We start from the raw sequence: 59,919 nt of genomic DNA on the forward strand, positions 1-59,919 counted from the left end.
GGTTGAGGGTGGTGTCTCTTCTCTGCATCCTCCTTTCAGCTGCAGACTTAGGTGAGAGAAGTGCAGGAAGTGGTATGTGGTCCCAGTGTAAGACTGGGGATTCACAAGAACTGGGGCTTCAGCCATGTAGGTCTCCCATCAGCCATACAGAAAAGTCCCTTGGTCCAGATTCCAGAATCCCTGAAAGAGTGGCTGATGCCTGTGCTGCCATTGGCTTCCCCACCACAGCTGTACACTCTGACCCCTGCTGGCTTAAACACAGTAATGAGCTTTATGGCTTTTGTGCTTTGGAAGTACATCTTGGGGTACTTGCCTCCAACGTGTGTTTGCACAGGGGGGCTTACAGGCGCATAGAAACATGATAACCACAACTACCCTCTAGCTGGACTGCATGACCCTTGGCTTTAGTCTGCTCTATGTGCATAGATGGTGGGTCCATGAACCTAGATGTACAGAGAAACTAGCTTCATCAGCATTTTGTCTGACCTCATCGATAATTTTACTTTGATCTATGTAATATTTAACAAGAGGGCAAGGTGCTTAATGCTGTTCAGCAGTATAAATAATGGAGCAAGGAGCAGTGCAGATCAAATAGACACAGCTGGGTCCTTCTGAATATACTGTGAGTACTGTGTTCATTTTTCCTTAAAGACAATGAGTTCATGTTATAAAGAGTTTAGTTTATAGGATAATTGCATTCTCCTGTGGGTGATTCTGCAATGGCCATAGAGCACAATCTGCTCTGTAGCTTGGCCTGTCTTATGCAGTCACTCAGAGGAACAGTAGAAATTGATACCCTTGTGAGGTTGTGCTTTGACTAAAAGTCAAACGCTATTTAATGGCAAATGTTGAAGAATAGTTCAATGCAGTCCCAAAAGTGTGGCTGTACTCTGAATAGTGACTGTAAAAAGACATTGTAGGGCTGCATGTTTAGCCGGGCACTGGCTCCAGATCAAATGTGCTCAGTATACAAGGAATATTTTTTTCCTTGTAAACTGCTAGCCCTGTAAAATCATACAGGCTGGAGAGTCAGGCTGAAACTGGTCCCTCCTAGGGCTCTCTGTCATGCAAGCCACCCCAGACTGGGGAGGGAGGTTTGGGAAGGAACTTGCTGCACAGATAAAGCACGTTCTGAACTCCAAGAAGGGGCACAGCTGTGAGTTACTCTCCTTGTACAGCTTGGAGTTCATCTTGGATAACTGATCAGGGTACTGAGGTTCAGGGGTGGGAAGGGGTAACTGCTTCAACCTCTGAACTGTGAGAGTGGCCAGGGAGTGACTCTGCCCCCTGTGGGGAGGATTCCTCCACCATTATTTCCACAGAGCTCCCCAGCACTAGTTACCAGTTTGTGCGCTTGCATGGTAGATGTGGCCGGCCCTATAGACTAAGTCAGGTGGAGAGGCCTTTGCAACTACTGCCTGTGAATTTTAGAACTGGGGCCTTTTTTCCCCCTTGAAAGAAACCTAGGAAGTTGTGGGCCTGTTTTCAAAAACATTTCAAAGAATCTGTGTGAGACTGCTGCGTATGATCACAGTTACTGTGCTTTGGTTTGCAGATCAGGTGCTTGAGAAAAACATTGAGAATTCATGTCAGTTTTGCCTCCCTGTTTCAGTCAGAAAAAAAAGGGAATGAGAAAAAATAATCAAAACATTTTGTTTCAATGTTTTCTAAGCAAAACATTTAGATTTTTCAGTTTACAACAGCTTTGTTTCAAAATTTACTTTAATTTTTTTATTCAAATATTTAAAATGCTCAAAATCAAACCAGAACATCTTGACCAGGAGCCATTTTTACAATTTTGACTTGCTGAAAATTAAAAAAAAAAAAAACTTTGGGTTTGAATTGCCAGTGAAGCAAAAAAAAAAAATCTGTTGTTTATGCAGATCCAGTTGCTGGGGTCACAGATCTCCAATGTTCCTATGTTACACTGGTATGAGATAGAGAAGCAGCTGGGCTACTCTAATCCATATCTGGGCCAAGGAGCTGTAACTGTTTGCTTAATATGTCACAAGTGGGGCTCAGGAGTAGGGGAAAATTGAGCCCAGTAGGTTTTTGATTGTTACAGAATCATTAGAAAAGGTTTTGATATAGCTGTGCTGTTATAGAAAGACAAGCATAATTTGATATGCACCTTTTTACAAACCTATTAATACTAATAAACATGATGGTTCTTAAAGACAGGGGTGGGTGAACTGTTTCAGAGGAAATAAACTCTTCCAAACATGGTCCCTCTCTGTCCACTCTATTCAGATTCAGATAAAAAATCCTGTCTACCCCACACTTGTTCCCTTTCTCTGACTCCGAAGATGGACATAGCTAACTCACATCTGATTGTCTAATAAGTCCAATCCCCTTTCCTTTCCATAAGTCTTCAGTTTCTCGAAGGCTTACTGTCTTGAAGGGAGATGGGGAGAAATATCTGAGAATTGCAAGGAAACCAAGGGGAAGGAGTATCTCCAAATGCATCAGTAATAGCAGGGTAGGACAACAGGAAACACTAATATCTGGAAAATAATCACTAGGTCTAGTTTTACATGGAAAAAGAAGAACAATTTTCATTACAGTGTCCATAGATATAATGACTTTCATTCTTTCTTCATAGAGTTGTTCCAAAGGAAAATGAAGCCAACCCGCTATCTGTGTTTGTTACTTGCTGGACTTCTTGCTGTTGTCCATTGTGATCATGACCCTGACCACCACGATGACCATGATGATACAAAGCCCCAGGAACATCATCCCAGTGTTGAAGGAAATCCTAAAAGCAAAACACCGGCTTGTTCCAAAATAGCTCCCAGCAATGCTGACTTTGCATTTGCATTCTACAAGCAGGTTACATCAGATGCAGTTGAGAAGAATATTTTCTTCTCTCCTTTCAGCATCTCCACTGCTTTATCCATGGTGGCTCTAGGTGCTAAATCAACCACTCTGACTCAGATTCTGGAAGGACTCGCCTTTAACCTGACAGAGATTGAGGAGAAGGAGATACATGAAGGTTTTCGTGATCTCATTCACTGGCTAAACCGTCCTGACAGTGAGGTCCAGCTGAATCTGGGAAATGCCCTTTTTGTTGATGAGAAGCTGATATTGCTGCAAAAGTATTTGGAAGACATCAAAAGCTTGTATGAAGCAGAAGCTTTTCATAGTAATTTCCAGAATTCTCCAGAGGCTGAGAAACAGATCAATGATTATATAGAGAAGAAAACCCATGGGAAATTTGCCAACTTGGTCCAGGGTCTTGATCCATTCACTCTAATGTTTCTTGTCAACTATGTTTACTTTAAAGGTGAGACATGTAATACCAATGGCTACTTATTGCCAATATAAACTTTCAGTGTCTGAGTTGTAATCTAAAACAAAACACAAAAATCCCCAATCATTTTTAAATTTATTTAACAGGTAGTTAGGCCTATGAGATCAACTACATTGAAAATAATAATGTCTGGAAAACTTTTCCAGGAAGATTATATGAAAAAATGTCAAGACTTGGTGTCTGAAATTAGGCCCCTTACATCATAATTAGGCACCTAAATGTAAGTGGTGACATTATTAGACCTATCAGAATCTCTTTGAAGTCAGCAAAGAATCCTGTGGCACCTTATAGACTAACAGACGTTTTGGAGCATGAGCTTTTGTGGGTGAATACCCACTTCTTCGGATGCAAGTAGTGGAAATTTCCAGGGGCAGGTATATATATGCAAGCAAGAAGCAAGCTAGAGATAACGAGATTAGTTCCATCAGGGAGGATGAGGCCCTGTTCTAGCAGTAGAGGTGTGAAAACCAAGGGAGGAGAAACTGGTTCTGTAGTTGGCATAGTCTTTGTTTAATCCTGAGCTGATGGTGTCAGATTTGCAGATGAACTGAAGCTCAGCAGTTTCTCTTTGAAGTCTGGTCCTGAAGTTTTTTTGCTGTAGGATGGCCACCTTAAGATCTGCTATTGTGTGGCCAGGGAGGTTGAAGTGTTCTCCTACAGGTTTTTGTATATTGCCATTCCTAATATCTGATTTGTGTCCATTTATCCTTTTCCTTAGAGACTGTCCAGTTTGGCCGATGTACATAGCAGAGGGGCATTGCTGGCATATGATGGCATATATTACATTGGTGGACATGCAGTTGAATGAACCAGTGATGATGTGGCTGATCTGGTTAGGTCCTGTGATGGTGTCAACCGCATCTGCTCTAACCCCTCAGACAGAGACCAACACCTACAAAATCTCCACCAAGCATTCTCAAAACTACGGTACCCACACGAGGAAATAAGGAAACAGATCAACAGAGCCAGACGTGTACCCAGAAGCCGCCTACTGCAAGACAAACCCAAGAAAGAAACCAACAGGACTCCACTGGCCATCACATACAGTCCCCAGCTAAAACCCCTCCAACGCATCATCAGGGATCTACAACCCATCCTGGACAATGATCCCACACTTTCACAGGCCTTGGGTGGCAGACCAGTCCTCGCCCACAGACAACCTGCCAACCTGAAGCATAGTCTCACCAGTAACTGCACACCGCACCATAGTAACTCTAGCTCAGGAACCAATCCATGCAACAAACCTCGTTGCCAACTCTGCCCACATATCTACACCAGCGACACCATCACAGGACCTAACCAGATCAGCCACACCATCACTGGTTCATTCACCTGCACGTCCTCCAATGTAATATACGCCATCATATGCCAGCAATGCCCCTCTGCTATGTACATCGGCCAAACTGGACAGTCTCTAAGGAAAAGGATAAATGGACACAAATCAGATATTAGGAATGGCAATATACAAAAACCTGTAGGAGAACACTTCAACCTCCCTGGCCACACAATAGCAGATCTTAAGGTGGCCATCCTACAGCAAAAAAGCTTCAGGACCAGACTTCAAAGAGAAACTGCTGAGCTTCAGTTCATCTGCAAATTTGACACCATCAGTTCAGGATTAAACAAAGACTGTGAATAGCTTGCCAACTACAGAACCAGTTTCTCCTCCCTTGGTTTTCACACCTCTACTGCTAGAACAGGGCCTCATCCTCCCTGATTGAACTAACCTTGTTATCTCTAGCTTGCTTCTTGCTTGCATAGATATATATGTACCTGCCCCTGGAAATTTCCACTACTTGCATCCGACGAAGTGGGTATTCACCCACGAAAGCTCACGCTGCAAAACGTCTGTTAGTCTATAAGGTGCCACAGGATTCTTTGCTGCTTTTACAGATCCAGACTAACACGGCTACCCCTCTGATACTCTTTGAAGTCAGTGGGGACTACAGTGTTCAGGATATCGAAGACCAGGTCAGTTGTGACTGGCTTTATGTATTCATGTTTGAAAAATTTGTTCTGCCCTTCATTTCATGATTCAATATGAAATATGCAGCAAAATTAATGGCTAAGTCTCTGTGAATTGTTATCACATGCATATAGTCTCATTCTGGTAGGAGATGGTGGCTGTACATCTATTGGATTACGGTCACTTCCTGTGCTGTTATATAAGGAAAGAAAACAGCCCCTGTCCATTCTTTGCAAAGAGTAGGGACATTTTCTTTAAAATCTTGCAGTATCTGGAATTTGTATTTGATAAACAACTTTACACAGCGATTTGTCAGATACGTTGAGCAAATGGTATACAGAGCACATGAAAAGGTGATTTTAAGGCCTGGAAATCAACCTGTTGAAAAGGAATGGTATTCAGCTGAACAGTAACTACCTCCTAAATCTTGTTAAAGTTGTGTAAAAAAACTGGTATTTTAGTTAATCCTATCAAGGGTGGGGTGATTCTGTTCTCAATGTAGCAATGATTGAGTCATGATAATGATTTAAAAGTAAATTAGAAAACAATGCAACCATTATCATCTATGCAAGACTAGACTTGACTGGGTATCTTAGGTACTGCCCTGACCATAGAATATTAGTGTTGGAAGGGACCTCAGCAGGTCACCTAGTCCAACCCCCTGCTCAAACCAGGACTAATCCCCAGACAGATTTTTGCCCCAGATCCCTAAATGGCCCCCTCAAGAAGTGAACTCACAACCCTGGGTTTATCAAGCTAATGCACACACTGTTGAGCTATCCCTCCCCCGATAACATATAGCAGAGAGAAAGAATGGTGCTATGGCTAAAACATGCGTTCTGATTCCACCTCTGTCACAGACTCGCTGTGCAACCTTGGGCATGTCACATAAGCTCACTGTACCTTGGTTTCTCCATCTGTACTGTGGCGATAGTAATGCCTCCTTCGCAGGGGTATTCTGAAGCTTAGCTCCTTAATATTTTTATAGCTCTTTCAGAGCCTTTGAGCTATATAAATGCAAAAAAATTTCTATTTAATTTGTGAGATTTAGTGCAAAACTACTTGTTCTAGAAACCACTAGAGAGAAATCATGTTAACAGCTGCTCTATTTATGGAGACACTTGTGCGACCAAAAGAAAAATATTTTCTCTTTTTCTCTTCAAGAACCTAAATAAGGATGCATTGCAGCACCTAAATTCCCCTTGTGAATCTAGCTCTAAAAGTTTAAAACTCATGGAAAAAAACTTAATTAATTAATTCCCTGTAAATTGTCAGAAAGCAGCCTCATGTGGAACTGCCTCAAAAATACAGCTTAAAAGAAAAAAAATGGGATAACTTAATTTGAGTTCATGGTTTTCATCAGGACTTTTAACAGCTCATACGAAGTCTCAATACATTAGAGATTCCCAGGGCCGACCGGGGGAGAGTGGGGGAAGCCGGTACAAATTACCGGGGCCTGGCGTTCCGGAAGAGGGCCCAGGGTCCGGCTTCCCCAGCTTTGTCGGCCCTGTTTAGCTGGTCCGCCCTTGCTGGGGGGCCCGACATTTTTTTTTCACCGGGGACCCAAACCCACTCTCGGTGGCCTTGGAGATACCCATTATACTATTGAAAGAGTCTTACTAACATGATGGGAAACAAAAAATCCCCTTAGGAAAATTGGCTTTGAGCTCCCTTGAATCTATAAATATAGGTTTATTATACTTGATTTAGTGTGGTTTATACTCATAAATCCTCTTTCACACTATAGTCAATTGCATTCTTTCACAGCCTACTGGGAAAATCCTTTCAGTGATTCGCTCACCCATGAAGCAGACTTTTTTGTGGATGGGAAAACATCAGTTAAAGTAAATATGATGACCCGAGATGGAAATTATAACACTCACTATGATAAGGAGTTGTCTTGTCAGCTGGTGGAAATACCTTACCGTGGAAATGCTACAGCATTATTTATCCTGCCTGATGAAGGAAAAATGAAGCAAGTGGAGGATGCTCTGTTGAAAGAAACTGTAGCTAAATGGGTAAAATCACTTAAACACAGGTAACTCTTACTTTCTGCTTTGATGTTTTACTGTAAATATAGAATAGAATCCAAATTGTAGACAAAATTAAACTAGGTGCCACAGTTCCTTGGGTACCACTATATTGACTCATTGGAGGTTTCAGTGATCCAATGGCCATAAAGAACTAAACAAAAATAAAGCTGTGATGCTTTTTACTTTTGACAAGTAGGAACTGCAGTAGGAATCAGGATGGTCTTATGGTTAAGGGACAGGACTGAGAGTCAGGAGATCTAGGGGCTATTCCCATTTCTGCCAGAGATTTTCTACTTATTCTTGAGCCCTTACCTTTACACTGCCACAATTACGCCATCCTTAAAAAGGTGGATGATGACATTTACCTGCCATTGTAAGACTTAACTCACTGATGTTTGTAAAACACTTTGACACCTTGGATGGGACTCATGCTTTTGTATCAAATGACAAGATAAAAACCAGGGTAGGCCTAATTCTGATCTCACACCAATTTTACACTGGTGTCACTCCACTGACTTCAGTGAGTTATTCCTGATTCTCACTGATGTAAGTGAGAGCTGAATCAGGCCCAGGGAATGTTGATATAACATCTGCCTAGAGTTCAGCAGACTATTCCACACAAAAACTTGATCTGGAAAAATGTAAGTTAATGCAGCAGGAAAAAATAATCCAAGATACAGACGTTCAAAGTGAGGGAGGTAGCTGGAAATCAGTATTGCTGAAAACAATGTAGGTGAGAGCAGAAAGAAATGAGGAATGAATTTGCAATGTGAGGTGACAGCAACAGTAAATCGATGTAATATTGGGCTGCATATGCAGAGATTCCAGGTGCTACAGAGCATTGCTGAGATTGCACGTACGCGAAACATAATTCAGTCCTCGGCACCTTAATACCAGAAATATGTCAATGAGTCTTGGGAAATCAGAGAAGTCAGAAAAAATAAACAGGGATTGGAGAGATGAATTTTAAGAAGAAATGTATAAATGTGCACAATGTAGCCAACTGATGACTAAGGCTGATAGAACTTCTGGATGATTCCATTGTAAATACCCATGGGAATTTATTGGACCAGATACAAATTCTACTTGTTCACCATTTATCATGATGCTGATGGTGACATTTTACTTGCACACCCCAAATTTCATTGCTCTAGGCAAGCAGAGAAATAGCATTTAGTAAACCTGGCATGCAATTATTTGGAGGGTGTAAACATCAAGCAGAGACAGGAATTGCTTAGTGATACAGGATCTGGTCCTGCATTATTAAAATCAATGGGATTCCTGCCATTGATTCAGTGCCTGCAGCAGCAAGTAGGCCATAATTAGGAGTGGTAAGCAAAGGAAAATAGTTAGGAGTGAAATCAAGCAAAAGGAAAATGTAATCCAAATATCATAAAACATTACTTAATGTGGACAGGTCTCCCTAAGGACATGACAGAATTAAAAAAAAAATTAGAACTGGACAGGATAAAGAACTCAAATGCATATTGTTAGGCAGAAACCTGCATTGTCAGAAGCAGGGCAGGGGGAATAGACAAGATGGCCAAAATGGGTGTTTTCCATCTCCAACTTCTTTGATTCATTGCCATGAACGGTAATAGTCTGTTGAATAAAGATATTGACGCAGCCTTATGGAACCAAAAGGATGTTTTGGAAAGGATGGAGAAGTTTCTCATGTGTTCCTCACTGTCCAGAAGAATGAACAAAGGGATTATGAGAAGGCTCATCTCTTCAAGAGATACATGATCCTCATGTACTATTCCAAAGATGGAAAACCAGAGACTAGTATCAGTCTGTGTAACAGGTCTAGAGGCTGAGCAGATAGGAAGGGGACAGGTGTTTAGAACATTCCTCCTTTCCCCCATTGGGTTGTAGAATAGCTGCAGAGCTGCTTTCAGATGCAAGCTCAGTAAACTCTTGGGTGCCCCTGCCCCAAGGGTGAGAAGTAGGAGAATCCATGCTGTGGCAAATCCCTCCATCCCAGATGCTGCACCTCAGGAGGAACACAATCCTCTGTGTACTGCTATAAAGGGAATTTGCACTGAACGGGGTTACTTACTATATAGAGGCATCACATCCCTACATGGCCCTCCCAATTCAGCCTCACACTTCACAGAAAAACGGTGCCAGTTGTGTTGACAAGGGTTTCTCTACAGCCAGAGAGCTGGGGACTGGATTTGCTCCCAAAAGAATGCAAAAAATCCAAGTGGACTTCTTGGTATTCCCAAGAACTATTTCAGGCATCACTATCTAGCAGGTACTCCACAGTGTTATCTGAATGCCATATTTTATCATCATCTTGTATTGCCTTCAACAGAAGAATAGAACTGCACATTCCAAAATTTTCTATTTTGGGCTCCTATGATGTCAACGAGATATTGAAGAGATTGGGTGTGATCGATGTATTCGAGGACCATGCCGATCTATCTGGAATCACTGAGAATCCCAATCTGAAGGTTTCAAAAGTAAGTTTGTAAACAGAGGTGGCACTAAATGGATTTGTCTGCACCTAATCACCCTCACCCTGGGCAGAGTCTAAGCTATGTTCAGTACAGCTTGGCATACGGTCATCATCATGCTATCTTTAAACACCCATAACTATGGGGCTGGTCGATAGGTCATAAATATGGATACAATTTTGTCACAGTAAAATTATGCATACTTCACAGCACAGTCATAGAAAAAAAAAGATAATTTTGCCCTATGGTCACAGCAACAGTGTGGACCCTGCTGATGCACAATAACAGTTTGTTAGTTCACTTTCATCTAATCCTCTTTGAAATGAGACTAGGTCAAAGCAAACTAACAAACCGTTAACCCAAAGCAGTTGATCAAAGTGAATTAACTAACTGTTTGTGTGGACTTTGCTGCTGGACATTGACAATTGGCTAAATTTACTTTGATCAGCAACTGTAACATTAACAGTTCATTAGGTCACTTTTAGCTATCCCCATTTCAAAGAGGACTAGATCAAACTGAACTAATAAACTCCAATGCTTGGCAGCAGAGTCCATATAAATGTTAAAATTCAAGGGACCATGAAAGGTTATCACTGTCCTGGAAAAGTTGAAATAAATGGCAAAACTCAGAGGTTCCTTGACAGTGGTGACATAATCACGTCCTTAGTCATAAACTAGAGTAGCCTGATGGTTGTTTAAATTAAGACTGTCTATTGAGAGGCCCCCAAGGGCCCTTCCAATGTCAAGGGATCACTGGGCATAGAGGAACCTTAGCCATGACTCCTATCCCCTAGACTTGCACCTTATGACACAGGCTGGGAAGACCATCCTGAGATTCCTCTGTGCAAGTGGAATCATCCATCATCTGGTTATGACTGTTCAGAGTTGCATAGGATTTGGCTCATTGTTTTAAAATGTGTATATTTTATAACTCTAAATGACTTAATCCTGCTCCCATAGAGGTCACTGGCAAGACTCCCAGTGCCATCAATGTAGGCAGGAGTGCACTGGAGAAAAGCTGTCTTTCCTAGAAAGAAGCAATAACTTGCTCATCACAGATAATGTTCGCTCGTTACATCTAACACCATGGTAAATTTTTAATATTTCCAGACACTACAAAGACACGTAAGTGCACACAGAAAAAGAGTTAAACCATTGCTGACAACTAAAATAGAATAACCCATAATAATCTTCCATTTAAACTAACATTGGCAAAGAATATACTTTAGGTCACATTAGACACAATACAGAGAGTTCCAAATACAGAACTTTTTACAAAGAAATCAGTCAATATTTGGACTTAGAAATGTGAATTGATACCTGGAGCTCAGCTAGCTGGTTCCTTTCCCTCTGATGTCATCATTCCTCTTGAAGCTGATCCAGTTTTCTGTTGTAAACTAATTCTTCACTAGACATTTATTTCAGATTCTGAGACTATTCTTCTGTGGTGAGGAGTAGTGAATAGGAGAGTCCCTTTGTGGTGATTTGATTCTTCCAGCTCAGTCTTTTAATATTAATGCGCCTAACCCTGCAATACTTACTTACACAGACAAAGCTCCTAATGAACTCATTGGGAATGCTGTTTGTATTTCTTCCATTGTGCTCCATCGGTCCTGCTCTTATTGGGCCCATGTCTTACCAGCTGATTTTCCAAAGAGCTCTGGTTTAAAAGTGAGCATGTTCACTTTCAGCCACTGCCCACTGTTCTGTATTTAGACTGTAACGTTTACTTCATTTCCTTGCAGGCTGTTCACAAGGCTGTGCTGCATGTTCATGAGAACGGCACTGAAGCAGCAGCAGTCACTGTCGTAGAAATGGTTCCTACATCTCTTCCTCCAGTCATTCAATTAAACAAGCCCTTTCTGATAATGATTTTGGATCGAAGCACCGACAGCTTGCTCTTCCTAGGGAAAGTTGTAAACCCTAATGAAAAATAATCCATTACTTCTGTACATGTCATACCCCTTGTACTCAGTGCTGGTAAATTCTGATGTGCTCATGTACACCAGCTGGTACTCGTAACTTTATAAAAATTGTGATTAAAATATATTCCCAAACAAATAAAGCAGCAGTGCGATAACTCCTTGCCTACAAACAGCCTGGTATTTCGTCATCCACTAGGAAGTGATCTGTGCAAAAAGTTACACTGTTGCCAACCCCAAAGTCTTCATTGGTTTAGAATTAAGTATTTTTTTAAAGTGCTAAGCCCACCTGCAACCTGGAAAAACAAGGTAAACGTCCAATTGAGGGAATCATATTTTACTACTTTACACAAATTAATTCCATAGTCCACCTGTGGTTTGACTCTAAGCAGGAGAGCTAAGAACGTAATTCATTCTGACCAGGTGTACTCTGGCAAGCAATGATTCTGAAAAGGACTTTGTGGGTCATGGATAACCAAGAGCTCCCATTGTGACTAAAATGGCTAATGTGATCTCTGGGTGTGTTAGGAGGGGAGCAGGAGCGGGGAGGTGATATGATCTCTGAATATGTCATCGGTGAGATCACTTCTGGAACTGTGTCCTGTTTTGGTGTCCACACTTTAGAAAAGATACTGAAAAACGGGAGGGCTCAGAAAAAGAGATTCAAGAATGATTTGAGGTCTGGAAAACATGTTTTATGATATGAAACTTCAGCCTCCAATGTCCATCCACGATCCCTGTTGTATTTGGAGAGGGCAAAAGAAGGGGGAGACTGGTAGCTTGAAGCAGTGGCAGAAGTCCAGCCGCCAACTCAGCTCCTCTAGCAGCTGCCTCAACCTTTAAATCTTTTGAGGCTGATGAATCATAGCTTGTTCTTCAGACTGGGACTTGCAGGCTGATGGCCAGAAGCTCAGCATATGGGCTGGAGCCAATAGGGTTACGAGAAGCTGGAGGTACATTTCTGGGGAATAGCAGTAACGGGGCCATGAATGTTTGGGACATAGATGGCCATGGCACTTGCTCCCCACATAGCTGTTCATCCCCCAGATATCCTCCCCTCTGGCTTTCTTACTCTCAATGACTTCTTCCTTCCCTTCTTAGAAGTGCCCCATGGAGGCACTCATATTTAGTGCGCCACAATACTATCACCTGCTCTGAGCTGAGACAGGAGCCCCAAACTGGCTACCCTCTATTCCATCCACACACCCACTTCTCTGCTGCCCAACTCCACCTCTCTCACTGGTTCCCTACACCTTCTCTGTTACTCAGTACAGCTCCCTGGCTTTGACAGCTCTATGCTGACATAGTGAAACAGTGTATAGCTCTGGAGGATGGAAGTAGCCTCAGTAAATTATATTTCCACTGGCTTTCCATTCCTGAAAAGTAAACTATTGTTCAGACTCAGTTGCACTTTATCAGTTACAATATGTCTATGGAGGTCACAAATGCTTGGCAAAGACACAGCTAATCATTATATGTGTTCATATACAGCTCAACATAGATCTGTGACTATATATGATATATCAGTGATTCTCAAACTTTTGTACTGGTGACCCCTTTCACATAGCAAGCCTCTGAATGCAACCCCCCTTATAAATTAAAAACACTTGTTTATATATTTAACACTATTACAAATGCTGGAGGTAAAGCGGGGTTGGGGTGAAGGCTGACAGCTCGCGACCCCCCCAGGTAATAACCTCATGACCCCCTGAGGGGTCCTGTACCCCAGTTTGAGAACCCCTGTGATATATGGAGCACACAGTTTTAGCATATCAGAACTCTGGCACCAGAATAAAGACCTTTTCTTGCATTGCTAAAACATGCTGGCAAGATTTCTGTTGTCCATTAGGCACTTTATGTAAAGTAACATTGACCCAAGTTTAACCGTAACTTAAAAAAAAAAGCATAAGTACTTTACTACATGTCCCAGACAGACTCTTGCATATTTTGGTGCAGCGGCAGTTGGAATACAGTGGCTATATCCCATCCTCTTGATTGCAAGATTTTGCAGTTTAAAAATAATAGTAATTTCCACACTGGTGTGCAGTGCAAATTATCCCACCTATCTTCCCAGCCATACTTGACTAGTGCAGGCATGCCCACACTTACAGAACAGACACTAGGAGCTTACCCTTAGGCTGTACAATTGCTGTGTCCTAATAAGCACACTTTTGAAATCTCTATGAAAATATACACAGAGCTCACTCCTATAGAAGGGGGTTAATATCTTATTGTGGGAAAAGAAAGAAGTAAAAATACTGAAAACAAAATAGAAAAGTTTAGCTCTTCAAACAATAAGAAGTGGAGGGCTGGAAAGCTCGCCTTACCACAAGAGACTAAAGAAGCTCAATCTATTTAGCTTAGCAAAGAGGAAGTTATGTGATGACTTGATCATAAGTACTTACATGGAAAGATGATCTCTGATAGTAGAGGGCTATTTAATCTAGTGCACAAGGTACAATTAGTTCTAATGACTTGAAACTGAAGTTAGGCAACTTCAGACTAAAACTAAGTGTGACAGAGCTTCCTCTCCACCTCGGTGGGTCCCACGCTTCCTTTTAGAGGCAGGCTGGGCTACGCCTCTTTTCCCTCAGGATTTTCCCCACACCCCTGGGTGGAAGGGGAAGTGGCAGGGAAGCCTCTCAGTCTCTGGTAGCCCCTCTGGGCCTGGTGGCAATAGACTAGACACCTGGTTGTCCCTCCGCTCTGGCAGGGTCTTTTCCCTCACACCTCTGGGGCCTGGAAGGGCCGTCCGTACTGTTGGACAGGGATTCTCCCACCCTTTGCCTCTGTACCTGTGTAGCTTCTCTCCAAATGCTTGTCAGTATCTGCACTGCCCAGATCTCCAGTAGCTCATCTTCCTCCCTAAGCTCCTATTGCTTGGGCTTCTCTGGCTGGAGGGGAGGCTTTTAACAGGATCTGGAAGACCCTTGATTGGCCCCAGGTGTCCTAATTAACCTAGAGTAACCCCTGTTCAGCTACCAAGGGGAAAGGGACCTGCTTATCCTGGGGCTAATATATCTGCCTTCAGCACTCTCCTGTAGCCGTCTGGCCTGACCCCATCACATATCCCTCCCCCCGCTCAACACCATGAGGTTGGGCAACTTGGGTCATCAGACAATGTACCCGTGACAAGCCATTTGCATTGCTGTGGCAGCTTCCAGCCCTGTGTGGAATGCTGAAGTGGAACAGTTGGAGAGACAAGAACCACCTGGTGACCATTGCATTCTTCTCTTTGTTCCATTGCATCCATTGGAGGGGGGCATGGTTGGTCACGAGGACAAATCGCCAGCCTAGCAGGTAATATCATAGAGTTTCCACGGCCCACTTGATGGTGAAGCACTCCTTCTCTACTACTGCATATTTCTGTTCTCTCGGAAGGAGTTTTCTGCTAAGATAAAGGATTGGATGTTTGTCCTCTCCAACCATCTGTGACAGGACAGCCCCCAACACCACTTTTGATGCATCCATCTCTAAAATGAATTCTTAATTAAAGTCTGGGGCTATGAGCACAGGGTTACTGCAGAGGGCTGTCCGCAGGTCTGTGAATGCCCCCTCCACGGTGTCAGTCCATCTCACCATGTCAGGTCCCCAGGCCTTTACCAGGTCTGTCAGGGGACTTGCCCTGGTGGCGAAGTGGGGGATAAATCACCGGCAGTACCCCGCTACACCTAGGAACACTCAGACTTGTTTTTTCCGGTTTGGCCAAGGCCAATTTTGGATAGCCTCCAGCTTATTTACTTGGGGCTTTACTACGCCTCTTCCTACGATGTATCCAAGGTAGTTGGCTTCTGCTAGCCCTATGGCACACTTGGCCAGATTGGCTGTGAGGCCGGCCTGCCTTAGGGTGTTCAGCACCTCTTCCACCTTTCCCAGGTGAATCTCCCAGCCTGGGGTATGGATGATCACATTGTCCAGGTATGTGGTGGCGTAACTGGCTTGGGGGCACAACAGCTTGTCCATGAGGCGCTGGAAGGTGGCTGGGGACCAATGCAGCCCAAAGGGGAGAACAGTGTACAGAAATGGTGTGGAGAAAGCAGTCTTTTCTTTTGATTCTTTGGCTAGAGGGATCTGCCAATACTCCTTTGTCAAATCCAGGGTGGTCAGGAACCAGGCACTGCCCAGTAGGTCAACTAACCCATCTATGCAGGGTATAGGGTATGCATCAAACTAGGATACCTTGTTCAGTCGGTGAAAGTCATTGGAGAACATTGTGTTGCGATCGGGTTTGGGCACCAGCATGATCGGGCTGGACCACTGGCTCTGTGATCCCTCGATGACCCCTAATTCTAACAGTCTCTTCACTTCGGCTTTGATTTCCTCCCTTTTGGCGGCTGGGACCCAGTAGGGCCTTATCAGCACTGTGGCCCCGGGGCTCTGGGATCTAGGGCAGAACTTTGAGGCACCCACTGTTAATCTTTAGCAGTGATTGAAATTGACCATTTCATCCCACTCTTTGATTTCTGTCACCTAGACAGTTTTTGATCAATGACAATGTTTTGCCTCTCACCCCAGGACTACTTAGCTTCTTTCAAAGCCTCACATGCAGGACCTTGTTGAAGGCCTTTGGGAATCTAAACACATTTTATCAGCCTCTTTTATTCCACTATTTTATTGACATGTTCAAAGAAGTCTTAAGAGACGAGACAAGATTTCCTTTGCAGAAACCAAGCCACTTATATCTTATCATATCATATCTTGATCTTCCAGAAGGTTTATTATTGCTATTTTTAGTTATCGTTTCAACCAATTTGCCGAGCTTCCCTACTGGGGAAAAGACAAAGCTCTTGTTTTGCCAGAATTGTGTGGACACAGGAACAGCAAACAACCCTCCACAAGGACCCCCCAGGACTATTTCCCTACCTTGGCTCCAGTGGGCACTGCCCGGGTGGGCAGCAGGTATAGATGTTGTGACCTTAGATTTTCACAACAAATAGCTTCATCAGTGTTTGCATTGCAGTCTTGCAAGTGATTCTTATTTAATTTGTTTAATGTTTAATAGTGGACATTGAACTTGATACTGTTCAGCATTAAGGGCAAGCAGCAGTGCTGATGAGATGGACACAGCAGGACTCGCATGAATGTATAGTAAGTGCTATAGTAAGTTGTCGTTGGAGACTTTGAATTCATATTATCTGTGCTATGCTCACTTTATTGTATGGGATTGTTTCAGTCATGTACAAGTTACCTTGTAGCACTATAGGTGACAGCCTTTTCTGTATACTGATTTTGGAAGCTTGTTTTAAATGCCAAAAACAAAATTAAGGCAATGATCAAACTCCCATATCTGACAATGATATGACTGAGAGATATACAGGTAGTTAAGCATTCAGAAGTCACCAAATGTGGAATGTACATCCCCATCTGCGCTGCCTGCATGAAAAAGTCATGTTATTTCAGAGTCTGAATAAACATAACGGTAGCAATAATTGTATCATAATGTATTCTGAGAGAAAATATATTAAGATCTGTCATAGGGTTCACTCACCACTGGTGGCGCCTCCTGCTGGCCATCCTGGATTAAATCGTCCATCTTGTAATCCCCCTTCAGTAGTGTCTTCTCCTGCCTTGTCTTGCTCTGCAGCCCTGCTCTCTCCAGGATCCGCAGTCTCCTCTTCATGGCTTGGCCCTCTGGCCACGTCACTAAACTCCTCCCCTTCCAGAGAATTCACAGTCTTTCCAGAGCAGCTGTCTGGCTGACCTCTCCAATGCTCTGTGCCACTCGCAGGGAATCCAGGCCTGCCCTTTACACCAAGTTCCAGCCCAGAGACCCTGTAATAAGCCCTTGTACAGTCCTACCTCTCTGCTGCTGTTTCCCTGGGTTTCTTCCTAGATATATGGCTTCCTCCCTCTCTGGGTTCCACTTCAATTCCTTCCACTCAGAGACTGACCGCAGCCTTTCTCCCTGCAGTTTTCCCCAGCAACAGCAACCTCCCTACACTGCAGCCACCATGGGGACACTTAAGTTGTGCAACAAAAATACTGGATTTATTAATTAAGTGTAAATTGTCAAGAAACAACCATCTGCTCTGGAACTTTAACAGATACATGGGTTTTAGTTAAACAGCACAAACAACTTGAAGAGCTTGGCTACGTTACTTTCTTTAAAGATACAGATTTAAAGAAAACCTCAATATCCATTTATTTATTTATTTGCTGTCAGGGTCTGTTACCTGCACAAAATTCTTTATTACTCAGACACTCAAGGGCACCCACCCTTTCCCAGTTCCTAGGGCTCCAGGTGAAAAGCACCTGACTTTACCCGCCCCCGTAGGCTCCAGGCAAACACCCTTTCCTTGTGGACTCAGGGCTTAATCTTTTGTGGGTCTATGGAGTCTTTTACTAGTGAAAGAGTCTTACACAGTAATATACTACATAACCTTTGTTTATTAACAATTACCAAAAACAGACTGCACACACTACACATACAGTGCTCACCACTCGCAATAAAACAGATGAACTTTTCTTGATGACCAGTCAGGATCAGGTCCATTAGGGGGACTCCAGTTTCTGCCCAGTGTCATTGGCAGAGTGTTGAGGTCTGGCAGCTCTGATTTTTGGGGCTGTGTCCTGGAGTTGGTTCCCAAAGAACTTCCTTTTGGACCCCAGTTTATATAGTGAAATTTGAGTCCTATTTAGCTATACCTTAACCAATTATTGTACTAAAATTTTACTAACCAATCCTAACATAGTGTAACAAAAATCTTTAACCAATTATATCCCACTACCCTAATTACCTTACACCTAGCAACATTAATTATACAGCAGACAGAAACAATTAAAGACCCAGACAGAGACTATACAGGCAAACAATAGGGAATTGGGGGCCATAATGACAAAAAAATAAATCAATGAGGATTTCACAACCACAACTATTAATAAATATCAGAGGGGTAGCCGTGTTAGTCTGGATCTGTAAAAGCAGCAAAGAGTCCTGTGGCACTTTATAGACTAACAGATGTATTGGAGCATGAGCTTTCGTGAGTGAATACCCACTTTGTCGGATGCATCAACACTATTACCTTTATCAACCAAACTTGTAATCTCATCAACAAAAGATATCAAGTTAGTTTGACAAGATCTATTGTCCATAAAGCCATGCTAATTAGCATTAATTGTATTACCTTCCTTTAATTCTTTATTAGTCAAGCCATGTATTAGCCTGTCCGTTATCATGCCTGGAATTAATGTCAGATTGAAAGGCTATTATTAACCAGGTCATCCCATTTATGAGTTTTAAATACTGGCACATTAGCTTTCTACTGGTCTTCTGGAACTTCCCCACTGGTTTAAGACTCATTGATATTCAACATTAATGGTCCAGGAAGCTCCTCAGCCAGCTCTTTTAAAATTCTTAGATACACGGTACTGGACCTACTGATTTAAAATTTTATAATTTTAGTAGCTGCTGTCTAACATCCTCCTGAGAAACTAGTGGAGTGGAAAGAGTGTTATCATCATCATATGACATAACTACATCATCTGCTTCCCCATGACCCACAATACAGAACAGAAGTATTTATTGAAGACATCTGCCTTTTCTGCATTTTATTGGTAAATTCTACCATTTCCATCTACAAATGGACAAATACCATTCTCAGGTTTCTTTCTGTTCCAAATATACTTAACAAACTCTTTCTGATCCTCCTTAACTATGCTGGCCACAGATTTCTCCTTGTGTCCTTTGGCTTCCCTTCTAAACTTATTTTTTACAATTCCAAGCTTCTGATTTATATTCATTACTATTAACTTCCCCTGGTCCATGGTTGATTTGATTTTCCTTCCTTCATTCCATGGCCCATTTTTTGCCTATAGAATCATAGACATTTCCAATGCTGTGCTGCCATTGGCTTCCCACCATTACTGTACTTTCTGATCCTCTCTGCTGGGAGTTAATGCTGATCCAAACAGCAGTGTAACTGTGGGGTTTTGCTAGCGTTAGTCTCTCTCCAAGAGATGCATTGTGCAGATCAGCTCTTCCTAGGCACACATGCCCTCTTTCTATTGTGCTCTAATCATGTAGTCTGCTATACAGAGGTTTCCACAGGTTTGGAGGGGTGAGGCAAGCAAACAGCACAGTCACCAGTACCCTCCATGTGACCCACTGCTACCTCCTTCCATAGGTATTGGCTCTATTCTCCACTATGTGGGTGGACAATGGGCATTTGACCCTCCATGCCAGAAAAGCAGTTTCATCACTGTTTGCGCTGCATCCTTGCTAATAACTTCTATTTGCTCTGTTTAATGTTTAACAGTGGACACTCAGCTTAATAATGTTAAGTCAATATAAATAAAAAGCAAGGAGCTGTGCAGATTAGATGCATCCAGCAGGATCCTGGTGATTGTACTGTAAGTACTGCCATATTTTTTCAAAAGAGGCTTTGAACTCATATTAACTGTGTGAAATGCAGTTGATTGTATGGGATTTCATTCAAGTATAGGTGACTTTGTTCACTATACCTCTTACATTTATCCTGTGAGTGGAGCCTTTCTTAAGACCCCAATGAGCCAGCAGAAATTGGTGCGCCAGTGGAAACAGTCTTTGAATGAAGGCATTTAAAAAAAAAATATTGAGAACATTTAGGACTAGATTAATCTAGTGTGTTAAGATATGGCCTGAGTACACCAAAAATGTGTGGGATTTCCTTGAATGCATTAGCCGACACTAGAGCTGTGGAAACTGGAAACACGGCCTGGTCTCCCAACCCCTGTGACTTTCTGGTCAGCCCCACTCCCTTTCCTCCCCATAATGTCCCAGTTGGCTGCAGGGAGGTGAACTTGCCTTGAGGAGAGAGAGAAAAATAACCATTGGATCACAAATAGCACAGGGAAGGTGGGAACGTTTCCATGACTAATGACTATTCCATTCTTTTGTTTTTTCAAGGGAATAGTTCCAAAGGAAAATGGAGTCCATCCTCTGTCTGTGTGTGTTACTTGTTGGGCTTCATGCTGTTGTCCAGCCTCATCACGTACCTGACCACCACAATGACCAGGATGGTCAGACAGATATTAATCCCCCACAGCAGCTTACTCCAGTTGGAGGCAATGTCATAACTGAAAACAGGTCCTTTCTCAAACTAGCTCCTAGCAATGCTGACTTTGCATATAGATTCTACAAGCAGATTAAATCAGGAGCAGCTGACAAGAACATTTTCTTCTCTCCTCTAAGCATCTCCGCTGCCTTTGCAATGCTGTCATTAGGTGCCAAGTCAACCACTCTAAGTCAAATTCACAAAGGACTCTCCCTTAACTTGACAGAGATTGAGGAGAGGGAGATACATGAAGGTTTTCATCATCTCATCCACATGTTAAACCGTCCTGACAGTGAGATCCAGCTGAATATGGGAAATGCCCTTTTTGTAGATGATCAACTGAAACCACTAGAGAAGTTTTTGGCTGACGTCAAAAGTCTGTATGAGTCTGAAACTTTTCCTAGTAACTTCCAGAATTCTGCAGTAGCTGAGAAACAGATCAATGATTACATAGAGAAGAAAACCCATGGGAAAATTGCCAACTTGGTCAAGGACCTTGATCCGCTCACTGTAATGGTTCTTGTCAACTATATTTTCTTTAAAGGTAAGATGTTCTACAGATGGGTACATAACACATATACAGGCTATGAAATGCTGATTGGGATCTAAGACAAAAAAACCCTGCTTTTTTTAAATTAAGGGACACTGTCAAGGTGGTTAGGTCTATGAGATCACCCAGGTTGATACTGGTCCCTTGTTAACTGTGATAAACCATTCCATGAAAGTTATAGCCAAAATGTCTAATTTGTGTAGTTAAAGTTGGGCACCATATTTAGTCACTTGAATAAAAGTGGCCTCATCAGTAGGCCATTTTCTGAGCACTTGCTTATTTCTACATAGTCAATAGGAGCTATAAGTGTTCACCACCTCTCTAACACAGGTCATTTTAATTTTACCATCTAAATAAGGAGTTAAAGAAGGACAGCATATTGCACAATTCTGTGCATGGTCTTAGGAGTACAAGAAGTTTTTCTTTGATATTTTACAGACACTCAGTTAATGGATAACGGCTGATCTGCTTTGCATATTTAGTTGCCTGATACTCATTCAAGTCTTCCAACTGAATGCTCTATAAATGATATCTGGGAACTCTGAAAGGTTCTGTTTCAGACCTGGAAATTATCTTGATGAATGGAAAGCTGATAAACTGAGCAGGAAGTTGTCATGTGGGACACTGATGAGGTAGCTTACACAAAAGGAAATAGGCCTTATTCCAGCACCATAGAAGTTAATGGGAGATTTAGAATTTCCTTCAATGGGAACTGGATCAAGCCTATAATGCAGAGGCTGATGGACAAATATGATGAACCTTACACTGCACATATAGAGCAGAAGAAGCTTAAGTTGTATGAGGAAAATACTGGATTTATTAATTAAGCATAAATTGTCAAGGAGTGGTAGATAGGCTAGAGGGTAGGGATAGGATACAGAGGGACCTAGACAAATTGGAGGACTGGGCCAAAAGAAATCTGATGAGGTTCAACAAGGACAAGTGCAGAGTCCTGCACTTAGAACTGAAGAATCCCATGCACTGCTACAGATGAGGGACTGAGCAGCTAAGCAGCAATTCTGCTGAAAAGGACCCAGTGGTTACAGTGAACGAGAAGCTGGACATGAGTCAACAGTGTGCCCTTGTTGCGAAGAAGGGTAATGGCATTTCAGGCTGTATAAGTAGGAGCATTGCCAGCAGATCAAGGGACGTGATCATTCCCCTCTATTCAGCATTGGTGAGTACTGTGTCCAATTTTGGGCCCCACACTACAAGAAAGATGTGGAAAAATTGGAAAAAGAGTCCAGTGGAGGGCAACAAAAATGATTAGGGGGCTGGAGTACATGATTTATGAGGAGAGGCTGAGGGAACTGGGATTATTTAGTCTCCAGAAGAGAAGAAGGGGCGAGGCAGGATTTGATAGCTGCTTTCAATTACCTGAAAGGGGGTTCCAAAGAGGATGGATCTAGACTGTTCTCAGTGGTACCAGATGACAGAACAAGGAGTAATGGTCTCAAGTTGCAGTGGGGGAGGTTTAGGTTGGATATTAGGAAAAACTTTTTCACTAGGAGGATGCTGAAGCACTGGAATGGGTTACCTAGGGAGGTGGTGGAATTTCCTTCTTTAGAGGTTTTTAAGGTCAGGCTTGACAAAGCCCTGGCTGGGATGATTTAGTTGGGAATTGGTCCTGCTTTGAGCAGGGGGTTGGACTAGATGACCTCCTGAGGTCCCTTCCAACCCTGATAGTCTATGATTCTAAGAAGCAACAATCTGCTCTGGAACTTTAATAGATACAGCGGTTTTAGTTAAACAGCACAAACAACTGCAAGAACTTGGTTACTTTACTTTCTTTAAAGATACAGATTTAAGGAAAACCTCAATATCCGTTTATTTATTTGCTGCCAGGGTCAAGACATTCTAGGAAGAGCTAGTGGCCTGCTCCCAGATCAGCTTCAATGTTAGGCACCTAATAAGCCCAGCTGCATTGCCTTAGAACAGATGGAGTAACAACAGCCCTGACTGGCTGCTGGTTTAGCAGACCTGCTTATAAGCTTGGTCCCCAGAGTCAAGCAAGAGCTTCTTAATATGTAACATGCCTCTTGCAGCCTTGCTCCAGTCTGCTTCCAGCCTCTGCTCTTGCTGTGTTCTAGCCTCTGCTCCTCTAGAGGCTCAGATATCTGGCTTCAATCCCCAGCTTTGCCTCTGGCTTATGACTCTGGTTCTTGCTCGGGCATTTGGCTTCTGTCCCTCCGGTACTGACCCTTGGCTTGTTCCTGGACTCTGACCATCCTGGACCCAGCTCTAACCAGTAGGCCCAACTCTTATTTCAACCAGTAGGGCTGATCACCCATGTCCAGGTCAGCTACCGATTGAGAAGCCCTACACAAAGATGAGGGGCCCCACTGTTACGTTCTGGAGTGCAACCCAGACTGGTGAAGAGTTGTCACCTTTTACCCTACTGCCTTTAAGTGCCTTAAAGCTTTGCTTCTGTAGCCTCTCTTCCTGTGACACCCACAGTCACCAACAAGCATGCACTTTGTGTCTATGTATTGGGCAGCCCTGGTCCAATGCTTTGGATCCAGGAGCCTACCTGCAATAGCACAGGCTTCCATTGGTCTCCACCAGTCTTGGATAACAACTGGTATAGTGACTCCACACTCACCCCAACCCTGAATTTCCTCCAAAATAGGTGTTCTGAAATGTTGAGCCCAGTCCTGGAACAATCAGAAGATCGTTAACACTCCTTGTTTTTTTAAATCCTGGTAAAGAAGTTTCCTGCTGGGATTGTCTGCTAAAATGCAAATTATATAGTTCCTGGCCCCTCTGGTGTAATTGTATGCATTTTAAACATGGGCTTGTCAATCTCCTTCCCCATGCTGATAGTGTGAAGTATGCTTCCACCTCTTATTAGCTTGGTTGGGTAACTCCTGCTTGCCTGGGAAACACATTTTAAAAATGATAACCATAACTTTGCATCAGTTGCTTGCTCCCACATTACGCAACTATATTAATAACCTGTGAGTCAAGAGCTTTTCACTGATACCTTGCATCACACTTATAAGATACATTTGATGCCATTAAAGAATTGGGGAACACTTGAATTGGTTTAGCCAGCTGCCATTCATTACCAGTTCCCTGGTTTGCCCTGGCCCTCAGATTATTCTTAATGTCACAACCACCTCCATTGCATGGACTGCACTCAGGCCAATTTTTCCTTTGTGGAGCTGGTGGCGGCCATACAGAACTTGCAGGCACAGGTGTCCACCCAACAGGCATGGAATGAGTCCCTACAAGCCCAGGTGGCCTCACTAGAAATCCTGGCTCTGGCCTCCCAGGAGCCAAAGGCTCCCACAGCAAGGTTAGTGGTGATCGTGGTCCATTCCAAGGTTTCCTAAACCAATGCAGGCTCCTCTTCTTGCGATACCCCCCAATTGTTCCCCACAGATCGGGCCCAGATAGGGCTCATCATTAGTCTGCTCACTGGAGAGGCCTTAGCCCAGGCCTCCCCGATTTTGGAACAGTCTAGCCCCCTCCTGGGCCAGCTGGAGCAGTGCATTCAGACCAAGACAGTTATTTTCAATGGCCCTTACTGCACCCAAACTGCTGAAGCTATACACATAGACTTAATAGACTTTAACATCAGAAGGGGCCATCACGATCATCTAGCCTGACCTTCTGCACATTTCAGGCCACAGAACCTCTGGCTGAGTTACTGAAGTCCTCAACTCATGGTTTAAAGACCTCGAGTTACAGAGAATCCACCATTTACACTAGTTTAAACTTGCAAGTGACCCATGCCCCATGCTGCAGAGGAAGGCGAAAAATTCCTTGCGTCTCTCTTTTGACTGCACTGCAAACATTACAGCCAGGACATCAGTGAGCTGCCCCATACCATGCTGAATTCCATCGTCTCTCTGCTGACACCAAGTGGAATGAGGCCATGAAGTGTCCTCAGTTTTGGAGTGGATTGAGTGATGATATAAAAGATGAACTGGCACAGGCCAAGCTATTGTCTTGTCTTGACAACCTGATTGACCTATGTATCAGAATTGACAACTGCCTTACCAAGTAGCACCATGAGTGGCCCAGCCCCTCGAGCCCTGGTGATGCCCTGGCTTCTGACCCTCAGCTGTGCACCTTCAACACAGAACCCATGCATGTGGACCAGACCCGCCCATGCCTCTCAGAGGCTGAGAAGCACAGAGGCCAAACTTCTGGCCCGTGTCAACATTGTAGGGGCAGCAGACACTTCGTCTGTAGATACCCTGCAAAGGTCAGACCAGGTCCAGGGTCAGGAAATGCGAAGGGCTATTAAGAGTTAAATGACATTTCAGTGCATCGGAGAGGCTGTGTGCTATTCAAATGGTCTGGCTAGCATGTCACAGTTCAAACATATCATTGCTCAAATGAGCTTGTAGAAGACCTAATCCTCAAAAATGAACTTGCCACATTTAAATTAGTCTGACACACATTAGTAATTCCTCTTTCCCAGTATATTCAACAACATTCTCTTTGTATTTGTCATAAGCTCATTGGGAAAATCCTTTCAGTAATTTGAATACACAGGAAGATGACTTTTTTGTGGATGCAAAAACATCTGTTAAGGTTAATATGATGAACAGTGAAACATATTATCGCACTCGCCGTGATGAGGAGCTGTCTTGCTGGGTGGTTGAAATCCCATACAAAGGAAATGCTGCTGTATTATTTATTCTGCCTGATGAGGGAAAAATGAAGCAGGTGGAGGAGGCTCTGTTGAAAGAGACTGTGTCTAAATGGACAAAATCACTTCAACAAAGGTAACATTGTAACTGCTGCTATATGCATATACGTCGTACTGTAGAATAGGGTAGGATCCCTCATCAAGACAAAGGATCACATTTAAGGTTGGATTGTCCAACCCTGAGAAAGGGGAAGTGCGTAACCCACTATCTTAAGAGGGAGGTGGAAAGGCTTGTTGCCTTAGACATGCCCCCCTGCAGCACAATGTCTCCCAGAGAGCCCATCTTGCACATGGAAGTAACTTGCTACACCACCTACTTTGTCTGGAACCTATTGTGGCAGTGGCAGAGCACTGTCCTTTCACCACCACTTCCAGTCCAACTGCTTCAGGAACCAGGGAAAACATCTCCAATGTAGCCACCGCAGCCCCTGGGAGCTCTGATGGGGGTACCCTAGGTTGACCATATTTCCCTGTGCTGAATATGGGACACCTGGTAAAATTACTTGTATTCAAGTGAGTTCAACGGCAATCAGTCAGAACTATACAGTACAAACATTCAGATTAACAAGTTGTCTGAGCCCCTGTCAAAAAGAAATAGTGCATAGTTGGAGTAATTTTTTATTTACCTGATTATCTTTAAGGTTTTAGGGTTCACACAGGGAGGGGTAACACACACGGGGAGAGGTGACACACACACACATTCCGGTGGAACTCTTTCACAGAGCGGTGTTGACCGACTGACCCAACCCTCCCTGCCCGGAGTTCTCCACCCTCCATAACTGGCTGGGCCGCTGGGACAGACCCGCCTCTCCTGGTACCTGGCACCATATCTTCCCGGGGCAACATGTGTGGGGGACCCAGAGTTGCATGTGCCCCCTCTCCAAATTTCTGCCAGGGGTCTCACCAAATGTGGCCAGCAGCAACCTTTTGGCACTGTGCAGGAAGGAAAGGAAGGGAGCTGCTTCCAGCTGCAGGGAAGGAGGAGATGGGGAAGGGATGACCTGGCCTGTGTCTTTGCAGACTTCATCTCTTCTGCCCCTCTTCCCCTGTGGCTGGAAGCAGCTCCCATCCCTTCCTGCCCACACAGTGTTGAAAGGCAGCTAATGCCTACAGGCTGCTGCTGGCCACCAACATAACCCAGCTGACTCCGGCTACCGCACAGACAGGAAGGGGTTAAGCTCTAAGGATGCATTGTGCATCAGGGCCCCGGGAACCTGACTGCAGGGGCTTCAGTGAACCTGGCCAGAGAGGTGGCTCAGCAGGGGAGGGTGCTTAGGGGATGGAGCAGCCCCACGCTCCCTGGGGGCAGGACCCGGGACATGGGGGCAGGTGAAGAGGGTGCTGTGAAGCCTTCAGGGTCGGGGCATGAACAGGCTGGAAATTGCTTCCCCCTGCCACTCCAGAGCTTAGCTGAAGGGTGGAGAGGCTGCCCCATGCCAGCACTGTGTGGGGCTTTGGCACATGCAGAGCTTGGCTCCTCCTGGCCAGTGCCCCAGGCCGGAGGGTCTTGGGCTTCCCCAGGGCACCAGCCCAGCCAGAGGCAGTGAGGGAAGAAAGGAGCCTACTGGCCAGGCTATTGGTGAGCTGAGCACTCCGACCAGGGGCTGGTTCTCCACACAGCACTGGGAGCAGGACGCACTCCTCCGGGGTGGATATGGAGGAGCAGGGAGGCAAAGCAGGGAAAGGACAGTGAGAGGGGTAGCATGTAAAGGGGCAATGGGTGGGCAGCAGAGGCAACACGTAACCACCCACCTCCTGGTGCCTGCCCACATGCACCAGCCACTGCACCTCGTAGCGCGCAGCCAGTGCTGGCTGGAAAGGGATGGGGGCGAGGCCCTGCTGGCTGGAGGCTGCGCCGATGGACCAGCAGGGGGAGCAGCTGGCCCCGTGTGCTTCAGCTTTGCCCCACCACTAGTCTTGCACACCCACCCCATCATCAGCCACTGGACCCCTTTCCCCCCACTCACTGCTGGTTGGCGGGAGGCTGGCGAGCAGGGATCCAGCCAGCAGCAGGACCCACCAGTACTGATGGGAGAGAGACAGAAACTATGGGACAATTTGCCTGTTTTTAAGAAAAAGTCGGGACACCTGCAGGAGGGCTTAAATAAGGAACTGTCCCTTTAAAAACAGGATGTCTGGTTACTTTAGAGTACGCCTAATATGCCGCACAAGGTACGCGAACCCTTGCTTTTCCTGGATTCCCCCAAGCAGACGTGTTAGAGGTAGGGACAATCCAACCTAAATAAAATAACACGGTTTACTTTTCTCTATACTAGAGTAAATAATCCAGCCTATTGTTTTCTAAAACTCGCAGAGAGTCCATATGTAGCTAAACAAAAATAAAACTGTGGAATTGTAAATTCTTGGTGCCTCTGATATTCCACCTATAAAATGGAACAATAATATTTACCTAGCAGACGGTGGCATTGTGAATCAAATTCACTGACATTTGAGATGCTCAAATAGAATATGTTATAAAACTGCAAATCTTTAAGTGTCCAGCAATTTGACAACATTTTACCAGAGTTTTGTGTTTCTTTTTGAGCAGAGAAATCAACCTGTACATTCCAGCATTCTCTGTATCTGGTACCTATGATGTGAAAGAGCTGTTTGAGAAAATGGGTGTGGTCGATGTGTTCACTGACGAAGCTGATCTGTCTAGAATCACAGAGAAAGCTAAACTGAAGGTGTCGAAAGTAAGTTTGTAAAATAGAGATGGTGCTAACTGGTTTGTCTACTCTTATGACTTATATTTTAATCTTTGTAAATGACCCAGTCCTGCTTCCAAAGACGTAATTGCAAAGCGACTCACTGCCAGCAACATAGATAGGACAGGGCCACAAATTAGTGTATATTCTAGAATTAAGCATTAATTTGCCTATTACAGTTAATACAGAGGTACTCTGAGCACACTTCATCTTCTAGGACATTGATGTAGAAGTAAATACCATCCAGGAGGTGTACAGAGAAAAGCATAGGAGTACTTGTGGCACCTTAGAAACGAACAAATTTATTTGAGCATAAGCTTTCGTGGGCTACAGCCCACTTCATCAGATGCATAGAATGGAACATATAGTAAGGAGATCTATATATACACATACAGAGAACACGAAAAGGTGGGAGTTGCCCAACCAACTCTAAGAGGCTAATTAATTAAGAGAAAAAACTTTTGTAGTGATAATCAAGATAGCCCATTACAGACAGTTTGACAAGAGGTGTGAGAATACTTAACATGGGAAATAGATTCAATGTGTGTAATGGCTCAGCCATTCCCAGTCTTTATTCAAGCCTAAATTGATGGTGTCTAATTTGCATATTAATTCAAGTTCAGCAGTTTCAGCAGTTGAATTAATTTGCATTTTAATTCAAGTTCAGCAGTTTCTCATTGAAGTCTGTTTTTGAAGTTTTTCTGTAGCAAAATTGCCACTTTTAAGTCTGTTACTGAGTGGTTAGAGAGGTTGAAGTGCTCTACTGGTTTTTGAATGTTATGATTCCTGATGTCATATTTGTGTCCATTTATTCTTTTGTGTAGAGACTGTCCAGTTTGGCTAATGTACATGGCAGAGGGGCATTGCTGGCACATGATGGCATATATCACATTGGTAGATGTGCAGGTGAATGATCCCCTGATGGTGTGGCTGATGTGATTAGGTCCTATGATGATGTCACTTGAATAGATATGTGGACAGAGATGGCATCGGGCTTTATTGCAAGGATAGGTTCCTGGGTTAGTGTTTGTGTTCTGTGGTGTGTGGTTGCTGGTGAGTATTTGCTTCAGGTTGGGGGGCTCTCTGTAAGCAAGGACAGGTCTGTCTCCCAAGATCTGTGAGAGTGAGGGATCATCTTTCAGGATAGGTTGTAGATCTTTGATGGTGCACTGGAGAGGTTTTAGTTGGGGGTTGAAGGTGATGGCTAGTGGTGTTCTGTTATTTTCTTTGTTGGGCCTGTCTTGTAGTAGGTGACTTCTGGGTACTCTTCTGGCTCTGTCAATCTGTTTTTTCACTTCAGGGGTGGGTATTGTAGTTTTAAGAATGCTTGATAGAGATCTTGTAGGTGCTTGTCTCTGTCTGAGGGATTGGAGCAAATGCGGTTGTATGTTAGAGCTTGGCTGTAGACAATGGATCATGTGGTGTGTCCTGAATGGAAGCTGGAGGCATGTAGGTAAGTATAGCGGTCAGTAGATTTCTGGTATAGGGTGGTGTTTATGTGACCATCACTTATTAGCACAGTGGTGTCCAGGAAATGGTCCGCTTGTGTGGATTGGTCTAGGCTGAGGTTGATGGTGGGATGGAAATTGTTGAAATCATGGTGGAATTCCTCAAGGGCTTCTTCTCCATTGGGTCCAGATGATGAAGATGTCATCAATGTAGCACAAGTAGAGTAGGGGCATTAGGGATCAAAAGCTAAGGAAGCGTTGTTCTAAGTCGGCCATAAAAATGTTGGCATACTGTGGGGCCATGCGGGTACCGATAGCAATCCCGCTGACTTGAAGGTATATATTGTCCCCAAATGTGAAATAGTTGTGGGTGAGGACAAAGTCACAAAGTTCAGCCACCAGGTTAGCTGTGACATTATCGGGGATACTGTTCCTGATAGCTTGTAGTCCATCTTTGTGTGGGATGTTGGTGTAGAGAGCTTCTACATCCACAGTGGCCAGGATGGTGTTTTCTGGAAGACCACCGATGGATTGTAGTTTCCTCAGGAAGTCAGTGGTGTCTCGAAGATAGCTGGAAGCGCTGGTAGTGTAGGGCCTGAGGAGAGAGTCCACATAGCCAGTCAATCCTGCTCTTAGGGTTCCAATGCCTGAGATGATGGGGCGTCCAGGATTTCCAGGTTTATGGATCTTGGGTAGCAAATAGAATACCCCTGGTCGGGGTTCTAGGCATGTATCTGTACAGATCTGTACCTGTGCTTTTTCAGGGAGTTTTTTGAGCAGATGGTGTAGTTTCTCTTGGTAACCCTCAGTGGGATCAGAGGATAATGGCTTGTAGAATGTGGTGTTAGAAAGCTGCCTAGCAGCCTCTTGTTCATATTCCAACTTATTCATGATGACGACAGCACCTCCTTTGTCAGCCTGCCACACACACAAGTGAAATGTCAACTATTGCTAACATAAAATAATTCATGAGCAAAGACATATGACGGTAGTTTGCAAACAGGGACCACAAACAGGACTGCCAGTGGTGTAGCCAGGTTTTAACAGCAGGGGGAGCAAGCAAACATAAAAAAGGCGCCCCCTTGGTCCTCCTCCGGCCATGCCCCCCGGCTCCTGTGGCCACACGGTGCCCCCTCCCGCCCTTGGCTGGCTCCTCCAGCCACACTGCAGCCATGCTGTGCCCCCCCGTCCACGCCGCCTCCCGCCATGGCTGTACAGGGAGGCTGGCAGAGGACGGAGGTACGAGGGGAGGTGAAGGGGAGGGAAAGGCAGGGGTACGGGGTACATGGGAGGGGTACACGGGGTATGGAGCTTGGGAAGGGGTTACCGGGGATGGGAGTGGGCTGGACTTCCTGGGGCTCTGTGTGCAGAGGGGGCTGGAGTTGCCCCCGGGACCAGGAGAGCCTGGGAGGGGCTCGCCACGTGCAGCACCAGCCCAGGCTCAGCGCTGGCCCTACCCCTTGGGGGGTGGGGGAAGAAGGCAGCGAGCCCCGCCAGGCATGGTCCGAGCGACCTGCAGCCCGGCTCACCCGCTCAGCCCAGGGGGCGCTGCCCTGCCCGGGGCTGCTGGCGGAGCCTGGCTGTGGGCAGGTCACCACAGCGGGAGGGGGGAAGTGCTCTCCCCTCCTCAGGGGAGTTTTATTCCGCTGAGGTGCCTGCTGGGAGTGACCGGCTGCGGGTCTGCCCAGTGTGGCTGCCATGAGCAGCGCAGAGCCGCAGCGTCCGCTCCTCCAGTATTCAGGGGCTCTGCCGCTGCCTCTGCTTTGCGGCCGCACTGGCGGGGCTCTCCTGGGCCAGCAGGAATTGCTGGCTGCGCCGGCCAGCAGGCGTCGCTTCCGCACCTGCTGCCCTGAGGGGAAGTGGCTGCTTCCACTGAACCCCGCTAGCTACGCTACTGAGGACTGCATTAAGGTGAACTAGGAACCTTTTAGCTCCTGTCTGTAGCCTCCACATGGGGGAGTTACAGCACAGCACTTTGGTGCACACTCCTATCCACACCACAGTAGTTTGACCTGCGGGACAGTGTAGAGAAGCCCCAAGTGAGTTGCCCAAGGTCACAGAAAAGGCTTGTGGCAACATCTTTCCTCAACACCCTTCCTGATACCTTTCCTCCCATTATGTAATACTTATTGCATGAGTAGTCACATGGATCCTGGATTGTGGTGCCACTCAGAGTAAGTAAGAGTAGCAAAATCTCACGCTGAGTTAGTATAAGGAAAAATTCCTTTGTGTTTCATTAGGGACAAGGAAGAAAGAGTTCTCAGTGTATTTCAAAAGTCTCAACTAAGAGGAACAAATTAACATTTGGACTATGAAATACCCATTCATACTACCCAACATAAAAAATATATTAGGCAAAACCACACAAGGGCTCCTTTCCCTCCTATATCATTTGTCACAATTCATCTTGAACTATCTTCAGGTTTCTTCTGAAAACTAATTCTCTGCTGCATAATACTATTGATTATTTGTGAGTAGGGCTAGATAAACATTTTCAACAGAAACTTTTGGCAAAAATATAGATTTGGAAACACTGAAACATTTTGCAAATTTGTGTTAATTTTACCAAACTATTCATTTTGGGGGAGGGAATTCTTATAAAAATCAAAACATTTTGTTAACTTTTTTTTCTAAACCAAACCCTTTGGTTTGGGTTTTTGTTTGTTTGTAACAAGTTTTTGTTTCAAAATTTCCTTTACTTTTAGCTGACAAAATATTCAGAATCAATTTTAAAATGGCCAAAATCAGAAAAGAAACATTTTGATTTTCCTAAATAAAATGTTTTGTTCAACAAAAAATAATTATTTTCAACATTTTGATTTTGCCGAAAAATTTGAATATTTCTTTTTAGTCCAATCCAAAATTAAACTCTTTCAACATTTTGAATTAGCCAAAAAACCAAAACATAAGAACATAATCACAGCCATACTAGATCAGACCAATGGTCCATTTAGGCCAGTATCCTGTCTTCCAATAGTGGCCAGTGCCAAGTATTTTAGAGTGAATGAACAGAAAGGCAATCATCAAATAATCCATCCCCTGTCATCCACTCTCAGCTTCTGGCAGTCAGAGCATAGGATTGCATCCCTGATCATTTTGTCTAGCAGTCACTGATGGACCTATCCTCCATGAACTTGTCTATTCTTCACCCAGCTCTGTTTGTAATAATGAGATAACTCTTCTGTTGTGTTCCACAGAGACTAAGGGAGCCCCTCTTCATGAGGTCAGAGAACAAGATATTAGATTCATTCAGCTCCATCTGTAAAAATTAGTTGGACCTAACCCTTTCAAATATACATAGAAAAAACACCCATTGAACTCATTATTCTGGTTTTGTTTCAATAGTTTTTTTCTTGAGATTTGGTTTAAAAGTTCATCCCCAGATGTTGCTCCATGCTCTATACTTACATTGTGATCTTTGCTTCATTTTCCTGTAGGTTGTTCACAAGGCCCTGGTGGATGTTCATGAGAATGGTACTGAGGCTGCAGCAGTCACTGTGATGGAGATTATACTGCTGTCTGATACATTTCCTCCTCCTCCTACCATTAAATTCAACAGGCCCTTCCTGATGATGATTCTTGAAAAACCCACCCAAAGCATCCTCTTTATGGGGAAAATCATAAACCCTACTGAAAAATAACTGTCCAGCCACTCTACATGCCCCAGTGATTTGAATGAGTGGTGTGCAAATTCTCATGAGCATGTGCATGTACAACAGACAAATTGGTGCTAGTGACCATAACTGAATTGTAATTGAAATAAATTCCATACAAATAAAACACGACTGTGGTGTCTTCATGTCTACATACAGCCCAGTACTGTATACTGGGCATGTATTATAAGTGGGGGGAAATGGGACAGTGAGGTAAGAGCGGGGGAGATCACAGGAAAGTTGTTTGAAAGCGGTAAGAAAGGTTGGTGGAGACATCAGAAGAAAAAGTGCTGCTTGAGCCCCTCTTCCACCCCATCCTCCTTTACAGAATAAAGAACTGGGGCACTTCGCAGGATGGGAGAAGATTGAATTTATCCTTCTGTGGCCCCTACATGGTTCTCTCCTAGTCCAAAACTCTCCACCTCCAATCCAGATTTCCTCCCAGCATCTCCCACTACATCATGCCATCCTCCCCCCAAAACAATTCATTCCATTCTCCCTTAGGCCTGGTCTACACTAAGGGGTGGGGTCGAACTAGGGTCGCGTAGCTGAACTCGAAGTACCCTAGTTCGAACTACTCACCCGTCCAGACACCGCGGGACCGAACTCCGCGGCTCCCAGGTCGACTCCGCCACCGCCGTTTGCAGTGGTGGAGTTCCGGAGTCGATCGGAGCGCTTCCGGAGTTCGAACTCCGAGAAGTTGAACACTCCACGTCGACCCGGACGGTAAGTATAGACCTACCCTTAGACTCAACCTTGCCAGCCTAGGCCACTCCTGGGATCTCTGCAACTCCTTCTAGCCCAGCCCCCAGCTCAGGAACACCCACTTTCAGGCTGAGAACACCTCTTCTCCCTGTCAAACCCCTCCCACGATCACAGCAACACCTCTCAGCTCTGAAACCCTCTCCCACCACACGCTGCGGGGCTCAGAACACAAATATATGCAAGCCCTGGAATAACTTTTCCTGGGGGTTGTAACTCTTCCCCTTCCAACCTGACAGCCACCACCAGGCTTAACATCTCCTTTCCCCCAAAGCTTATATATTCCCACATCAACTTCCCCTTTTTGGTGGACCTAGGGAAGCAGGACCAGAGACTTCAAGGTGTCCTATACTCTGAATAAGCCTCCCAGAAGCCTGGAACCCCTGATCTGTTCTCCTTCCTCACTACAAGCAGCTCATGTGCTGCAGGAAATCCACAGGCTGGAGATTGTGGGGAGAATAGCAGAGCCCCATAGACACTAATGTAAAATAGACCTAAAACAGACTGCATTGCTTGACCTTTGCCACCTCTATTTCCCACTTGCTGACAGGGCCAGGAGACTCTAGGGGCAGGCAGCTAAGTGAACTGAAGCCTCACAGATTTGGGGCAGTTTCAGCCCCACCAGGAGTCCCTGTGACTGCAAGTGATACTGCTTCCTGCAATATGTCAGCCACTCCATCCACTGGGCCTCCACCATCAAGTGGACCAAGTCTGACACACAGTGAAGACACCATCTAATGAGGTAACCTTTACCTAGTAATACAAAAACCAAGTGATCCCAGTGTCACAGGCAGGTGATGAGATGCAGTCGGACTATTTCCAGTGCAGTTCCCCCTTAGTTTGTAATGAAAACAGCTGGAATGGTTTAAACAGGATATTGTGTCTTACCACTTATGAAAACATGATAATTAACTCAAAGTAGACATTTGAATGCTGTGTATTATTTGCACTGCGGCTTCTCTTTTGAAACCCAGCATTGGCATCTTCCTGATACTCCTTTATTGTCTGCTTTCCTGGAAACTGTCTTCCTTGGTCCCATCCAAAGCCACTGTCTGCTTTCTGCTGATTCCCCTAAAGGCTACATAAACACAGGCTTAATTTATAAAGACAGTCTCATTCCCAGCAAACCAGACTAGGAGATAACCGTCTTACTGCATCTCCAAATTACTGACCTCCAAATGTGCAGCGAACACTGGGTCTACAATTCTCCACTCCACTGACACCACTGATTGATGGGGAAGGTGACTGATCTCTTCCTCCAATACTGGCTAAAGGAATATCCCATCTTGCCACTCGAATTGGTCTCCTAAGCCAGGCTTGTAAATTCAGAAACTCTGCGCTTGCAGAAAAAATGGAAATACTGGAAGAATTCCAAGCGTACTATATACTAATAATGGTTCGCTTTTATATAGTGCTCTTCATTCATTGATCACCAAAGTTTTTTCATTGTCTTTTATGTGAGAGAGATGTGTGTTCTCTCCTTATTCCTTATGTCCTTGCTTATAATAAGGTCCATAAATTCCAAAGCCAGAAAGGACCACTGTGATCAGCTAATCTGACCTCCTGTATAACACAGGTCAGAGACCCTCTCCAAAATAATTCCTAGCACAGATATTTTAGAAAAGCGTCTGATCTTGATTTTAATATTGCCAATGATGGAGAATCTACAATGATCCTTAGTAAATTGTTCCAACAGATAATTACTACTCTCACCATTACAAAATTATGCCTTATTTCCAATCTGAACTTGTCTAGCTTCAACTTCCAGCCATTGGACTGTGTCATACTTTTCTTTGCTAGACCATTATCAAATATTGTTCCCCTTGTGGCTATTTATAAATTGCGATCAAATCACTCCTTAACCTTCTCTTTGTTAAGCAAAATAGATTGCGCTCTTTGAGTCCATCACTATAAGGCAAGTGTTCTAATTTTGTCTAATCCTCTAATTCAATATCCTTCTTGAATTATGGACACCAGAACTGGATACAGCATTCCAGTTGCAGTCGCACCAGTACCTAATACAAAAATTAAATGACCGCTCTAGTTCTACTTGAGATTCTTTTTATGAATCCATCTTTTTACATATGTATGTAGCCCTTTTGTTCACAGCATCCCAGTGAGTGCTCAGGTTCAGTTGATTGTCCACCATGACCCCCAGATCTTTTTCAGAGTCACTGTCTCCCAGGACAGAGTCCTCCATCCTCTCGATATGGCCTACACTCCTTGTTCCTACATATTTACATTTACATTTAGCTGTGTTAAAATGAATATTGTTTGCTTCACCCATTCCCCCAATTTTTGTGTCATCTCCAAACTTTATTAGTGATGATTTTATGTTTTCTTCCAGGTCATTGATAAAAATGTTATCTAGCTTAGGGCCAAGAACCAATTCCCCTAGGAACCCGCTTGCTCTGTGATGATTCCCCATTTCCAAATTACATTTTGAGACTTGTTACTTAGCCAGTTTATAATCCAGCCCCTAAAGCCCCTGTATTACTCCAGCCCGGACCACCAGGCTCACAATCCCCTTTTCTCCACAACTCTAACTCCTACCCCCATTCCCAGAACCTCCACCCTCAACTCACACTTGTTGCTGGATACAGAAAAGCAGGAGCAGAGGCAGCAGGGAGGAACTGTGGCTGTAGGGAGCACTATACACTCTTAAAACGTCAGAGAAGCTGGAAATCCTCCTCTGTTCTCCTCCCTTTATTGCTTGCAGTCCAGGTGCTGCAGGAACTCTAGGAGCTGGAGACTGCTAGGAGCATTGCAGAGAGCACTTAGATAAACAGCAGCCAAGACACTAGTGGCAGCTATGTGAGTCCAGCCTCACAGATTTTGAGCAGTTTCAGCTGCACCAGGAATCCCTGTGACTGCAAGTGATACTGCTTCCTGCAGTGCATCAGCCACACAACACAATGTAGCTCATAGCTCTGCCATTATTGGTGGAGTCTGGCTCCTTTAGCCGCTCATGTCCACTTTCATTTTTTCTCAATGTTGTAATTCAGTCAACTCATAAATCACCCAAACTCCCCTGGAACAGAACATTCCAAAAGGCTTCTGTGAGATCTTTGGTTAAGATGCAAACTGTCTCATTTGAGTTGTTCTGACCTAGACTCTTTACACAGGTTGTGACTAGGGGGGAGAGAGGGATGCATAGGTGTTGTATCTCCTGGAGCTTATGTTCCAGCCAGCCACACAAACTCACTGTCTTAGCCCACTCCTGCAGCTTCCCTTTTGAAACCCAGCTTTCTCACTGGCCAGCTGTGGCTTCTTCCTGATTCTCCTTCATTGTCTGCCTTTCCTGAGAATTTTCTTGCTTGCTCCTATCCAAAGCCACTGTCTGCTTCCTGCAGATCCCTCAAAGGCTTCACAAACATAGGTTTAACATAGTTTATTGAGACAACCTCTCTCCCAGCAACCACACTAGGAGATAATTGTCTCCCTGCATCTCCAAATTACCTACCTCCAAATGAGGACTGAACATTGGGCTTACAATTCTCCACTCCACTTACATCTCTGATTGATGGGGAAGGTAACAGATCTCTTCCTCCAATGCCAGCTAATGGAATATCTCATTTTACCACCCAAACTGGTCTCCTAAGCCAGTGGTTTCAATCTGGGGTACAGTCAACAAAGGTCTTCCAGGGAGTACATCAACTCATCTAGATATTTGTCCAGTTTTACAAAAGGCTTCATAAAAAGCACTAGCAAAGTCAGTACAAACTAAAATTGCATACAATGACTTGTTTATACTGCTCTACATACTCTACAATGAAATGCAAGTTCAATATTTGTATTCGAATCGATAACAGTGGTGTTACAGAGATAGCTGGGAGTGCTGGTGGCGTAGGATCTGAGTGGGGAGTCCACATATCCAGATAGTCTTTCAGTGAGAGTGCCGATTCCAGATATGATGGGGCGTCCAGGATTTCCAGGTTTGTGGATCTTGGTTAGTAGATAGAATAACTCCGGTCGGGACTCCAAGGGATGTTGATTTGTTCCTGTGCTAGTGTAGGGAGTGTCCTGAGTAGATGGTGCAGTTTCTTAATATATTCCTCAGTGGGATCTGAGGAAAGTGGTCTGTAGAATTTGGTATTGGAGAGTTGTCTGACAGTCTCCTTTTGGTAGTCAGACCTGTTCATGATGACAACAGCACCTCCTTTATCAGCCTCTTTGATTATAATGTTAGGGTTGTTTCTGAGGCTCTGGATGGCACTGTGTTCTGCACGACAGGTTTTGTGGCAAGCGATGTTGTTTTCCCACAATTTCTGCCTGTGCATGTTGGCAGAAGCATTCTATTTATAGGTCCAGACTGTCATTTCGACCCTCAGGAAGAGTCCATGTGGAGTTCTTCTTCTTGTGTTGTTGTGTATCAGTGCACTGTTCAGTGTTATCTTGAAAGTATTCTTTGAGTCAGAGAAGGCAAAAGTAGATTTCCAGATCATCACAGAACTGTATCTTCAGGACCAGACTTCAGAGAGAAACTGCTGCACTTCAGTTCATTTGCAAATTTGACACCATCAGCTCAGGATTAAACAAAGACCGTGAATGGCTAGCCAACTACAAAAGCAGTTTCTCCTCCTTTGGTGTTCACACCTCAACTGCTAGAAGAGGGCCTCATCCTCCCTGATTGAACTAACCTCGTTATCTCTAGCCTGCTTCTTACCAGCATATTTATACCTGCCTCTGGAAATTTCCATTACATGCGTCTGACAAAGTGGGTATTCACCCACGAAAGCTCATGCTCCAATACATCTGTTAGTTTATAAGGTGTCACAGGACTCTTTGTTGCTTTTTACAGATCCAGACTAACACAGCTACCCCGCTGATACTTGACAATATATAAAGGGTTTCCTCCTTGGGTAAAAGTGGGAATACTGTCAGGAAAAACCTTAGCAGAAACTATCCCTCTACTGATGATCACTTGGTGAGAGATCCATTGGACCCTACAAGATCTTTCAGGATGCAAGTCTGACTACAGTTATAATTATTACATAAGTTTTGTAGGATTTCCATATCATGGATAATTGTAACTTTACCTATTGCTTTAATAAATTTGTTGTACAGATAAGACTTTATACTTGTGATTCTGTCTGTTGTCATTATCCTTGACCTTTGTGTGTTCCTAGAACAGGGGTTCTCAAACTGGGGGGTCAGAACCCCATGGGGAATCATGAGGTTATTACATTGGGGGGAGTCGCGAGCTGTCAGCCTCAAACCCACATCCCGCTTTGCCTCCAACATTTATAATAATGTTAAATATATTTAAAAAATGCTTTTAATTTATATGGGTGGGGTCACACTCAGAGTCTTGCTGTGTGAAAGGGGTCACAGTAGAAAAGTTTGAGAACCCCTGTCCTAGAGCCTCCAAATCTGAGAGGAGCACCAGAGGCAATTTCACATTGTTGAGTTTGAAACTGTAGCAACCAGAGCCAAACACATGGTGGCGTAATACAACAACTCTAAATTTTCTTTAAATATAATGAAATGCTACTTTATTGTATAGTATCAGAGGGGTAGCCGTGTTAGTCTGGATCTGTACATAGCAGAGGGGCATTGCTGGCATATGTTGGTGTATATTACATTAGTGGACGTGCAGGTGAATGAACCGGTGATGGTGTGGCTGATCTGGTTAGGTCCTCTGATGGTGTCGCTGGTGTAGATAGCCCCTCTGCTATGTATATCTGCCAAACTGGACAGTCTCTACGGAAAAAGCTAAATGGACACAAATCAGATATTAGAAATGGCAATATACAAAAACCTGTAGGAGAGCACTTCAACCTCCCTGGCCACACAACAGCAGATCTTAAGGTGGCCATCCTGCAGCAAAAAAACTTCAGGACCAGACTTCAGAGAGAAACTGCTGAGCTTCAGTTCATCTGCAAATTTGACACCATCAGCTCAGGATTAAACAAAAACTGTGAATGGCTTGCCAACTACAAAACCAGTTTCTCCTCTCTTGGTTTTCACACCTCAGCTGCTAGAACAGGGCCTCATCCTCCCTGATTGAACTAACCTCGTTATCTCTAGCTTGCTTCTTGCTTGCTTATATATACCTGCCCCTGGAAATTTCCACTACATGCATCCGACGAAGTGGGTATTCATCCACAAAAGCTCATGCTCCAAAACGTAAGTCTGTAAGGTGCCACAAGACTCTTTGCTGCTATTATTGTGTAGAGCAGCTCTCCCTTGGCACAGATGTCCCTCTTTTCTATTGGTGCACTAATCATGAAGTCTTTCCATACAGAGGTTTCCACAAGTTTGGAGGTGGGAGGGGCAAGCAAACAGCACAGCTACCAGAACCCTCCATATGGCCCCCTGCTATCTTCTTCTATAGGTTTTGGCTCTATTCTCCACCATGTGGGTGGACAGTGGACATTTGACCTTACATGTCCAGAAAAGCAGTTTCATCACTGTTTGCTCTGCATATAACTTCTGTTTGATCTGTTTAATATTTAATAGTGGAAAATCTGCTTAACAATGTTAATGCAATATAAATAAAAGGTGAGGAGCTGTGTAGATTAGATGCTTCCAGCAGGATCCTGGTGATTGTACTGTAAGTACTGCCATATTTTATCCAAAGAGGCTTTGAACTCACATTAGCTGTCTGAAATGCAATTTCTTTTATAGGATTTCAATCTAGTATGGGTGACTCTGTTCACTATATCTGTTACAATTTATTCTGTCAGTGGAGCCTTTCTGAAGACCCCAATGATCCAGCAGACATTGATACTCTAGTGAAAATGTTCTTTGAATGAGGGCGTTTTTAAAAAAATTAGTGGGAAACCTAGGGGCTAGAGTAATCTAGTGCTTTAAGATATGGCCTGGCTACACCGAAATGTGTGGGATTTTCTAGAATGGGTTAGCCAATGTTGGATCTGGTTGAAAGCAGGACTTTCCATTCTGCAGAATATTCTGACATTGAAAAAAATCATTCTGAATCAGAACAAGAAAACAAGTTTGAATTTTCCTTTGAAACAAAATTCTCCTTCTCCCCCAAAAATTCTTTTCAGTAAACTGAAATGTTTAATTTTGATAACGGTTCAGTTTTGCATTTTTAGTTTCTTTTATATTGTTTTTATATTACACTATTTTATTTTATAAAATATGAAAATATAATAATAAAAAATAACTTTAAGAGCATAAGAGAAAAGAAATATAAAATCACTTGATTTATTTTCTAAATGAAATGTCATCAGAGTTGACATAATCCCTGGAATTTTCCTGTTCTGCTAAATCTGCATTTTGTGGCAGAAAAATGGTCCATCCCAAAATTTTCACCCAACTTTAGCAAATACGCTAACATGTTTTAAAACTCTAGCATTAACAAAACAGGTAATTCTTTAGCTTGTAGAGTTGTAGCCTAAGAGACAGAGAGAGACAGATAAGCATAAAAAGCAAAAAGGGCAAATTTACTGACATGTAAAGAACCTTTAGATTCCTTCATTGGATTTATTCCTGTAGTTATGATGCTACAGGAAGCTCAGCACCATTTGTTATTCCCTTTTGCTAAAGCTCATCATAATTACAGTATTGAAAATCAGGGATGGGTGACTTAGTTATGATGTTCCAGACAGGGCCTATAACGTTTGTTCAGCTTTAAACAGTGGACCCACTTCTCATTTGAATCCAGATTCCACTGCAACACAGGGAAATGTGAGAACAAGGCAGGAGGGGAAGGGGAATGGAGCATCAAGGAGCCAGCTGCAGTTCCCTGATTTGATGCTGTCAAGCCTTAGCAGAAGTTAGAGCTGCAAAAATGCAGCTCCTATTTGTGCCACTGGCATAAGGTCCCTAATTTACCCTAAGGACGCAGTGGACGATCATCACAGTGGAGCTCCATTTTGCTAAAATCTCTCCCAGCCTACTCTCACCTGACTCCCTTTCATGCGCTTTCATTCTACAAAACACCACTACTCTAGGATGGCCGAGTGGTACAAAGTGGATGGTGCTAACTGAAGAATCCAGCCCATAGTCTCCTCCTACCACCTCTTCCTTTTTCCTTCCTCTGATTCCCAACATGGCCTGTGCTCCCAACCCCAGAGACTCTCCCATCAACCCCACTCTCTTTCCCCCCATAATCTCCCAGTTGTCTAGAGGGAGGAGAACTTGCCATGAGGGGAGAGAGAAAAATAACCATTGGATCACAAATAGCACAGGGAAGGTGGGAACGTTTCCATGACTAATGACTATTCCATTCTCTTTTTTTTAAAGGAATAGTTCCAAAGGAGAATGAAGTCCATCCTCTGTCTCTGTGTGTTACTTGCTGGGCTTCATGCTGTTGTCTTGTCTCATCATGTACCTGACCACCACGATGACCAGGATGGTCAGACAGATATTAATCCCACACAGCAGCTTACCCCAGTTGCAGGCAATGTCGTAACTGAAAACATGACCTTTCTCCAACTAGCTCCTAGCAATGCTGACTTTGCATTTAGATTCTACAAGCAGATTAAATCAGGAGCAGCTGACAAGAACATTTTCTTCTCTCCTCTAAGCATCGCCACTGCCTTTGCAATGCTGTCATTAGGTGCCAAGTCAACCACGCTGAGTCAAATTCACAAAGGACTCTCCTTTAACCTGACAGAGATTGAGGAGAGGGAGATACATGAAGGTTTTCATCATCTCATCCACATGTTAAACCGGCCTGATAGTGAGATCCAGTTGAATATGGGAAATGCTCTTTTTATACATCATCAACTGACAGTACTAGATAAGTTTTTGGAAGATGTCAAAACTCTGTATGAATCTGAAGCTCTTCTAAGCAACTTCCAGAATTCTGCAGTGGCTGAGAAACAGATCAATGATTACATAGAGAATAAAACCCATGGGAAAATTGCCAACTTGGTCAAGGACCTTGATCCACTCACTGTGGTGGTTCTTGTCAACTATCTTTTCTTTAAAGGTAAGATGCTCTACAGACAGGTGCATGTAGCACATACAAGCTATGGAATTCTGATAGTGGTCTAAGACAAATAAACTGTTTTTTGTCAACTGATTGTCAGGTCTATGAGATTACCCAACTTCAGACTGATGCCTTATTAACTTTTTTAGGCATTTCCATGAAACGTATAGTCATCCTAATAGGAAATTTCGGTTATAATAAAGCACCTAAATCAAGGGCACTGGAACCTTGTAGAAGGGATGGGGGGGAAGGCCAAAGTGGATTCCTGTGGCCCTTCTCCCCTAATCTCACACTCCCTCATGGCCCTAGTCCCCTCCTCACATAGCACCCCCCAGGCCTATGCAGGGCCGCCCAGAGGATTCCGGGGTCCCAGGGTCTTTGGCGGCAGGGGGTTCCCGCTTCGGCGGTAAGTCGGCGGCGGGGGGTCCTTTCTTTCCGGGACCCGCCGCCAAAGTGCCCCAAAGCCCCATGGCGGGGACCCCCTGCCGCCAAATTACCACCGAAGCAGGACCCGCCGCCAAAGTGCAGCCCCCACCACGGGTCTTCGGGGCACTTCAGCGGCGGGTCCCGGACCGGAAGGACCCCCCACCGATGACTTACCGCTGAAGACCCGGCTGCACTCCGGCGGCGGGTCCCGCTTCGGCGGTAATTCGGCGGCGGGGGGGGGTCCTTCTATCCCAGAGAGGAAGGACCCCCAGCCAGCGAAGACCGGGAGCGAAGAAGCTCCGGGGGCCCGGGCCCTGCGAGAGTTTTCCGGGGACCCCGGAGCGAGTGAAGGACCCCGCTCCAGGGCCCCCAAAAAACTCTTGTGGGGGCCCCTGCTGGGCCCGGGGCCTGGGGCAAATTGCCCCACTTGCCCCCCCCCTCTGGGAGGCCCTGCGCCTATGGCACTTGGTGCTGCCGGTCTCCTACCTCCAGTGGCTGCATGTGGGTCAATGGGAACCAGTCGCACAGCCCATCCTCCTTCTACCCTTCCCACCAGCTGCTTTCCGGCACCTACAGCACCAAGATCAGCTCCTCTGCTGCAAAACACAGCCCCTACCAGCACTGCTTCCCCCAAACTATGCCCATGTTACAAAGTGGGGTGGCCAGGCTCCCCCACCACCAGTTCTGGTGACCTAAATCCATATTTAGTCACCAGAATAAGATAATAATTATGTTATTAGGCATGCCGAGCACTTATTGCTTGGAAGTGAATGGGAGTTATAGGTGCTCACCACCCCTGCAATGCAGGTCAGTTTAATTGTACTTCCTAAACATGGAGATAAAAAAGGAAAGAAAAATCCAGAATTCTACAGATTACATTAGGAGTAGAAACATCTTTTTCTTTGCTGTTTTGTTGTCCCTGGGATGTTCCCAGAATGGAAAATGGTTGATCTTTGCCCATTTATTTCCCTGATACTCATTGAAGTATTATAACTGAAGGCAATATATTCTACCAGTGGTATCCAGGAGCCACAAAAGGGTGTCATTCAGACCTGGAAAATTTCTTGCCAAAATAGACAGCTATTTAACTGAAGAGAAAGTGGTCATGTGGCACTCTGGTGAGGCAGTGTCTAAGAAAGGCAATAGGCAGTGATCCTGTGCCACAGAAATCAACGGGTGCCGTACCACTGACTAGAGCAATGCAGGATCGGGCTGATAATGCCTAGGAGCAGGCTGGAACTAGCAGAGTTGTGGGCTAGGTCCTACTGTAATATTTTGAACTTTGGTTAATTTCAGCCAACTCTTGATAAAAACAGATCCTTTTCAGCAGCTTGGAAAGCACGTGCTTTCCCATCCGTTCATTTGTTGCTAGTGAGCTGCATCACCTGTGCTAACATTTTACAAGCAACAGAGAAGGAAAGGAAATTAAACAAACAAACTTTCAATTCTGCTCCCTCTGACAGTCCCATATCTTGAAACTTAGACTGCAAGGAGTGAGTAGAAGAAATTTAGGTAACATGAAAAAGAAGTTGGATTTATTAATTAATCTGGAGCTCTATCAGATTGAGGGGCCTCAGTTTAACAGCACAGAAAGTTTTAATACTTGATCACTATTCTTTTCTCAAAGCTACAGATTTAAAGAAACCACAGTATCAGTTCATTTCACTTGTTTGGCTTTCATCAGGACTACAGTAAATCAGTATAAAACCTCATCCAACAGAGATGCTGTATGCTATTGAAATTGACTGGCTAACCAGCTGCAAGGCAAATGTCCTATTTTTCAAACGAGCTTGCAGTTGACTTAAACTTAAAATATAAACTTGTTACATTTAAATTAGTCTGATCTATGTTCGAAATATCTCTTTCCCAGTATATTCAAAGGCATTCTTTCTTTTTGTCATCAGCTCAGTGGGAAAATCCTTTCAGTAGTTTGTTGACCAAGGAAGACGACTTTTTTGTGGATGCAAAAACATCTGTCAAAGTTAATATGATGAACAGGGACAAAACGTATAACACACACCGTGACGAGGAGCTGTCTTGCTGGGTGGTTGAAATCCCATACAAAGGAAATGCTGCTGCGCTATTTATTCTGCCTGATGAAGGGAAAATGGAGCAGGTGGAGGATGCTCTGTTGACAGATACTTTAGCTAAATGGGCACAATCACTTCAACAAAGGTAACCTTGTAACTGCTGCTATATCCACATACGTCCTAATTCGAGTTCAGCAGTCTCTCTTTGGAGTCTGTTTTTGAAGGTTTTTTTGTTGCAAATTGCCACCTTCAAGTCTATCACTGAGTGGTTAGAGAGGTCCTCCAAAGAGAGACTGCTGAACTCGAATTAATATGCAAATTAGATACAATTAACTCAGGCTTAAACAGAGACTGGGAATGGTTGGGTCATTACACTAATTGAATCTATTTCCCTATGTTAAGTTCTCCTCACTCACACCTTCTATGGGTCATCTTAATTATCACTTCAAAGGGTTTTTTTTCCTCCTGCTGATGATAGCTCATCTCAATTGATTGGACTCTTCCAGTTGCTATGCATACTTCCACCTTTTCATGTTCTCTGTATGTATAAATATCCCCTGTCTGTGTGTTCCATTCTATGCATCCGAAGAAGTGAGCTGTAGCCCACGAAAGCTCATGCTGAAATAAATTTGTTAGTCTCTAAGGTGCCACAAGTACTCCTGTTCCTTTTTGCGGATACAGACTAACACGGCTGCTACTCTGAAACCTGTCCATTTAGAGAGCAAATTGTTGGAGGTTGTTCCCTTACAGTAGCAACAGACCTAATACATCTGAACTGTCCAGGAGGACACACATTTTTGGTGGAAAATGGAGGACTACAAGTGTGCGTCACTCTGCAAGTAGTAACCTAGGCTGCTGGAAGCCCAAGCATGTCTGGTATGCTGCTGACAGGCTGCCAGAGTCAGAGCTGCTGGACCAGAGCTGTGGCTCTGCACAGACACTCCAAGTGTGACCTGCACGCTGGCAGGCTGACTGTGAGAGACCCCCGTTGGAAGCTACAATAGCAAAGCATTGTGTGGCAAGGCAGATGGTAACAGAACAGCTCACTGGTCTGAATTGCATCCCGGAATGTGATGCTTTCCCAGTCCAATTGAGTCAGGGAGCCAGTGAGGGGGAGGGAAGAATCTCCAATGTAGCCCATGCAATCCCCTGGGAACACTTATGGGAGTACCCCTGCTATGCCACTGAAGGTGCGGATGTCCCTACTTCTCCTGCATTCACCTGAGCAGCTGTGTTAGAGGTGGGGACAATCCAGTCCTATATAAGATAATGCACTTTACTCGTCTCTATATTGGATCAAATAATCCAAACAATAGTTTTCTAAAACCAGCACAGTGGCCACATGTAGCTAAACAAAAATAAAACTCAGGGGATTGCAATTTTGCTGTCCATTTCATCCCCCACCTGTAAAATGGGACAATAATTACTTCCCAGACTGGGGCATTGTGAGGCAAATTCATTAGTAGCTGAGATCCTTGAGTGGTATACATTACCCAGCTGCAAATATTTAAGTATCCACCCATTTGACAATAGTTTACCAGAGTTTTGTGTTTCTTTTTTAACAGAAAAATCTACCTGTACATTCCAATATTCTCTGTATCTGGTACCTATGATGTCAAAGAGCTGTTTGAGAAAATGGGTGTGGTCGATGTGTTCACTGACGAAGCTGATCTCTCTGGAATCACTGGGCACTCTAACCTGAAGGTGTCAAAAGTAAGTTTGTAGAACACAGATGGTGCTAAATGGATTTGTCTGTTATTTTCTTTTGAAATGACCCATTCCTGCTTCTGGTCAGGTCACTGGTAAAATGCTCAGCCAGCACGGACAGGTGAGGCAGAGTTGCAGCATAAGGAGGACAGACCCACAGATTAGCACTTAGTCTTTCCTCAAATTAAGCATTAATTTGCTTACTATAATTAATACAGAGGCTCTCCAAGCTTACTTGACCTTCTGGAATGTCCTTTAGAAGTCAGTACCATCAGATAGGGAAAAGGACAAAAGGACAGGGAAAATGCAACTGTAACTATTGTAAACTATTGTAAAAGCAGCAGAGTCCTGTGGCACCTTATAGACTAACAGAAATTTTGGAGCATGAGCTTTCGTGGGTGAATACCCACTTCGTCGGATGCATGTGACAGATCCAGACTAACAGATCCAGCTTTTACAGATCCAGACTAACACGGCTACCCCTCTGATACATTGTAACTATTGTTAACATAAAATAATTAATATGTAAAATGGTATGGCAAGAGTTTGCAAATAAGGAGCCTTATTCTACAATAGGTATTTATATGACCCCTCGTTGCTTAGTAGCTAAGTGTCTCATAATTTTAATGTATTTATCCCCACAATACCCCTGTGAAGTAGGGATTTACACCTATTTCACAGATGAGAAATGAAGCACAGAGAGGCTGAGTGACTTGCTCCAAGGGCACACAGGAGGTCTGTGGCAAGATCCTTCCCAATATGCTTACACTGACTGAGTAGTGCCTTATACAATGAGTCGGCAGATTGACTCTGGTGTCACAGAGTAAGTATCAGAATTTCGTCATGAAACAGTAGAAGGAAATAAGAGAAACAAGGTTGATGAGGTAATATCTTTCTTTGAACCAACTTCTGCTGGTGGAGGAGGAAAGCTTTCAAGTTTGACGCAGCTCTGCCTCAGGTCTGGATAAGGTCCAGACAAGGTTGGACAAATTAAAGGTGGGACAAATTAAGCATAAGGGTACACACATGCTGTAGGAGACTGTTATATCCTTGGGGCAGCCGGTGTAGGAAGCAATCACTTGAGGCCAGAGAGCAGGCAGCTAACCAAAACCTCCATTTTATTTACATATATACAGAGAGCTTCACAGCCGGTTGAAACCGGTTGAGCTAACCCATAATAATCTAACTCAGTTGCCATAGCAACAAAACCATGACAACCAAATACACAACATATTCCTCCCCCCCTAATAAGAACGTCCCCTAAATAAAACACACACTAGACTAGAGAAGGAGGGTAGACTGCCTCCATTCCCGGCTAAACGCTGGGGATTATTTTGCCCCATAACCGTGGGTTCGCCCTAGCTAAAGATCCAGCCGATGAGGAGGCCTTCTGTCTCTAGGTGGATTACGGCGAACTACTGGTGTTATTGCACCCGAAAGCACTAGGGGCTCAGGGTCCGCAGCACGAACAGGTGAGGAGGTGGTATCAGCTCGTGCTGGGCAAAGGGGTATCTCAGCTGCCAGCAGTAATGGAGGAGAACAGTCAGAAACAGGTGACTCGTGATTCGATCCCTCACCAGAAGAGGTGAAGTCAGACCCCTCAACTGCAGATGGGTCCTGAGGACTGGCATGACCTGGCAACAGCTGATCTACATGTCGCCGCCAGGTAAGATTCTCTGCAGTCCGGACTGTGTAGGAAACAGGTCCTGTTTGAGTGATGACTGTGGCCGGAACCCATTTAGCTCTGGAAGTATAATTCCGAGCCAAACTGGCTGTCCCGGGCTAAAGGCTCGGTCTTTTGCTCTGGGTGCCTGTCTGATGACTTGATATTGCTGCTGATGTTGCACAATTTGTCGGGGTTCAGAAGGTTTCAGCAGATCAAAGCAAGTGCGCAGCTGTCGTCCCATCATTAGAAAGGCCGGAGATGCGTGGGTCGTAGCATGAGGTGTGTTTCTGTAGGAAAGTAAAAAGGTATCCAGACGCTTTTGAATGGAGTGTTGTCCCCTTGCTGATTTCAAAGCGTTTTTCATTGTCTGCACAAATCTTTCAGCTAATCCGTTGGTGGACGGATGATATGGTGCTGACGTGATGTGGTGTATCCCATTTGCTTTCATAAAATTTTGAAACTCCTGAGAAACGAACTGCGGTCCGTTGTCGCTCACAAGTTGTTCTGGCAGACCAAAACGACTAAAGAGTCCTCGTAGTTTTTGGATAGTACTCTCTGCAGAAGTGGACTGCATTATAGAGACTTCTGGCCATTTAGAATGGGCATCTATTGCCACCAAGAACATGCTTCCTTCAAGGGGGCCAGCAAAGTCAACGTGAATACGTTGCCACGGGTTTTCAGGCCAGTCCCATGGGTGTAGGGGTGCCCACTGGGGTGCATTCCTCACACCCTGACATGACATACAAGCTTTTGCCTTCTCTTCAATAGCGCTGTCCAGTCCAGGCCACCAAAAATAGCTTCATGCAATTTCCTTCATGCGCACTATTCCACAGTGACCGGAATGTAGCTGTTCTAACATCTGTGATCTCAGTGGTGGTGGAATAATGACACGTCTCCCCCACAACAAACAACCAGATTGGACCGATAACTCCGTCCGCTTGGACATGTAGGGAACAAGGTTGGATGAGACCGGAGAGGTTTGTCGAGATGTTCCATGCATCACCAGGTCCATAACGTGGGACAATACTGGGTCAACGCGAGTTGCCTTCTTTATCTGAGTAGCAGTGATGGGTGTATTCTCTACCTGTTCAATGTAGAAGATTTCCTTGTGGGCACTATCTTGGTGTTTGACCGGCAAAGGCAACCTTGAGAGGCCATCTGCATTGCCGTGTAGAGTGGATTTCCGATATTTGATTTCATATGTGTGTGCTGAAAGTAACAATGCCCAACGTTGCATACGACTAGCAGCTAATGGGGGAATGCCTGTGTAAGGTCCAAAAATTGATGTCAGAGGTCGATGGTCTGTGAGAAGAGTAAATTTTCGCCCAAACAGGTACTGATGAAACTTCCGAATTCCAAAAACAATTCCTAATGCCTCACGTTCGATTTGGGCGTAGTTAGTTTCTGCTTTGCTTAGAGTGCGTGAAGCAAAAGCAATAGGTCTCTCTTCTCCTGAAGGCATAATATGTGACACGACTGCTCCCACTGCATAAGGGGAGGCATCGCAGGCCAATTGCAGTGGTAAGGATGGATCAAAGTGCGTTAGAACTTCAGAATTTAGCAATGCATCCTTAGCTTTGTTAAACGCAACATCACAGGCTTCAGTCCACTTCCAGGCCTTGTTCTGCCCAAGGAGCTCATGAAGTGGCTTTAGCAGTGTGGCTAACTGTGAGATGAACTTTCCATAATAGTTCAGGAGTCCTAGAAACGAGCGCAGCTGGCTTACATTTCGAGGTGGGGGAGCCTCCACAATAGCTTTAACTTTTGCAGGGGCCTTATGAAGACCTGCAGAATCAATTATATGTCCCAAATATTCAACAGAGGGCTTGAAGAATTCACACTTGTCTTTGCGAACTCGTAGGCCATACTCTTCCAGTCTTTGTAGGGTAGCCTCTAAATTCTTTAAGTGATCCTCTTCATTTCTTCCAGTGACCAGGATATCATCCAGATAGCACTGAACTCCTGACAAGCCACACAAGATCTGGTCCATAGCCCTCTGGAACAGGGCGGGAGCAGATGTTATTCCGAAGGGTAGACGACAGTATCGATAAAGCCCCTTATGAGTCACAATAGTCAACAGCTCTTGGGACTTTTCATCGACGTGCATCTGTAAATATGCTTGACTCAGATCAATCTTACTGAACTTTTGTCCCCCAGCCAGGCCTGCGAAGAGGTCATCGATGCGGGGAAGCGGGTATTGCTCTGCACACAACACTGGGTTGACAGTGACTTTAAAATCACCGCAAATCCGGAGAGAGCCATCTTTCTTCACGATTGGAACGATAGGAGTGGCCCATGAGCTATGGGTAACTGGTATTAGGACTCCATTGGTGACCAGGCGCTCCAGGTCTGCTTCAACTTTTGGCCTGATGGCATATGGCACAGTTCGGGCTTTCAGATATTTTGGTGGACTGCCAGGTTTAATGTTCAATGTCACAGTGATTCCCTTCATACTTCCCAAATCATCTCCAAAAACAGCAGCATGTTTCCTTAGTATAGGGGTTAGACTGGTTTCTTCTTTAGTCATCCGGTGCACTTCTGCCCAGTTCAGTTGAATCTTCCCAAGCCAAGACCTACCCATTAAGGCTGGGTAGTTACCTCTCACCACAAACAGTGGCAATTTAGCCACCTGTCCATTGAGCTCCACCTTAACATCAATAGTGCCCAGCATAGGCACAGCTTCTCCCGTATACGTCTTCAGAACAGTTTTTGTTGCCTTAAGCGGAAGATGCTGTAGCTTTTCTTTATACACAGTCTCGGAGATCAGTGAGACGGCTGCACCGGTGTCCAGTTCCATGCGTATACGTTTGCCATCCAATAACGGGGTTACCCAGTATTCATGTGAGCCCATTGCCAAAGACAAAACATGCAGTGCCACTTCCTCTTGCGATGAGGTGTCACCTTGATCATCCTGGGTCTGCTCTAGGGTATGCAGGGTTCCTCTTTTTGTTGGCCAGACCACAGGCCTCTTTTTCTTTTGTTTACAGGCACACTCAATGTGTCCCTTTTTGCCACAGTGTCGACACACCAGGTCCTTACACCAGCATTCTGATGCCTGGTGACCCGGCTTACCACAGCGGTAACATTCTTGACTCTGCACAGTTTTGTGGGTCGGTTCTTGTGACACTTTTTGCACCCTAGGGGGTGCACTGATGTATTGTGCCTCCCTTGTAGCCAGTTCCATGGAGACAGCAATATCAACAGCCTTCTGTAAGGTAAGCTGAGCCTCTGTCAGTAGGCGCTTCCGTATAGCTTCACTGTACAGGCCACACACTAACCTGTCACGCAGGGCATCATGTAACATCTCTTTAAATTCACAGTGTTCTGCTAGCTTTTTTAAAATGGCTACAAATTGTACAACTGTTTCATCTTCCTTTTGGTCTCTTTTGTGGAACCTATATCTTTCAGCAATTACCAGTGGTTTTGGGGAGAAATGAGACCCCAGGATTTCCACAATGTCACTGTAAGATTTAGTCTCAGGCTTAACAGGGTGTAGTAAGCTGCGTAGCAGAGAGTAGGTTTTAGCCCCTACAACAGTTAAGAATATTGGCACCTTCTTCGCTTCTGTAATGTCATTTGCAATACCAAAAAGCTCAAAACGCTCAGTATACACATGCCACTGCTCCAGGGGCCTGGTCAGAGTAGCCATGATTTTTAGTTTCACTTTCACAGTCAGTGTAAACAAGCAGCTTTTTTGTTTGTTTGTTCTTTACCTTAACTTCTACTTCCTTCTGTTACTGGAGCAGCACCGGAATCCCATCCTCGTCGCCAGTGTTATATCCTTGGGGCAGCCGGTGTAGGAAGCAATCACTTGAGGCCAGAGAGCAGGCAGCTAACCAAAACCTCCATTTTATTTACATATATACAGAGAGCTTCACAGCCGGTTGAAACCGGTTGAGCTAACCCATAATAATCTAACTCAGTTGCCATAGCAACAAAACCATGACAACCAAATATACAACAGAGACCACTTAAAATGAAGTGAGTAATTAAGGGCTAGCAAGCAGCAGGGTGTGATAGACACTGTTGTAATGAGGCAGGTATAGTATATATTGTGATAGACATGCTTAGGACCCATGGATCTTGAAATTATAAAAAAAGACAAAAACACCTTTTCCCCCAGGGGCAAACACAAAGGAATCACTCCATATCTGACCTCTCAGCCCTCATGCTCAAAGGAAACCTGCCCAGCACCTTCAAAAGACAAGCCTGGGAAATTAAATTCATAAGTTTGCTGGATACTAAGAACTATGGACTTACAGATGAATTAAGCAATAAAATCAATGTAACACTTTGAACACACTCTGCTGCTTGCTTCTCCTTAATTGCCCACTTCATTTTAAGTGGTCTGCTACAGCATATGTATGTATTTATGCTTAACAATCTCTCCCACCTTGTATTTAGCTGTGACACTCTGGTTATCTTCTCCAGACCTGACAAAGAGTTCGGTGGAGTTCAAAAGCTTGTCCCTTCTACCAGCAGAAGTTGGTCCAATAAATGCTATTTACCTCACCTGCCTTAACAACGAGGAGTCCTAGTGGCACCTTAGAGACTAACAAATGTATTTGGGCATAAGCTTTCATGGGCTAGAACCCACTTCATCAAATGCATGGAGTGAAAAATACAATAAGCAGTGTATATATTACAGCACATGAAAAGATGGGAGTTGCCTTATTAAGTGGGGGCTCAGTACTAACGAGGTCAGTTCAATCAAGGTGGAAGTGGCCTATTCTCAACAGCTGACAAGAAGGGATGAATATCAATAGAGGGAAAATTACTTTTTGTAGTGACCCAGCCACTCCCAGTCTTTATTCAGGCCTAATTTGATGGTGTCCAGTTTGCAAATTAATTCCACTTCTGCAGTTTCTCGTTGAAGTCTGTTTTTGAAGATTTTTGTTGAAGAATGGCCACTTTTAAGTCTGTTATTGCGTGTCCAGAGAGACTGAAGTGCTCTCCTACTGGTTTTTGAATGTTACAATACTTGATGTCTGATTTGTGATCATTTATTCTTTTGCATAAAGACTGTTCGTAAAGACTCCCATCTTTTCATGTGCTGTAATATTTATACTGTTTACTGTATTTTTCACTCCATGCATCTGATGAAGTGGGTTTTAGCCCACGAAAGCTTATGCCCAAATAAATGTGTTAGTCTCTAAGGTGCCACGAGGACTCCTCATTGTTTTGCTGATCTAGACTAACACGGCTACCACTCTGAAACCTCTCACCTGCCTTGTCTCTCTCATATCCTGGGATGAGCAAAGCTATAACTACAGACTGCAAACAACATAAGGAAATACTAATTTGAGTTGCATTAAGGAGAACAAAGTGAGTGTTAGTTCTTAGTGTAGCTCCAAAGAGTAAAAGAAATTGGTTCACATTTGCACTGTGAAATACCATTTCACTGTACCCAAGAGAGAAATATATTAGGCGAAGGTACACCAGGGAGGTCACTTATCTAGCTTCTTTCCCTCCAGTGTTGCTTGTTACCATTCATCTTGAATTGTCTTCTGTTTTCTGCTGCAAAGTAACTCTCTGATGCATAAAGGTACTAGAGTTGTTTGTGATGATGAAACAATTCTTCTATAATGTTAAACAATTTATTAAGGGAGTCCCCCTCTTTGTGGATGAGTGAACAAGGGATTTGATACATGCAATTTAATCTATTCATATTGTTGGGCCTGAACCTTCCAAAGATTCATAGGCAAAACACCTACTGAAATCAAAGATAGTTTTGCCTGTGTTGGGAAAGTAGGGTTGGGTTATGTTTTGTGTTGGCAATCCTGTACTCATTAGGTTCTTCTTTCTTAATAGCTGTGGTTTAAATATGAGCAAATTCATCTCCAGATGTTGCTCCTTGTTTTATGCTCACACTGTGATCTCTACTTCATTTCCTCATAGGCTGTTCACAAGGCCGTGGTGGATGTTAATGAGAATGGTACCGAGGCTGCGGCAGTCACTATCATGGAAATTACATTGATGTCTCTTCCCATCCCTCGTCCTCCTACTATTAAGTTTAACCATCCTTTCCTGATGCTGATTATTGATAAAAATACCAGCAGCATCCTCTTCATGGGGAAAATCGTAAATCCTACAGAAAAATAATTGGACGCTCACTGCACATGTCCCAGTGCTTCAAAGGAGTTGTTTTTAAATGCCCAGGAGTATGTGCACGTACCACAGACCACTTGGTGTCCGTGGCTGTAACTAAATTGCAATTGACATAAATTCTAAACAAATAAAACATGAGTATGGTAACTCCTTGCCTACAAACAAACAGCCTGGTATTTCTGTGAATTGGGCATGCATTAGTAAATGTCTCAGGTAAATCTGAAAGAAAGTCCTTGTAACTAGGTGACCAGATAGCAAGTGTGAAAAATCGGAACAGGGGTGCTGGTAATAGGTGCCTATATAAGAAAAAGCCGCCAAAATTGGGAGGGTCCCTATAAAATCAGAACATCTGGTCACCCTACTTGTAGATGATGCTGATAATAACTAGTGGGGGCTGCAGAGTACAAGATACCCTCCCCCCAGCCTCCTACATTGCATCCCCCTCTGTGTGTTAATCATATTTTCTAACTGACAAAAGAGACACTGAGGTGGGGACAGGGGAGGTCACAGGGAGCTGGTTTGGAAGCATAAAGGAGGTTGGTGGAGATGTCAGAGGTAAAACAAGCTGCTTGATCCTCTCTGCTGTCCCACCCCTTACCCTATTCAGAATGAAAAGCTGGGGCATTTCACAGCTAAACGGTGGGATGGAAGAAGTCTGAATTTATCTCTTTGATCCTGTCATGGTTCTCTCCTAGTTCCAAACCCACTACCTCCAATTTAGTCTTCCCCCACTACATCATGCCCACCTCCCCCTCCAATTCACCAACTGATTCCATTGCCCCTTACACTCAGCCTTGCCAGCCTGGGCCTCCCACGCCTGGGATCTGCTCAGCTCCCTCTAACCAGCCCCAGCTCAGGAACTCCCACCGTTCCCACCCATACCTTTCAGATTGAGAACACCTCTTCTTCCTACCAAACCCTCCCAAGCTCACAGCAACCCCTTTCTGTTCTGAAACTCTCTCCCAACACACACCGCCTGAGTCAGAACACAAAAATATACAAAACCCATGGAGACCTTTCCCAGAGGTCAGAGTCCTCCCTCCAACCTGACAGCCACCACCAGGTTCCCAATCCCCTTTTCTCCAGAACTCTAACTCCCACCCCCATGCCCAGAACCTCCAGCCTCAACTCACAGTTGCTGCTGGATACCAAAAAACCAGCAGCAGAGTCAGCAGGGAGGGACTGTGGCTGTAGGGAGCCCTTTACTCTGAATAAACTTCACAGGAGCCTGGAAATCTCTTCTGTCCCCCTCCCTCTATTGCTTGTAGCCCAGGTGCTGCATGCAGGATCTCTAGGAGCTGGAAACTGCAAGAAGCATTACAGAAAGCAGCTAGATGAACTGAAGCCTAGGTCCTAAGGCTGCTAGGTGAAATCCAGCCTCACAGAAATCCCTGTGACAAGTGATACTGCTTCCTGCAGTACTTCAGCCATACGGCACAACATAGCTCAAAGCTCTGGCATTACTGGTTGAGTTTAGCTCCTTTAGTCATTCATGTCCAGCCACCCCTGGCAGACAGAGTCACTTTCACTTTTTCTCAGTGTTGTAATTCAGGCAACTCATAAGTCACCCTAACTCCCCTGCAACAGAGGATTCCAAAAGGCTTCTGTGAGATCTTTGTTTAAGATGCAAAGTGTCTCCCTTGCGTTGTTCTGGACTAGACTCTTTACATTGTTATATGGCCAATGAGGTTAGGCTGTGATGAGAGGGGAGAGAGGGAGGCATATATATTGTATCTTCTGGATCTGATGTTCCAGCCAGCCATACACACTCACTGTCTCAGCCCACTCTTCCTGGTAGCGGGCCAGCTACTCAGCCTCCACCTACTGGGTCTCCACATTCAAGTGGACCAAGTCTGACACACAGTGAAGATGCCATCTAACAGGACCACCTCTTTTCTGGTAATGCAAAAGCCAAGCAATCCCAGTATCACAGGTAGGTGATGAGATGCCGTCAGACTATTTCCAAGGCAGTTGCCTCTTAGGCCTGGTCTACACTAGGACTTTAATTCGAATTTAGCAGCGTTAATTCGAACTAACCGCTCAACCGTCCACACCAGGAAGCCATTTAATTCGAACTAGAGGGCTCTTTAGTTCGAATTTGGTACTCCACCCCGACAGGTGGAGTAACGCTAAATTCGACATGGCTAGCTCGAATTAGGCTAGGTGTGGATGCAAATCGAACTTAGTAGCTCCGGGAGCTATCCCACAGTGCACCACTCTGTTGACGCTCTGGACAGCAGTCCGAGCTTCGATGCTCTGAGCAGCCACACAGGAAACGACCCGGGAAAAATTGAATTCCTTTTCCTTTCTGGACAGTTAGAATCTCATTTCGTGGTTGGACATCGGGGCGAGCTCAGCAGCACCGGCAGCAATGCAGAGCTCTCCAGCAGAGGAGTTCATGTAATCTCTGAATAGAAAGAGGGACCCGGCATAGACTGAACGGGAACTCTTGGATCTGATCGGTGTGTGGGGCGAGGAGTCTGTGCTTTCGGAGCTGCGCTCCAACAAACGGAATGCAAAGACCTACGAGAAGGTCTCCAAAGCCATGATCCAGACAGAGGATACAGCCGTCATGCAACGCATCGCCGCGTGAAAACCAAGGACCCCAGACAAGGCTACCAAAATATCAAAGCGGCAAACGGATGCTACGGAGCCTGCCACCACTGCCCCACCAGTGACCATGGACTCTGATGATGGGACAGTGTCGACGGACAGTTCCTCGACGATGTTCACGGACGGGGAAGATGAGGAAGTGTTTGTGGAGGACGAGGCAGGCGAGAGCGCTTACAACGCTGGTTTCCCCGACAGCCAGGATCTATTCATCACCGTCATGGAGATCCCCTACCAACCCTCCCCGGCCATGAACCCGGATCCTGAATCAGGGGAAGGAGCAGTCGGTAAGTGCTTTAACCATGTTAACTTTTATTCTTAATATAACAGGAATCTGAAGTGTGTAAGAAGGAGGTCTCTCTATATATGGTGATAGAACAGAAATCCTCCTGGGAGATCTCCACAAAGCTCTCCTTCCGTTAATCGATAAGCATCAGCAGGAGGTTCCTGGGGAGAGCTGCATTATTGGGTGCTCCGTGATAGCACCCTTTTCCGCGCGAGGCTTTCATGCGGTATTCAGGGAGCATTGCCTCCCCGAGCACGGCTGCATCGGTCCGTGGTTCGTGATAGATTTCACGCAGCATGCGCTCTCTATCTCCTTCAGTGCCCGTCCTCACGGTGATCTCGCTAGGAGACTCATGCATTTAAGTAGTGGAATTACTGTTATGGTGCACCTGGTCCAAAGTATTTTTAATAAATCCACGGACAGACGGCATAGCACAGACTCAGCACGCAGCTGCGTGACGAGCGTAACGGAAAGCCAAAGAATCAAATGGACGCTCATGGAGGGAGGGGGGAATGAGGACGCAAGGTATCCCACAGTTCCTGCTGTCTCCGAAAATCATTTGCATTCTTGGATGAGCTCCAAATGCTTCTATGGTAAAACACCGTGTCCGCATTGGTTCAGGGCACAGCTCTGCAATTTACGCACCCCCCCCCCGAACCCGAGAAGTTAAAGGGAAATCAATCCTCTGTTGACTCGTTTACATGTCACCGTATCTTTACTGAATGCTGCAGATAGATGCGATGCTGCAGCACTCAACACCAATATCCTTGCTCCCCCCCGCCCCCCGCCATGGGTGGCTGACGGTACAATAAGACTGATACCCATCGTCATCGTCAGCCTATTGGCACATGGGACAGTGCAAAAGGGCTGGTAACCATGCCGACTAGCATCAGTAAGGTCAATCAAGGGCGCCTGTCCCTAATTTTTCATGGCAGATGGTGCAATATGGCTGGTAACCGTCCTCATCATTGCAACAGGGGGCTGAGCTCCATCAGCCCCCACCCTTCATTGTAAATAAAAGATTCAATTGCCCCTGGACTAGCAGAGGGATGATGGGCTCCTTCATCCACACTCCTTTATGTCCTGCCTGGACTATCATTGCAGCTGGAGGCTTCCTTCCGCTCATTTCTCACAAACAAGTCACTGTGTCTTATTCCTGCATTCTTTATTACTTCATCACACAAGTGGGGGGACAATGGTATGGTAGCCCAGGAAGGCTGTGGGAAGGCAGCAATGAACAGGTGGTGTTGTTGCAGGAGCACCCCCTGTGAATAGCATACAGCTCCAAATTTATGCAGGATCGGACACAGAGCAGCTGTGCTCTCTGGTTCTATGATACAGTGGTTCTCTAGTACACTTGCCCATAATCTAGGCAGGACTGATTCTATTTTTAGATACCAAAAAGGAGGGATTGACTCAGGGAGTCATTCCCAATTTTTGTTTTTGCGCCCCTGGCTGCTCGGTCAGGGGCGCTTATGACAGCACCAAATGGTGCAGTGCAAAAGGACAGGTAACCATGCCCATCTTATTACCATTTTATTACCAATTTATGGTATGGTAGATGGTACAATATGGCTGGTAACCATCTCTGCTGTCATGCAAAAGCAAAAGCATGCTGCTGTGTAGCGCTGCTGGACCGCCTCTGTCAGCGGCATCTAGTACACATACGGTGACA

At 44.6% G+C, this 59,919-nt stretch overlaps 3 protein-coding genes across 4 annotated transcripts; all 3 read left to right on the forward strand.

Annotated features, from left to right (window-relative positions):
• Positions 1 to 561: 561 nt before the first annotated feature.
• On the forward strand, positions 562 to 11,848 carry LOC123369396 (alpha-1-antitrypsin-like). 2 transcript variants are annotated; one of them, XM_045014961.1, is made up of 5 exons: positions 562 to 622; positions 2,603 to 3,283; positions 7,044 to 7,314; positions 9,627 to 9,774; positions 11,514 to 11,848. In XM_045014961.1, the coding sequence occupies exons 2-5, from the start codon at positions 2,620 to 2,622 to the stop codon at positions 11,703 to 11,705; spliced, it is 1,275 nt and encodes a 424-aa protein (XP_044870896.1). In that variant the 5' UTR covers positions 562 to 622; positions 2,603 to 2,619; the 3' UTR covers positions 11,706 to 11,848. The 2 variants fall into 2 exon arrangements, with proteins under 2 accessions (XP_044870896.1, XP_044870897.1); XM_045014962.1 differs by lacking the exon at positions 562 to 622 and having other exon boundaries at positions 2,590 to 3,283.
• An 8,088-nt stretch (positions 11,849 to 19,936) lies between these two features.
• LOC123369394 (alpha-1-antitrypsin-like) lies at positions 19,937 to 33,871 on the forward strand. Its single transcript, XM_045014958.1, has 5 exons — positions 19,937 to 20,039; positions 20,575 to 21,266; positions 25,741 to 26,011; positions 28,484 to 28,631; positions 33,529 to 33,871. The coding sequence occupies exons 2-5, from the start codon at positions 20,594 to 20,596 to the stop codon at positions 33,730 to 33,732; spliced, it is 1,296 nt and encodes a 431-aa protein (XP_044870893.1). The 5' UTR covers positions 19,937 to 20,039; positions 20,575 to 20,593; the 3' UTR covers positions 33,733 to 33,871.
• A 7,067-nt stretch (positions 33,872 to 40,938) lies between these two features.
• On the forward strand, positions 40,939 to 55,510 carry LOC123369936 (alpha-1-antitrypsin-like). The gene is made up of 5 exons (XM_045016026.1): positions 40,939 to 41,062; positions 42,721 to 43,411; positions 45,742 to 46,012; positions 47,433 to 47,580; positions 55,139 to 55,510. Exons 2-5 carry the CDS (start codon positions 42,739 to 42,741, stop codon positions 55,340 to 55,342), a joined length of 1,296 nt encoding a protein of 431 aa, XP_044871961.1. The 5' UTR covers positions 40,939 to 41,062; positions 42,721 to 42,738; the 3' UTR covers positions 55,343 to 55,510.
• Positions 55,511 to 59,919: the final 4,409 nt, after the last annotated feature.

Source organism: Mauremys mutica, chromosome 4, assembly GCF_020497125.1.
Source record: "Mauremys mutica isolate MM-2020 ecotype Southern chromosome 4, ASM2049712v1, whole genome shotgun sequence".
NCBI classification, from domain to species: domain Eukaryota; kingdom Metazoa; phylum Chordata; order Testudines; family Geoemydidae; genus Mauremys; species Mauremys mutica.

Coding starts and splice junctions, on each gene's coding strand:
- LOC123369396 (XM_045014961.1), top strand. CDS start 2,620: ATGAAGCCAACCCGCTATCTGTGTTTGTTACTTGCTGGACTTCTTGCT. Junction 3,284..7,043: donor CAACTATGTTTACTTTAAAG/GTGAGACATGTA, acceptor ATTCTTTCACAG/CCTACTGGGAAAATCCTTTC. Junction 7,315..9,626: donor GTAAAATCACTTAAACACAG/GTAACTCTTACT, acceptor TGCCTTCAACAG/AAGAATAGAACTGCACATTC.
- LOC123369394 (XM_045014958.1), top strand. CDS start 20,594: ATGGAGTCCATCCTCTGTCTGTGTGTGTTACTTGTTGGGCTTCATGCT. Junction 26,012..28,483: donor ACAAAATCACTTCAACAAAG/GTAACATTGTAA, acceptor CTTTTTGAGCAG/AGAAATCAACCTGTACATTC. Junction 28,632..33,528: donor CTAAACTGAAGGTGTCGAAA/GTAAGTTTGTAA, acceptor ATTTTCCTGTAG/GTTGTTCACAAGGCCCTGGT.
- LOC123369936 (XM_045016026.1), top strand. CDS start 42,739: ATGAAGTCCATCCTCTGTCTCTGTGTGTTACTTGCTGGGCTTCATGCT. Junction 43,412..45,741: donor CAACTATCTTTTCTTTAAAG/GTAAGATGCTCT, acceptor TTTTGTCATCAG/CTCAGTGGGAAAATCCTTTC. Junction 47,581..55,138: donor CTAACCTGAAGGTGTCAAAA/GTAAGTTTGTAG, acceptor ATTTCCTCATAG/GCTGTTCACAAGGCCGTGGT.